Source organism: Xenopus tropicalis, chromosome 1 (assembly GCF_000004195.4).
Source record: "Xenopus tropicalis strain Nigerian chromosome 1, UCB_Xtro_10.0, whole genome shotgun sequence".
Taxonomy (NCBI): Eukaryota; Metazoa; Chordata; class Amphibia; order Anura; family Pipidae; genus Xenopus; species Xenopus tropicalis.
Window position 1 is genome coordinate 121,163,417 of NC_030677.2, and position 72,089 is coordinate 121,235,505.

General features: G+C 37.6%; 2 protein-coding genes across 4 annotated transcripts; one reads left to right on the forward strand and one right to left on the reverse strand.

The window, feature by feature from the left end:
• The first annotated feature begins 29,135 nt into the window (after positions 1-29,135).
• On the forward strand, positions 29,136-42,475 carry mtap (methylthioadenosine phosphorylase). 3 transcript variants are annotated; one of them, NM_001011495.1, is given in 8 exon segments: positions 29,202-29,238; positions 31,265-31,351; positions 33,610-33,668; positions 34,914-35,081; positions 37,355-37,457; positions 38,716-38,955; positions 40,553-40,675; positions 42,105-42,475. In NM_001011495.1, coding segments are annotated over 8 exon segments (843 nt in total). In that variant the 5' UTR covers positions 29,202-29,214; the 3' UTR covers positions 42,144-42,475.
• An 11,781-nt stretch (positions 42,476-54,256) lies between these two features.
• cdkn2b (cyclin-dependent kinase inhibitor 2B) lies at positions 54,257-60,130 on the reverse strand. The gene is made up of 2 exons (NM_001006919.1): positions 59,865-60,130; positions 54,257-55,488 (listed from the first exon to the last, which is right to left on the reverse strand). Exons 1-2 carry the CDS (start codon positions 59,988-59,990, stop codon positions 55,237-55,239), a joined length of 378 nt encoding a protein of 125 aa, NP_001006920.1. The 5' UTR covers positions 59,991-60,130; the 3' UTR covers positions 54,257-55,236.
• Positions 60,131-72,089: the final 11,959 nt, after the last annotated feature.

Here is a 72,089-nt window from a genome sequence, read left to right on the forward strand (position 1 = left end):
TAACAGAGACCTATAAAGAGGCAAATTTATGTTTTCATCCCTTGAGTCAATGCCCTTTTTATACAAGACAGCACTTTATTTGCTTTAGTAGCCACAGAATGACATTGCCTGGAATTAAACAACTTGTTATCTACAAAAAAAACCTGAGATCCTTCTCCATTAAGGATACCCCCAACACACTACCATTCAGTAGATAGTTCACGTTTATATTATTTCTACCGAAGTGCATAACTTTTCCACATTGAACCTCATTTTCCACTTTGCTGCCCAGTTTTTCAATTTTGTCAAATCGCTCTGCAAAGCGGCAGCATCCTGCATGGAACTTAGAGTTTTGCACAATTTAGTGTCATCAGCAAAAATAGAAACAGTACTTTCTATGTCCACCTCCAGATCATTAATAAACAAGTTAAAAAGCAAAGGACCAAAGACTGACCCCTGCTGTACTCCACTAACCACACTGGTCCAATTCGAAAATGTTCCATTTACAACCAATCTTTGCAATCTATCCTTCAGCCAGTTCTCTATCCAATTATAAATATTATGTTCTAGGCCAATATTCATAAATTTTATCATTAACCTTCTGTGAGGTACTGTATCAAATGCTTTATCAAAGTCCAAGTAGATGACATCAACTGCCATTCCAGCATCGAGGTTCCTACTCACCTCCTCATAAAAGGCGACTAAATTAGTCTGGCAAGATCTGTTATGCATAAAACCATGCTGGCACAAACTTATAGTATTGTGAACTGCAATGTATTCAAGTACCCTATCCCTTATTAGCCCTTCCAAAAGCTTTCCTTCTACTGATGTCAACCTAACAGGCCTATAGTTTTCAGGCTGAGAACGGTATCCCTTTTTAAATAACGGCACCACATTAGCAATTCGCCAGTCTCTCAGTACCATGCCAGACCTCAATGAATCCTGAAAAATTAAGAGAAGAGGTTTGGCAATCACAGAGTGAGTACACCTCTCATATCTCAAAAAAATCTTGTTTAAGCATAGAGAATTTGCCTATGCTTTTGCCACATAGATAACAACATGGTGTATACTTTGACATGGTATGATGCCTTAGTAACTTTATGATCATAAACTTGTAACTAAAAACCCTTGTTTTTGCAAAGATATAAATATACCAACAATACCATCAATATCCTTTATTTATAAAGAAGAGGCACATTGCAGTGAAGTGTTGAGCAGTTACAACAAAATATATATACCTGTTCACAAAACACAGTGGGACTACTGACTAGTCTATAGTGTGTATTCTATATATTTATAATAACAATGTATTTGCAAATTCATATTAAGGACCACTGGCACCAGTGAGTTATTTCTGCTTAAGCTTACCATACACTTCCACTTGGGCAGTCCCTCTGGAAGTCCTTATACATAGGTATATAAGATACCAACTTGGTCAGTAGAGGCAGAGTTTTCAGCTTACAACATATCAGCCTGTAAATGGTCAGCACAGTCCATTTTGTAAAAAAGATGATTTACTGATGATATGTGTTTGCTTACCTGTGTTAAAGCCTGCAGGTATTATGAATTTGTTGCATAAACAAACACTTTACTACTCTGTGTCAGAGCCATTGTTTTCATTTGAACTCAATACTCAGTATAGGTCATTCACTGTGTATGAAACTTCAGTGACTGGAGAAAATAATCAGGGTGCATTTTGATTACAATGTAACATAGTGATATAATAACTGCACAGAAAAAGCATAATAATCAGGGATACTGATTCTGTTGGGAAAAAATCTCACCCAAGAAAACACTTAATTACACTTAATACTTATTTTTTACACTTAATACTTATTTTTTTTATTTGGTAACTGTCTGTTTAATGTAAAAATATATATGTTAAAGTGACAGTGCATTGCATGCAGTGAATACATTTTCATATCATTTAAGTTTAATGAAGAAAGTGTTCTTGTTAAGAAAAACATTGCTAAGCAACCTAAACATTAAAGCTTATTTTGAGTCCTTGTCATTTAGTTCTTAAATGGAAATCGGAAGAGAGAGTTTCCCTTTTGCTACAGGCTATTAATTAGGGGAGTTCCCTACGTCAAACATTTTGACGTATAAGTAGTATATGCTGGGCTGTGGGCTAGGGTGTTGCAGCAAAGTCTTACATAGGAAAGTATAAGTACCTCTAGGAAGAAACCTGTATGTTCTGCTCTCTAACGTTTGAGCTTCAGTACAAACTGCAGTTAAGTGCCAGTTTTAAATGTGCATCTGTCAGTTTTTAGAAAGATGAGTCACTAACATGAATCATTGTTTTAATGTTGCATTGACATTTGAGCCACCCATGCTTATGATGCAACCACGGCATGATGTGAATAGGACAGAGTATAAAGATGAAAGACACACTAATCTTTACTATAAACTTTGGGGCAGATTTATTATATAGTGTGAAATTAGAGCTCACAACAGAAAAAACTCACCCACTTTCTATTTATTCCTATGGGACTTTTAAAAGCGTATTGTGACAGTGTGGTTAGGAAACACGGCATGCTTTCCTAAAAATGTAAGAGAAAGTGTACATTTGAGGTGGGTAATGTGGACTGCAGGGGGATTCCTAGTGCAGACAGGGTTAATAATTCCTCTCAGTTGGCTAATTAAGAGGCAAAGATCTGCCTGGAAAGTTAAAAGGGGTGTGCTCCCATACCTTGGGGTCACTCAGAAAGGGGTCACTCAGAGCAGAAGGAAGGCTGCCTGTCTGTGAGGAGGAACTCCCAGAGGGGGGATACAAGCGTGTAACAATATTGAGAAAATAGTGAACTCAAACTTAGGAATGAATAGAAAGTGTGTGAGTTTTTAATGTAGTGAGCTCTAATTTCATACTTTGATAGATCTGCCCCTTTTCTATTGGTGAAATTTGAATTTCAACATACTCACACGTTAAAATAATTCTGTTCAATAAATGTCTTTTTCTTCCTTTGCATTACACAGGATTCTTTTGCATCACATTAAGCTCAATAAGTTTCTGTGGTACATTAACCCACTCCTTAATGAATACCATCCCTAACTCTACCCTTATACTTTGCAAAGGTTGTCACTGTTACAGTAAGGGGTTTCTTAAAGCAAGCATCATTGCGGTTCACCCAGACCCTAAACAATAAATGGATTGGGGGGGACACTGCACCAGCAATGAAATTCATTGGTGCTACTGTATATGTGGCGGGCTCTTAAGGAAACTGGAGCTTACTACCATATAAACCCCAGGTCCAGATGAAAAAGAGTAATCGGTTTACCTATCCATTAGTGCTCCAAAGTACTGGGTGGTTATGAGGTTATGAATTTTTTGCCAGACATGGACTCATGAGAAAACTCTGTGAATTGCCATCAGCAAATGTTTTTGGGAAGTCACAAAAAAAAAAAGCATGTGAAAAAACAGACACTGACTTCAATGTATTTTGAGTGAAAAAAAAATGCAGATTCACTTATTACTCGTTCTGTGTCTTGCTGTAAGCTCAGTGACAGCAGTCAGAGCAGACTCATTAACAACATAGGTTCAAGCAAAGACACTTGATCTATTTCATTGTCCATGTTTTTAGCCTCAAAAAGCCTTTATATTGCTTATATTAAATTGCTCAAAATAACTACAATACACCAAAGAGTTGTCTTTTGCATGCTGTGGTTACTGGCTCTGAGGGCAACTGTTAACAACCCATTGGACAGTGCTGTATTTAGGTCTGCTGCCATCCTAGGCACGAGACTAATTGTGCCCCGCAGCTTGTGGAAGTGACAGTACATGCATGGTTGCACATGACATCACTTCTGTTACATGTGATGATACTTCTGCCCCCACAATGTGCCTGGTAACCACTACCCCCAGCACCTGCTGGATTTACATTACAAATCTCTTGCAGTGGCTGGTGTCATTTTTTTTTTATAAAATTATTTTATAAAATTATCTATTATATGGGCACCTGACGGCTGTCACCCTGAACCTACCACCCTAGTCACTGCCCTTTGGGTGTCTATATATAAATATGACCCTGTCTGTGAATATCTATTTTATTAGTAACCATCAAGCAATAAGTGCATGAAAATGTATAAATCTTACCATATACACAGTTTTTAGTAACCACAAGTGGTTAGAATTTTCTGAGGAAATGCTGACCTAAGAACATATTTCTAATTTTTGCACTTCATATTACCACTCTAAATAAGCCTCTTTTTAGTAAATGTCATTTGTGGAACTAGTTTATCTGAATTTTTAAAAAGAAAAAAAAAATGAGAAATGTTAAGAGTTTTAGTAAATCTGCCCCATAGTGTACTCAATATCTATAAATATTATTGTCATTAATAACAAGCACAACATTCTTGGGATATGGGGTTTTCCAGATTCTTCCATAATAAGGATTACCATACCTCAATTCTTCTCAAACCTAGTAGGATTGTTTTGCAACTAAACTAGGCTCCAGTAAAAGGTCCTATTTTATTATTACAGAGCAAAAGTAATTATTTTTAAAAATTAGAATAATTTGCTTAAAATGAACTCTATAGGAGATACACTTTGGATCCTATACCTGTAGCAACCACATCATCAGTAAATGCAGTTGCCACCCTTCATGCACTGATCAGGTTAATAGATTTTAGCCAAGTTTTTAGTTCATTAATATTTACAAGAACTTAGTTATAGGGGAACTCCAGCTTCCAAGCCAAAATTTGTTAAAGAGACCAACACAACACAGAAACCCCTAATATACCTATGTAATCTGTTCCTTCAAAAAGTATGATTGAATACCATTTTTATATGCCAAAATCCAGCTGCAAAACAGTTCTTCTTTTCCTGCATCGTTTGAAATTCTGGCAAAGAAGGAGGAACTAAAACACTGATGTTACAAAGTGTAATTACTTCTCCACAGCTTGCAGGAACTACATAACCCACAATGCATTGGACTGTGATGTTCCTTTTCTTATTGACATCATATGTATAGGAAATTGTGGGATTTGGAGGAGTCCGAAGGCAGGCTGAGGACAGTCGACTACTGTTACATTTTTTTTTGGAGACTTAAAATAGTCAGCTAGGTCAGCAGGGGCCTAGGCAATTGTTTGAAATTATGTTTACTTTTCAAAAAGCTCAAGTTGTGTTTTGGTGAAGTTCTTCTTTAATGAAAAAAAATATATGTAACCCTTTCTTGGCACACTCACTTCTGTTGGGCTGAATACTTGCTTAAACAGGAAATTTGGTCCCCTTTTGCAGATAAAAGGTACTGGGAACTGGGATTTTAGCGCAGGGCCTACACCTAGTGGACACTGAGGAGCACGCCTCAGGGGGATTTCCACTGGGAAATAATCACACACAGTTTGAAGCAAAAATCAACTTTATATAACTGGGTGAAGATTAACATGCAACAGTATTAAACCCTGCTTTGGAAACCTGTGGGGTTTTAGCCACTACTGGCTCAGTCTCTCTGAGGACACAGTTCCACACTCCACTCCTGGAAATACCCTTTCCGAGTTCAGTCCTGGCAGAGTCCCTTCCCCAGAGCACTTTCAGTTTCCTCAGGTAGCTTTACCTGCCCCAAAGTACCTCTGCCTTTGGAATAGGCTGTTGCTCCCACGTAGCAGGCCATGAGAAACACCTCTCCTCACACAGGGGACACACACAGGAGACTGTCAATACCTTCCCTCAGATGGATTACTCACTGGGGATCTGCAGGTGGTAAGGCATCCAACTGCAGTGAAGCAGATCTCTCTTTACAGGCTGGCAATCTATCTGCTAAGCAGAGCTCTTCTCAGCCTTTCACAGTCACCGCTTACTGGATGGTCTCTCTGTCTCAACTAGGGATGCACCGAATCTCGGATTCGGTTCTGGATTTGGGCCAAATCCAGCCTTTTTTTGATGGATTCGGCTTCGGCCAAATCCACGGTCCTGGTCGAACCAAATCTGAATCATAATTAGCATAAATTTGCATATCCTAATTAGCACTTGGACATATATATTCTTCTAGTTTTACAAGTGTGTGTTTAAAACGACCTAGTTATCCAACATTTTTTGGCTCCCCTTAACTCATAACATCTTAGTGCTAGTGGTGAGCAAATCTATCCCACGCCACTTCGCTGAAAAATTATACTGAGAGTGTGAGGTAAAAATGCTTTATTGCAAGTGGGTCTGAGGCAAAGGGCTCAGTCATGTAAAAATCCATATGCTGGTTTTTACAGGGGAAAATCGGGGAAGCTTTATAAATACAACATTATTTTATAAAGAAGCAAATTGCTGTTTTTTTTTACAAGGGATAATTAGGAAATTGGGCCAATAATTTCTTATATTCTTTTATACAGAAATATAATTAAATTGTACCTTATTTTACATTAAACACAAGCATAACACCTACAATATCTGAATGAAATCAAACATCTATATCACAGTTTGTGTCAACATTTTATTGAGTAAAGGAAAGCAGAACCAGCACATAGATTAGCTGAACCATGGAATAAACCCCTAGAGCTTTATTGCTTCAGACAAACTGCACATTTACCATGTGGTTCAGCAAATTTGGGTGCTGGTTTTGCTTTCCTTTATGAGTCTAAAGGGTGGGTGCTGATCACCCCCAGGACTGGGCACCGGAGTGAATACCATGGAGAGAGTGCCTGTGTATACCATAAATATCTTTGTTGAATTCATATATTTCTGGAACACAACCTTCACAACTTCACATAACTAAAGGCAAAATTCATTTGATGGTTTTTACCTCAAATTTTGATCCTTCGGATCAAATAGCAGTTAGGCAGGTTTTATTTGGACAAAAGGGTGAACTTGATGTACATGTCTTTTTCAACCAAATTACTGTGTTACAATAACAGAATACATATACAGACATATCACACTCATGCTGAATGCTTATTTCAGTGATAATCTACAAAGCCCAAACTGACAGTGGATTTAAAGAGAGTTTTATTACTTTCTGAAATGGAATGAACAAGATTATCTGCCAAGTGATATTCAGTATGCTGTGAAGCCTTTATAATCATGCATCCATTCATAAATTTATTCATTCATTCATATTTTATCTACTTTGCTTCACAATAAACAGCGTTCTGAAGTCAAGAAATGTATGGCAGGCCTAGTGACTCATATCCTGGGTTAGTCACCAGGCACCTCACCTATTCGCATACCAACACCCACAGATAAAACAATTAACAGAATGCATAAAAGGTTTACGTTGTCTGATAAAATGGAAAAAATGGATTACATGCCACGTTAACTAGCATGCTATAGTGCACAAAGACATAGTTCATGCAATCAAGATGCTGTAAATGCTGTATTTTATTTCCAAATAACAATAACAAACCAGCTGCATATGATCCTAAGGGAAATGACAAACTAAGACAAGGACATTACAGTATATCATCATTTGCAGAATGAAATTGAACTTCCCCCAGGCTTAACTGGAAAAGCCTTTTCATTCTGGAGGATAAAACTATTGCAAAACTTTCTCTCTTTAAACATCTCCTTACAGAATCAGTTCCTGTCAGACACAAATGTGCCTATAGTTCTTGCTTTCTGTTCTAAAGGTTAGAGAAATAGTGTAGTGTAAAAATGAAACTGGACAAAATAGATAGACTGCAGACAAGTAAAAAATGTTTTCAATATAGCTAGTTAGACAAAAATGTAATCTATAAAGGCTGGAGTGAGCCGATGTCTAACATAATAGGCAGAACACTTCTTCCTCCTTTAGGGCTGTGACAGACGGAGAGATTAGTCGCCGTGCAACACAACCCTTACAGCTCTCTAAGCTGTTAGCAGTCAGTAACCAATCAATGACTCGACTGGGGGGGGGCATATAAGACATAAGAACTAACTGAACAGTTATGTCCCATGTGGCTCCCACAAAGCCACTGACTAACTAAGAGGTTAGAGAGCTGAAAGCAGGAAGTTGTGTTCTGGCTATTATGTTAGACATCCGCACACTCCAGCCTTTATAGATTACATATTTGCTAAGTAACTATATTACAAATATTTTTTATTTTGCGCAGTCTATCTATTTTACCCAGTTTCATTTTTACACTAAACTGTTCCTTTAATTTACGCCTCCCACAGTGAGAAGGCAGTCCATGCAGCTACAGAAATCCTGCAATCCTTTATTGATGGATTAGTAACACTCGTTTATTAGGACTCATTTATGAATGCAAAGCACTAATTCGGATGTTATTTGGCATTTTTTTACCCACAAAACCACATTTTTTTACCCACAGTCCAGTGTTTTTCCCCAAGAAATGTGTGCAAATGTGTCTGAATGGCATTATTTTAGATTTAGCGATTTATAGGCAGATTTATCAACATTCTGATTTTCATGATTTTAGAGGTTTTCAAAAACACAAATAAACTCATTCTCACTAAAACCACAAATGTCTAGTCATTTATTAAAAGATCCAAATTGAAAAAGCACAAAATGAAAAGAACACGAAAACTGCACATTTTTAGAGGTTTTTAGAGTTTTGTAAAAATTTTCATGGATTTACAAACCTAAAATGCCCTGAAAACCCAAATTAAATAAAGATTGTTAGAATTTGCCTAGGGCAGCTCCCATTGACTTCTACATAACCTCGACAGCTTTTAGACAGCATTTTTTTACATTTGTTTTTTTGGTGGTTTTGATGCATAATAAATGGCAAAACATTTTCATTTTGTATTAAAAAAAAATTGCATATTAGTGCAAAAAAACAAAAGATGTGGAAAAAAATTAGGGGCAGATTTACTAAAACTCTAACTTTTCTAATTTCTTTCTTTTTAAAAATTCTAATAAACTCATGTCCATGAATATCTGACATATGTAAAGAAAATCTGAACTGAAAAAGCATGTGTGGGAAAAGTCACAGAAAAGTCGCAAAAACTTTAACATTTTCAAAATGTTGCATGATATGCGTGACTTTTACGAATTGTTGCACAAAAACCTGTGTAAAAAATCCAAATATCTCTAAAGTTTCGAAGCAATGATCTTCTAGGGAAGGGAAGGGACGGGACATCTGCCATCGAATTCTACATTATCTCAACAAGTTTTAGATGGCAAATAGCTTTTATTGGGGAACAAAATCTGACTGTTAGTAATTGACCCCATAAATAATAAAATTAAGTCTGTGTATGATTTTTTGGGTGCAAGTTTGCTACGCCTACAGATGCTGCCCCCAGTGAGAACTGTGGAGTTACTACCACTTTCAAGGTGAAGATAGCTCCAGGGTTCCCTGGCATCAATAGGTGTACTAGCATGAGGTTCATCCAATAGGAAAGGTGCAATGGAGCTTGGCACAGATACAGGCAACTTTAGGGAGCAGGTTTAGGTGCAAGTATCTCAATGGCCATGATATTTGCAATAATTCCATTCATTCTCCCTGTAAAAAATTCAGAGCATAATGTAACCTTGCTATACAAGACTGCTAAACTGAATATGCAGTCACTGGAGTTTGGGTCAATGTTTGTACTTATCCCAGGTTTAATGCAGTGTCTTAACTCTAATGAAATTAATGTTTAAAGGATATTTTAATAAGAAAGAATCAATGCATTTTTTTTATATTAAATGATGTTTTAGTTTATCTGTGACATAGACATGGCAAAGCTTTGGTTTGAGAGGAAAGGGATGTAATGATATAAAGGGTCATTTACAAACACAGCCACAGTGCGTAAAGCACCATTTTCCCCACAATTTGCCATGTTTTTAACCCACTGTACAGTATAACTGCAGCTGTTTGCATATCTGCACTTGGTGCAAATCTGCACGTGATTGCATGTCTGTGGCAAGTCTGTGGCACCTACTAATGCAGCCTGAAGCGTTAACAAATTCCAAAATGTTTGTATTCCTTGCGCAAAGTAAGATTTTTTTGCGGAAATTTACCGAAATCCACAAAAGACTTGTGCATATATTCCAAAATGTTCTATAATTTAGAAAAAATATGAATATATCTCAAAATTGTTTAGTAAATGTGCCCCTTAAATTCCCATTCAATTTGCAATACCTATTTTGAAGTGAGCACAGAATTTAGTTTTTGGGAAGGTCCACAGGACAAATTTATACTAGTAATGAGCATTTTACTTCATTAAATTAACTTTATATTATATTTTGAAAAGTGGCAAAGTTTAAAACATGTAAGAAAGGGTTTTCAAATGTGTTGAATTCAACGTTACCAACTGTTTACCTCAAAATCACTACATGCATCTGCCCAATTACACTGCCCCATTCCATAGTATTAGCAAAATACTTAGTTGCTCATTGTGGCATAAAAGGATAAAACACACACTCCGGTAGGTTTTTAAAAGGTGCTGAGATTAATGCTGCCATCCATTTATGCCAAAATAACACACCTTCCCTTCTATTAAGTTTATTCCCCTGAATAGTTTTCAAAGCTGCTTTAACCTGATCAGTTTACCAAGCAATATTGGCTGCAAGCACTTATACCTATTTGACCAATGACACTGCAGCATTCCATAGCATTTGTTATGTTCTCATTCCTGATAAAGTTTTGTGAGGCAGAGTGCTGGTACATCAGCTTACTAATACATATATCCCAACATTTGAAAAATAAAAAGATGGCCAAATTTTCAACATGCCCGCATTGTGACCACACCCATAAATGTCATACCCATTTAAGTAAAACTTTACCCAGACATGTCAGTATAATTACTACAGAAAATGGGTATTGAGCATATTAACCCCAGACATGCCAATATAATCATGAAATAAAATGGATAACAGGCATATTACCCCTACATTTGCCAGTATAATTACTACAAAAATGGATAATCAGCATATTAACCCCAGACATGCCAGCATGATTACTACAGAAAATGGATAACTAACATATTAAATCAAGCTGTATGATCAATTACCTGTGAGCACTCTATTCACCCCAGACAAGCCAGTAAGATAACGGAAAAATGGCCATTGAGCCATTAGCCTCAGACTTCCAAGTAAGATCACTGAAAATAGCAAGAAGCACTCCATTAACTTCAGACATGCCAGTAAGATCACTGAAAAATAGCCAATGAGCACTCCATTAATTCCAGATGTGCCAGTAAGATTCATGCAGAAATGTATAGATTGAAAACATTATTTTACCTACACTTGCACAAGCAGAGGCAAACATTTTATACTTTTTGTCTCTCTCTCTCTCCTTCTGTCTTGTTTAAAATTCTTGGGAAAAGGTGGCTGTGTATCCTATTGTGGGACAAACTGCTGTGATCTATTTTGTATGTGCAGGAGCCAATTTTTCTTTAAAATGCAATATTAACTGTGTTAATGACGAGGTTCAAACATTGCAGCATTAATGTTACCGAATGGGACAATGTGTGCAAGATCTCTCTGATAGTCAGATGCAAAACCTAAACCAATAAGAGATTTGTGTAAGGCTGCATGGAGAGCAGATGAATTGGAATTCACTATTTACAGCAGTGATCCCCAACCAGCGGTTTATGAGTAACATGTTGCTCACCAAGCCCTTGGATGTTGCTCCCAGTGGCCTCAAAGTAGGTGCTCATTTTTTAATTTCTGGCTTGGAGACATGTGTTGTTTGCATACCCAGTGTAAAGACAAACAGAGCCTTCTATAGGCTACCGCTACCACACAATTATAACTCGTATTTGCACCCACAGGAATATCTTTCATGCTTGTGTTGCTCCCCAACACTTTTTCCATTTGAATGGTTAGTATTTTTAACCTCTTAATTTCACTAATACAGATATATGATCTATTATCTGGAATGAACTGGACCTGGGCATTTTTGGATAAAGGGTTTTTCTGTAATTTGGAGACATCCTTCACCAAGTAGCATACCCTGGATTCCATGTTAAATAAACTGTGAAGGCAGAGAGTGGGTTTGCTGGATATGGTTAGATTAAAGATCTGATTCCAGATTTTTAAAGTGTAATGGCTATTGGAACACCAGAAAAGGGATCCAATATCTGTAATAACATTCACAGAGGACAAAAAGTTATTTATGGGGAAAATCAGAACAAAGTTTTGGTGCAAAATCTGGGAGCACATGGTGTAAATTCTGGGAAAACGTGGTTATATACTGTACATGGCGGGACCACAATACCATGGCAAACAAAATCCCTCCAATTTTTCCCTCTCAGTAAGAATATGCATACAACCCTGAATTATAGGTATGTTTGAAGTTACTAAACCATTACAATACAATTACAGGTCCTGTTGCTTTAACAAATAAAAGTTGCCACATTTCTGAAATTCAATGTCTGAGTCATGCATACCTCTATTAAACAGCATACAGGACTTAAAATCACCAGGTTTCAACAAGTATTTAACAATGCATAGTTCCCTAAGTGTGACTCATCACTGTCATAATACAGGGAAAATGTAAAAGTATGTCATTTTTTCAGCTGGTGATGAAGTTAAAATACGCTCATGTGAACATTATAGGAGTGCCATTGTGTCTTGGGCTGTACTGATGTCATGCCCTTTGCCATATTAAGTTGGGATAGGCAGATCAATGTGAATGTGTTAACTAGGCTGATATGTTTATGGTATCTAGGGGCCAAATATTGGAAGGGCTACATTTACCTACTTACCTTATATGAAGTACCATTTTGCTATTTATGTATTATTGAAAAACCTTTATTTTGTTATTAAAAAATATTGCAGTATTGAATAGGACTAGACATACTTAAATCTGAATCTGATTGGAACATAATATTGATTAAAAGTGCAGTCAGAAGAAAAGTAGATCAGATGCAAATCCATCATTTTTGCTTGAAAGAAAGAAAAGTAAATCCTGCTATTCCAATTTGTATTCCTCAGTTGCTCACTGAAATTAAAATATTACCATTTGTATTGCTCAATGGTAGTATATGAGCAGACAACAAGTATTTCAGTGAGAAAAAATAACATTTAATGGCTCAAAATTTAAACAAACACAATCAAATAAGACAAAACCATACTATACCAGTAGTATGGTTTTGTCTTATTTGATTGTGTCTGCTCATTTATTGATTCAGGGCCTATCAGTGAGATTTAAGGTATACATTCCCTTTCCTAATTTAATCTATTGCATTCCAATGGTAGTATATAACTACAGTTTTATAAAAAATATATTTTTTTTAGTCCCCATGCATGTTAAAATAAAAGTATTTAAAAAAAAGTACAAAAAAAGCTGGCTTTTCGCTCTACTGCACTTGCGTCTGCCTGGAGGCTTTGAAAAAAGAAGAAACAGAAAGAGGAGAAATCGCTGAGAAGAAATCTGGGATGGTGCAGTTTTCTGCTAACAGAAGCACAAGTATCAGGTAATTGAGTACAATCACTGTGGGGTGATTAAAATATGGCAATCCCCCCTTGATTTATACTTTCCTTTTCCTTGAAGGTCATGGCTTCACTTAATAAAACAAAATTGTTAAGAACAGAAACCAATAAATTTAGACCAACATAAAACACTGCAGTTTTTCTTCAGCTGAATGTTTCTGGACTACAACTCCAAGAATTTCCATGCATATTACCAGGAGCTAAAATGATAGGAGCCATAGTCCACCAACATCACCCTACTTTGTTTGACAAATAGTATGACAAAACTTTTACCAAGACCTCTAGGTCCAGCAGCCCAACTAATAAAAGAGGATTGTCCAGTGAGATTTTCTTTACACAAGATTCTCTCTTCTTGCTTTCATATTTGCCAAAAGGTATAAAACACACTTTTACCAGATCTATGCATCTAAACAATGCTATAGTGACTAAATCGACCATTTAACAAACAAAAATTGCACAGTAAACAGTGTTAACGGGTTGACTAGTATACATACAGTAGTTCTTATCTGCAAATTGTCTTGCACTTGTTATTTAGTTTATGGAGCACAGAAGAGTCAGTTTTAGTGTAGGTATAAATTCCTTTTATTTACAGTATATAGTTTATTTTACAAGTCATGATAGCTGGTGAGCAATGCTAGAGGCACATCTCTTACATAGTAACAAAGTAACATAGTAAGTTAGGTTGAAAAAAGATGTATGCCCATCACGGTCAACCATAATGCCTTTATATAACCTGCCTAACTTCTAGTTGATCCAGAGGAAGGCAAAAAAAACCATCTGAAGCCTCTCTAATTTGCCGCAGAGGGAAAAAAAATCCTTCCTGACTCCAAGATGGCAATCGGACCAGTTCCTGGATCAACTTGTACTAAGACTTGCTTAGAATCCATCCATTCCCTTCTTAAAGCTATATAATGTATCAGCCAGTACAACTGATTTGGGGAGAGAATTCCACAACTTCACAGCTCTCACAGTGAAAAAACTTTTCCGAATATTTAAATGGAACCTCCCTTCTCCCTTCGGAGTAGGTGCCCTCGTGTCCGTTGGAAGGACCTACTGGTCCTTATTAGTAGCTGTGGAATCAGTCATTAGTCATTAATTTCCTGTCTGGTACAACTTCACAGTTTTTAAGAAAAGCTACTATCCACCCTTCTGTGAAATCCTTACATGTGGTCAGGGAGAGTCTCTAAAAGGACAAAAAATTGTATATTGCTGTTCAGAGTAATTTGGGCACTTTTATGAGGAACAGATTCTACACTATTTTACTCAAACTGGCTTCTTATGACACAAACTAAATCTTATATTTTTAATGATAGTGCTCTTCTGAGATCATTTATCTTCCTACAATCTAATATACATTTATAGTGATGCTAATAAAGTGCAATCTTGGATAACGAGAGCATGTATCATGTACCTAGACATTGTAGTTATCTTAATAGTGCTTTTACATGGAAGGTAACATATTTTAACAAAATCCATGCTGAAAACCCTTTATGAAACCTGAACTGACCTGCTATTTATGTAAATTTCCTACTTTCTCTTACATAATGCTTAATATGGCTGACTCATACCAGTTGTTAAACTGCTTAGAATTTAAATGCAAATGATTAGACATCAAACAAAATGCCAGACATAATAAAGCAACATGGCTAAAATAATGAAATATATGCCAAGAACATTATAACCAATTTTACTGAAGCACTGTGCAAGTGCTAATATGCAAATATAGTTATACAGTTACATAGGGGTGAAAAAAGACCAAAGTCCATCAAGTTAAATCCATCCAAGTAAACCCAGCACACACAACCCACACCTACCAATCTATACACTCACATACATAAACTATAAATACAACCACTAATACTAACTGTAGATATTAGTATCACAATAGCCTTGGATATTCTAATTGTTCAAGAACTCATCTAGGCCCCTCTTAAAGGCATTAACAGAATCTGCCATTACATCTCTAGGAAGGGCATTCCACAACCTCACTGCCCTCACCATGAAAAACCACCTACGCTGCTTCAAATGGAAAAACATAGCTTTTTTGGGAATCAAATTCTAGACTCCCAGTCCATAATGGCTCCAGCCATTATGTTGTTAACCTATATGATATACATTTTTGTTATAATCACTGGTGCAAAAATGAAAAACAAAAATTATTCTAGAAAAATGCTGTATTCTACGAAAAACACAGTGAATTGTGCTGATGGTTTGTACTGAGTGTTGATGTCATTCATTGTTTGCCATACAAGTTTGCCAATTTCATGACCCATACAAAATAGGTTAAGGCAGAGATCCCCAACTTTTTTTACTTGTGAGCCACACAAGCATGAAAACTTTTCTTAAGGATGCAAAATAAGGGCTTTGATTGGTTATTTGGTAGCCCCATGTGGACTGCTGGCCTGCAGGGAGTAAAATGGTTCCTCTGGGTGTTAAAAATTGGCACCCACTTTGTGGCCACTGGGAATAACATGAAAAGGGTGGTGAGCAACATGTTGTTTACGAGCCACTGGTTAGGGATCACTGGGTTAAAGGAACAAAGTGGCAGATTTAATTCAGTGAGGAAAAGGTTTATCACGTGTAAACTTATGGACGAGATTCAACTTGAGATGCAATTCAATTCAGAAAAAAACTTATCTAACAGTTTAGCTAATGAAAACACTACTAAAGTCTATGGGTAGAAAACTGGAATTAAATAAGAAAAAAAATTCTCTTGAATTGAATCTCATCCATAAGTTTTCATATGATAAACCATGAGATAACTTTTTCTCACGGAATTGAATTTGGCTCAAAATGCCTTATTTTGACTATTACAAAAGTTAAACAATTTTGTAATTGTGGGAAGATGTTACTGTATATCCACAATAAAATGGTTTCAGGCAACTAAGCACAAGTTGGACTTTAGTTTTTTTTTGTAAGAACAATGTATGCACAGGTTAATGGACCAGAGAAACAACTCAATGCAAAAAACTGTGGGCCCGATTCACTAAAGTGCGATTTAACGTGCCCTATTTTTAGCGTACGGTAAAAATTTTATCGCGACTTTTCGCATGATTCACTATAAGCATACTCGCACTATTTTACGCGCGGTATTTCATGCAATATTTTTGTCGTGATAAATAGCGTGCGCGGTATTTTCCGCACGCACGCTATTTATCGCATCCGCTAATTGTCGCGACATTACGCACGCGACAATCGGCAGCATAAAACTGGCGACATTTTGCCCTGGGAGAGCACAGAGTGCTAGAGAGGTGCTGTATAAATGTTTATTTGGAAACCCCCCCCCCCAAAAAACAATAAAAATATAAGTAAGAAAAAAAAAAGAAGTGCTAGAGAAAATAAAATGGGGGGGGGGGGCATTTAAGAATATTTAGGCAAATACTTAGGGGTCCGTTTACTAAAGTGGCTTAAATTAAGTGGGAGATTTTAGACACAAAATAAATGGCAAATATTTTATGGGCACTTTATTAAACGGGAACACATATAATATTGCAATTATTCTGGCAACAAAACATTTGATTAGCAGTTATCACACTCGCCAGAAAATACGCTACGTACTAATTAACGCAAGTTTTACTATTCAGCAAAATGGGCTAAAGACTAAATTGTTGGCAGAATATTTGCAAACTTTTAACCCATATAGCATATTGATGCTGTTACTGATAAATGTAAGAGTGTAGGAGAAACTACATGAAAGTATAGAATACCATATCAAGGAAGGATAAATAATGAAACATTACTCAGTTCAAAAGTAGAAAAATATAAAATTTTGCTATAAGAAAAAAGGGGGGAAAAAAACTTAGGGCTTGCTGCCCTTGAGTTCCTCCATGTCCCTCCTTAGTTGGGCCACTTCCCCCCGGAGCTGGGCCAGCTCGGCCTTCATCTTCTCCAGGTCCTCCTGCATGGACCGATGTGATGGGCCTTCGTCGGCAGGAGAACCTGGTGGCTGGGATCCGGGGGGCTGGGGGGAAACCCAAGGGCCGGGGAAACTGGGGTCAAACTGGGGGAGGAGTAAAGGGGCGGTGTCCGGGGCCTCCTTGGCTTCGGGGGCCTCCTCTGCCTCTTCATCCTCTGGGGCCTCGGGGGCCTGGCTCAGTCCTGGGGCCTCGGGGGCCTTGCTGGGTCCTGGGGCCTGGCTCGGTCCTGGGGCCTTGCTGGGTCCTGGGGCCTGGCTTGGTCCTGGGGCCTGGTCAGCTCCTGGGGCCTCGGGGGCCTGGGCAGGTCCTGGGGCCTGTTGAGCCTCGTCTGCCTGGGGTTGTGCCTCCGGAGGGAGGAGAGGCGCCATGTCGATGTTGAGTTCTGTGAGACAGTATTGCAAGATGTTATTTAAATCTATTATACATATATATATATATATATATATATATATATATATATATATATATACATTCATACACAGAGGGCCACCATCCTAAATAACGGGGCCCCTCAAAACAACATTTTTTGGGCCCCACTCCTCCCACTGGCCCCTCCCCCAGTGAACCCTCACATCAATCCAAAGGACACACAGACATTGTTAGCCAGGGCCCCTAAAACATTTATGGCCCTTCCCCCAAATGACTCATACTATGGGCCGCTCCCTGCTGCTTCCCCCCTGCTTTAAACTCATTTATGCATATGTATTTGAAAATGTGTGTGTGTATATATATATATACACAGGTATGGGATCCCTTATCCGGAAACCCGTTATCCAGAAAGCCCCAAACTACGGAAAGCCCGTCTCCCATAGACTCCATTTGAATCAAGTAATTCATAATTTAAAAACTGATTTCCTTTTTCTCTGTAGTAATTAAACAGCACCTTGCAATTGATCCCAACTAAGATGTAAATAATCATTATTGGAGGCAAAACCATCGTATTGTGTTTAATTCATGTTTTATTGATTTTTTCTTAGACTTAAGGTATGGAGATCCAAATAACGGAAAGACCCCTTATCCGGAATACCCTTGGTCCCGAGCATTCTGGCTGTATATATATATATATATATGTGTGTGTATATGTATTTGTTTTTCAAAATGCCACAACATATTTAAAATTCCCTCTTTATTGTCAACTTTATTGTGTATTTTTGAAAAAAACATATATATATACACATATATATATATAGAGAGAGAGAATATACTGTACATTTCAAGTTCAAATTACTTGCTAAATCTTTTAAGAAATGTATTTTGTGTAAAACCATATTAAAGTAGAATAATTACCTGCAGCAATTTCAGAAATCTCCTGAAAGTTCCTGCGCTTCAGGTCTGACCAAATCCGCTGGAGCAGGCGGAGGTCCATTTCTATACGAAAGCCCCTGCGCAACCCAGCTATTAGGTTGCGCAGGATAGCTCTCTTGCGCTCATGGACCCCTATTGGCCCCAGCGGCAGCCTGTCATAACCTGAGCGCAGGAGGAACTCTATAATATAGCGCCTCTCCTCCATTAGCAGCTCTGAAACTCCAGGCGTGGTGCTCTCAGTGTGGTGACAGCAGGCTCAATGACACAAAATGGCCACAAGTCGCACATGTCACGAGATTCAAAAATCGCCACAAAATGGCCGCAAGTCGCGTGTGATTACAAAGTCGTGACAAATCTCCAACATATACCTAGTAATGTATTTTGTGCGACTAAATATTTACCGCTATATAGTACTGTATATTATCGCGACTAAATATTTACCGCTATATAGTACTGTATATTATCGCGACTAAATATTTAACACTATTGTACTGTATAATATCGCGACTAAATTTTTACCACTATTGTACTGTATATTTTGGTGACTAAATTTTTACCGCTATAGTATTGTATATTAGTAGCGAAATTCCATACATGCCAAGACTTTAGTAAAATTGAGTAAAAAGACACATACTTGAATAAATAACACTGTAAGTCCATATTTTATTGCCAAAAACTCATTTACTGTACTTTTCTATAATTTTTCGCCTGCCTGTAGTAGGTGTTAATTTTCGCATAGCCAAATGCGATATTTAGCACGCCTAAGTTATAGTGAATCATGCGATCATATTCTTTTCAGCGCGGAAATTAACGCATGCATTAAAACTAGCGCGAGAAATACCGCATGCGAAAATGGCGACTTATTGCACGCGATAATACTATGGTGAATTGCGCGCTAATTGTCCCGTCTTTTTTAACGCAAAAAAGCGTGCGATCATTTTTATCGCACTTTAGTGAATCGGGCCCTGTATCTTGATTTTACATATAGAAGATTTCTTCTGAAAATAATGCTGGACTGGCTAAAGCTTCTGGTCAAGGCATCGCCATTGATGTCTTTGGTCCCTAACCTGCATGTAAAAAAATTAAATCAAGCAGAAGTCAAAGTCATTTTACCCTGCCTAGTGTTTAGAACTTGGATAAGTTTCTTATGTTTAGTAGTGCCACTAACTTGATGCTTAGAACCCAGATTTGCCACACACTGCCAAATGCAAATCTCATTATTGGTCACAGTGCAATAAAATGCTTTTTAGGAAAAGTACACTTTCATGTACAAAATGTTTCTTTAAAGAACTAAAAACCTGACTATCTCCTCAGACCAAATGCTAGTTTCTGCTCTTTTTCTGAATCATGCAGTTATGGGCCTAATATACGCTTTTCTTATATTAAGGGGATTTTGCAGTTGATGGAGCAGCACTCACTGCTTTTAGAAAATAAGATTGTGGTTGATTAACAATCATGCATTTCTCAAGTGAGAATTTGTAGTTTATGAATTCTAGGAAGATGAATGGGACATTACATGGGCAGTACAACATAACCTGATATTCCTAACAACCAAGTCCCTTTGCTAATTATCCTGTAAAACAAACTGTATTAACTTTCAGGTGACATTAAACAAATAACCGTCTGACTTTATAGGGCCGAGGGCCTATGTCTAGGGTGACAGCTTCTGAGGGGCGTCCCTCGGTTGCCTATATAACTGGTTTTTGTTTTTTAAAAAAAAAATGTGCAGGGGTATGCTGCTGCTGCTGCATCTTATGTTTTACCATTGTGTTGAGTGGTATATGCATATATCTGTAGGAAAATATAATATCTTCAATGTTCCTTGACTTCTTTGAAAAAAACCTTACAATATTCAAAGGCATAATCAGTACAACATTCAAGTGTTCAAGTTGCTGCTACACAGACAGGGAGAGAATGTTAAAACATTTACAGTTTTTAACTCCTACAGATCTGGGTGTCCTTGTTCTCTTAAATAGGTGGCCCAAAAAGATGCAAAAGGATTCAGCAATAAGTGCTATGTCACTAGTCTTTCTGTTATCTAACATATGGAAATCCCTGTATGTCGTACTAGCATGCTTTAGTCATATGATAATATGTTACATTATGTTGAGCATGCATCTTTGAATTACTGACATTTCCCTAATGTCCTAATGTCCTTTTGCCATTCTAACATTTCTAAAAAGTGTCTCAGCCACTGAAAATTCTGTTAACTCTATAGCCTAAAACTGTCAGCAAGCTCATTCCTCTTTGGTTTCTGTGATTTCCTAAAAACAAGCTGCTGATAAGCACAGATGAGGGGAGGGGCTGGAGGTTGGCTTTAAACAAACAGTATTGACTTTCAGGTGACATTTAACAAATAAGCATCTGACTTTATAGGGCCTTTTCTACAGGAAAGGTGCAATACCTATTTGACTGGAAAGGGTATAACACTTTATAAGCCAAACTACAGTTCCTTTCTTCTTCATTTCCTCCTAAGGGTTGTGATATATTCAGTTCAAACACTCAGTCTCATTGAAATATTCACAAATATTTTATTCAAATTAACAATCATTAACCCATCTAAGGTCATATTTGCTCGTACCTGGATATGGGTTGTCTTTGTATCTCTTAACTGTTCCAGTCTAAATTACTTTGCTCAAGTTTCCCTCTCCTGTTAGCTGCTTTTGTCATTCTTCAGCTCTGCTCCTTGTTTCCCCTAACTGATTCTATTCTATTTTGGCCTTTTGTCAAACATTTTCTTTTCTCCCTACCTATTTACTTAAGACTAAGACTTTAACCTTCCCTTTTGGAAATCTTAAAGAGTCATTCACAGTCACAGATTGTTGGAATAGGTGTTACAAGTATAAAACTTTGCCCATGTTAATGCCTCTGACCCAGATAATAATTAATAACATTAGTGACAAAAGTTTGTGTTTATATCTGCATCTTACATAGTTCTTTAAAAATAATCCATGACGCCAGGTATGTGATACTTAGATAAGAAAAACATTGGACTTTTGCAGCACTAAAACAATGTCCAATATTTAACACATTTTGAAATAGTTTGTGCATGAAACTTTGAGACAATTATCATCTGACCTAATTACATGTTTAGAATCAACCTTGAAGAAAATTGTCATATGCTGTATCTAAAATTATCACTGCAGTCTGCCATGGAGTCACTAAGTGGAGCCAAGTATTCTAGTGAGTAGGAGTTACGGTATCTTTTAATCGGGATCTGTAATTTTCTTTCTACCATAAATGTAGCTGCTTTGTAAATCAAAGCTAATAATTAATCTCTTCCTGCTTCTTCGTGTATACTTATAAGCAAGTGTTTATTAACAGGTGTGCATAACCTAACATTTTATGTAAAACTGCAGTTTGGGATGTGGGCTTTCTGGTTTATTATATACAACTGTATCAACAATGTCAGTGGCTCTACCAGTTGTCTGATTTCAAAAATGTGTCTGCCTTTTCCAGACTCAATAACAGTGCATACCCAGTTCAATTTCAATCTTTAAGTGCCAGCAGAATTTAGCATCTTATTTGCTGCATTTCATATATAAAGCCACAAAAAATAGGTAAACAAACTCCAAACTACTAAGTTGCAACGCTTTCCTAATGTTAGCGATTTTGAGCAAATATATGAAAAGTACCTCAAAGCTTGCATTTAACAACACCTTATCTTCCACATGTCATTAGTAACAAGATAGCATCCTAAATATGAATGCCAGGGGTCCACCAAATAATTTGATGCCTAATATGCATTGGATTTCTAAAGTATCAGGCATGTAGAGACCTCTCAAATTGTCATGGCTTCAGCTACTGCATTTTATGTGGGATAAGAGCTATGTCATGTGAGGAGATCAGTTGCTTGTGGGAAAACATATGTGTCGCTTTAGCTTTCTGAAGTCGCCCAAAGTTTCCTTACGAGGCAACTTCGGAAAGCCGAAGCGACACATATGTATCAATCTCATAGAGTCCTGCCCGGTTTTGTAAAGGCAGTTTTGACCTGGACATCCCTCCTGAAAACCAGGCTGCCTGGATCAAAACAGGTGGCAATGCAAATTGGTACAGCCCTAAGAACATGCTTATGGCAAGATGGAGGCTTGTAACAAACTGTTTCCTAAATTTTGTCATTGGTATAGGCTACAATTTTTTCAAAGCTACTCTCAGAGCCTTGCCAAATTAGCATTAAATCATCTATGTACCTTCCAAAATACACAATTTAATTCTCAAATTCCACCATTTTTTTATTTACATATAAGCAGTATCAGAATACGGGTTTGAGTGTCACTATTAGCAACATGGTTTTGTGGTTTGCTCCTTACTATAATATAACTTCACAATAGAATTTTTTACTACCCTTTTAATATTGACATATTTTGGATGTTCTTGGCAAAATACTGGTTTTACATGGTTAGAATATAGGTTACTTTTGTACCCTGTGTTCTTATGAAACAACACTAAGGTTTTTCTCTCTGCCTTAGGTGAATGTATACACATGTTTAGTAGGTTGATGAATATTTTGTTTCTAGTGACCATGACCCCTTAAAAATGTGTGTACAGGGGCATGAGCCTTTGAGTAAGTTCCCATTTGGCACAAAATGCATTAGGCTTGGCAGTGATGTCCTAATATAGTACTTTTTAAATTTATTTTGCTGCTTTTTGCCAAGTTTATTTCATTTGGGAAGCACGCAAAACTTTCTTAATTCGCCAGTATGCTTTCACAATGGTATATATGAGATTATGATCTCATAATGAAATGTAAGCATTATGACATAACAATAACATTTGTGCCATTAAGACATTAATTATTCTCAGTGATATCTGCAGCATTATTTCATCAGAATTATCTTTGCAGCATTATAAATTCACAGTAATAATAGCAGCTTCATGATATTAGATAAACATTTGTGCTATTATAGTCACTCAGCATAATGACAACACAACAACCACTGCACTATTATAACATGACAATAATATTGTGCCATTATAATTTTGCAATAACTTTTGTTCCATTGTGACATAGCAATGATATTTAGGTCATTAAAAGATCACAAAACCTCTGTGGCATGCCATGTCACATGATACACAATGATAATTATATATATATGGCACTGAAATGAAACTGGTGCCATTAAGAATAATAATGGTAATATGACTTAAAAAAACTTTTAAACCATTATGCAAATTGTTGCATTATAACACCTTAATGAAATTAATGCCATTATGACATCACAATTATATTTGAGGCATTATGACAGCACAAACCTATTGGCGCTATTATTACATCACAATAATAAATCTGGCTTTCTACGCATGATGTCCCTTTTATAGTGTCACTCCAAGAGTGTGTTATTACAAAAATTTCTAGCATTAACTTGTCTTACTGAGGCTTACCTCTGCCTCAGGCCCTTCAGCACACCACCTTCTCCAAAGACAGAATATGTGGTGGCTGCTCTTTTTAAGACTAGGGAACCCTGACACCCCCTGGCCAAATTCTGAACTGCCATAGAAATACTTTGAGTTTGAAAAATGAAACAACTTCCCCACCCAACTGTAAAACAACACCAGCTCTTAGCTGTCCAAACCATCATGTGGACTGCCTAAATAAAGTTGGCAAAACCTTTACCCCCCCATCCCACAGATATAAGAGCAATGAACAAATATCTGAAAGACAGGACAGTATATCAGTCTAACATAGGGTTGCCACCTCTGCCAGTTTCTTTCTTTGGGGAGGGGGCAGGCGGAGGGGTGGCCAGTGATGTCATGGGGATAAGAAAGGTACAGGTCAGTGATGTCACAGGGTGGGGCTATGTTGTGGCGATCGGATGATTGCTAAATAAATCTCATAGTCCTGCCCAGTTTTCTAAATTAGGAAAACTGGACAGGCTTTTTGGAAGGGCTGTCCAGGTCAAAACCAAACAGATGGCAACCCTAGTCTAACATAGGCTATTTTGTACCACAGCTACTCAAAAAAAAAAATATATATATTTGTGTGTGAGGTGCTGTTCTTAGTTTCATCTGTATCAGAACTGATGTCTTCCAGTATAGATTTCTATAAAATGTCACTAAGACAACTATAATTTTTAGGTTAAACCCATAATGCAATCAAGCAGCTGTAGATATGTGACTAATTGTGTCATAATCATAACCAAGTCATGCAACCAGAAATTCAATAAAACACTTTAAAACTGTGCTGTCTGCACACAGTGCTATACAACTTACAGTTATACTTATTATATAGTTCTAAATAATAAAAAACAAAGCTAGTATTTTTCATTGTCAATGAGAGGAAAAAAAAAGAAGAAAATAAATTAATAATAGAAAGCAACTGAAAAAGTCCTTGATTCCGGTGTACTATGAAACCAACCGAACTGAAAAAATTATTTGGAAGGTGAACTACCAGTAGTTCCATCCACCAGAGGTCACTACTGTACTTACCATGAGCAACCTGCTAATAATGACGTATAAGCAAATTAGGCAGTTTGTACTAAGAAGATATGAGAAAAAATAAAGTATTATCAAAGTATAAGTAGTTATCATTAATAGAAAGGCTATTAATTAATACATATCTATCACTGATAGAAAAGTATTTGTTAAGGTAAGGAAAGGTAAAATGCAAAAATATGGGTTTTGTGTTCTAGAGTTTGGCTGCATTGTATTTTATAATCTGGGGTTTTATGTGTTATTACAGTTTTGCTGAAAAAGGTGAAATTGCCCTTTAAGCTGCAAGTCTCAGTTCCCCTAAGAGACCTGTGTATCTCAGTGCAGGGGGGGGGGGGGTTTGGCTCTCTGCCAAAAGCCCACTTATTTAATTAAAAGCAAGAAACAATTTATGTAAGTGCAGGTGACGCTCATTACGATTTCTGGGCCAAAAGCTATTTTACTTAAATGTGTATGTAGGGACCCATAGGGTTAAGCTCCCTATGGCTTTATCCCCTACCTCTTAACATCTTTATTATTATTGGGCAGAAGCCCTTGTACTTCAGATACAGTGTATCCCTTATAGGTTTAGCCTGGTTGTACACACCCCTTGCAGACTGATATAGTGTCTGGCAGGAGGGCGTGACTTCCTCTTTGGCTGCCGGTCTGCTACCTGATGCACCACTCCATTGAGCCTGGATGCAGACACAGGCCCCAGCAGCAATTTCATTCAAATTAAAGTCGGGGACAGGGCCCCGTGAACGAGGTACAGTAAGAACAGGTTACTTTATATTATAGGATTCTCTAGGAGAGTTACACAGTCAGGATTTATATAGAAAGAGCAGCTCATTTACTCCATCCAGAAGAAGAGTAAAGGGGTAGTCTCCTAACAGGCTTACTTGCCTTAGATTAGGGACACAGAAGTGCTATGGACATACCTGTAGGCCAGCAATTAACCCTGCCCTTACCTCTACCAAGGGATTAACTAGAAGGGATTAACCGGTGAGCTGCCTCCTACCATTCTGTTGGCTGTCGTATCCTACCCATACCTCTTTATGAGAAGGGATAAGCGGAAGGCACCATACTTCATCTGCTTGATTTGCTTTAACATCATTTGCGCTATTGAATACCTGTTACCTCATCTGAGTGAGTATTGATAACCCTGCATTTACAACCTTGTCTTGGACAAATAAACCGTTCCTTTGTTTGCAAGAGCTCCTGGTGTCCATTATCTATTTTTAAATCTGCATTACTATCTAATACACTACACAGTGGCAGTGGGAGGTATAGTTCGACAACATCCTCTATCACTTCTCCCATATAGCGGAGGCCCATCCTGATGTATGACAGTCGCATGTAACAAATGCTCTACTACTAGCCTGGTTTTGGTCCAATCTAGCCCAAAATAGTGTTACATGTATCTTTTTTTAGCTTCAGTGCAGGAGATCAAAGGAAAAAGAGGGACTTTTCAGTAAGAATCTGGGACTGTGGGTTGAGCTGTTAGAAAGAGCAGCTCATTTACTCCATCCAGAAGAAGAGTAAAGGGGTAGTCTCCTAACAGGCTTACTTGCCTTAGATTAGGGACACAGAAGTGCTATGGACATACCTGTAGGCCAGCAATTAACCCTGCCCTTACCTCTACCAAGGGATTAACTAGAAGGGATTAACCGGTGAGCTGCCTCCTTCCATTCTGTTGGCTGTCGTATCCTACCCATACCTCTTTATGAGAAGGGATAAGCGGAAGGCACCATACTTCATCTGCTTGATTTGCTTTAACATCATTTGCGCTATTGAATACCTGTTACCTCATCTGAGTGAGTATTGATAACCCTGCATTTACAACCTTGTCTTGGACAAATAAACCGTTCCTTTGTTTGCAAGAGCTCCTGGTGTCCATTATCTATTTTTAAATCTGCATTACTATCTAATACACTACACAGTGGCAGTGGGAGGTATAGTTCGACAACATCCTCTATCACTTCTCCCATATAGCGGAGGCCCATCCTGATGTATGACAGTCGCATGTAACAAATGCTCTACTACTAGCCTGGTTTTGGTCCAATCTAGCCCAAAATAGTGTTACATGTATCTTTTTTTAGCTTCAGTGCAGGAGCGGATCTTCCCCCGATATCCCCACCTACAGGTGGGCGATATCGGGGAGCATTTAGGTAAAAAAAAAAAATAATCCGATCGTTTGGCCCTGGGGCCAGACGATCGGATTATGTGGCCAGCAATGGGGCAGTCGGATCGGGGACCGCATCAACGAGCCGATGCGGTCCCCGATCCGACCGGATTTTCTAACCTGGCCGATCGAGATCTGGCCAATTTCAGGCCAGATATCGGTCGGCCAGGCCGCTCTGCCCTGCCCATACACGGGCCGATTAGCTGCCGAATCGGTCCAAGGGACCGATATCGGCAGCTATAGTCGGCCCATGTATGGCCACCTTTACTCTCACTCCACTACATTCTTCCTGCCTCCTGATCTGAACTGATCAGTGTTGCTTGTATTGACTCAGGCCGCTATGGAAACACTGAAGTTACTTCTTGGTTTGGAGGTAGTGGTGGCTCTAGGGTTCCCACAGTAGCCTGCATCCATTGCTGTAGCACAGATGTGCCAAAAGAGGCAGGCACACATGTCACTCTCACACCAAAATTCAGAGATAATGGCAACTGGACTTTCCAAATAGAAACTTTTCAGTGAAATTGTATCAGATTTGCATAAAAGTGCAAGCACAATGACATATATTTTAGCTGTTCACAACAAATGCAACAGGCACATCTGTCTCTGGTGACCGTAATTACACTGGGAATATGGGAAAATAACTATGCATTGGGGAAAAATAGTGATTACCTTCTAAATTTAACTTAGACCGTTGTGTTGTGGTAAGTAAATGACCCCTGTTGGGTTTAATATTCCTGCAGTAAATGGCATGTAAAGCCTTGTGCATCTACCATGTTTTCAGACTTTCTGTCCACTACCAGAGGGGTTGCTGAAATATGCCATAAACACTGATTATTTATTGGGACTGTGGGGGGGCACAAGTTTCAGTTGTCCATTATGTATAAGTATTTTCTGTGCAATGGTAATCTAATTATCAATCAAGACACAAACAACCAACTGTTTCATAGCTGTTCCCCCCTGCAGTTATAGGTCCACAGCCAACTTTCTTTGAAGGGACATTGTATGTATGTATGTATGTATAACTTTATTTATAAAGCGCCACAAGGGTACGCAGCGCTGTACAGTCTTACAGAATACAAAATTACACACAGGGAGGACAAGTGATATAATAAATAAATACAATAAATATATATATAAGTGCCATGTGGTATGAGACACAGTAGGAAGGAGGTCCCTGCCCCGTAGAGCTTACAATCTAAGCCATTGGGCAATCCCACTCTGAGGACAGCAGCACCTACAGTTCCCAGAGGGGTACAGAATCATCTCTGCAACTGGCTTTGCAACAGCTGGGCTCATCTGACTCTAACGTAGAGTCAGATTATACTGCAATACCAGCAGGCAGCAGCATCAGCAGAACACCAATCAGAGATGGAGGTACAACAGCTTGTTCTTGACCGACTTTGTAGATTGTAAGCTCTTTTGGGCAGGACTCTCTTCACCTCTTGTATCAGTTATTGATTGCTTTATATGTTACTCTGTATGTCCAATGTATGAAACAGCACTGCAGAATATATTGGTGCTTTATAAATAAATGTTAATAATAATAATTGCTTAATTTACCTGTTTAACTCACAAAACAACAAATGCACATTTAAGTAATTAGGGCTCTGGCACACGGGGAGATTAGTCGCCCGCGGCAAAACTCCCTGTTCGCGGGCGACTTATCTCCCCGAGTTGCCTACCCCTGCCATCCCACCGGCGAACATGTAAGTCGGCGGCGGAATGGCAGACGCGGCTGGGTGATTTCAGGAAATCGCTGAAAAAGACTCGCGAGTCTTCCACGGGGGGCGACTAATCTCCCCGTGTGCCAGAGCCCTTAAAACAAGAGAAAAATGTCTGCAAAGCCTAGACGTTTAACATATGTTGAACAAGGGGGTGTACTGTCCCTTTAAAATCAAGACCATTGCATTCACAATTCAGACCAAAGGACCAATAACATGAACACATGAAATGCATTATGTAGTCATTGGGAGAGAGTGGAATTCAATGACCATTTGGGCTTTTGGGATGACATATAAGCTGTTTGGAATAATTCTAATTTATATAATATATAATAGTGTTAATGACTAGAACTCATTTCGTTTGAAGATGTTACTGGCCCTTTAAGAGGTGCGCGCATCTCGGGGCTTCCTTACGGAACAACATGGCTGGTGTTTGTGCAGTGAAGGTGGGTTTTTCACAAAATGCTGTGGTTGGCACAGTGCAAGGTGTCGTCCTAACCGGTTTTTTCGATCCCTTCACCCCCTCTAACCCAAGCATATTGCGCAATACCGAGCGGTCCCTATATAACAGCAGTAGATCCGTCAGAGCCGCTGCTCTGCTAAACTTGCGCCTGCGTCTCACACAGACGAGTTTTAGGACATATTTTCCCCCTGGCGCTAATCCCCTAAAGAAATTAGGCGAAATCGCCGTGAACTGACTAGCTTGAAACACGGACAGATATGAAGGCTTTAGGAAGCCCTCCACGTGGTTAATGAGGAAGCTGAAGCCGTTCGAGCTGAAACGAGTGACAAACGGGGGAGGAAGGCTGTGGGACTGATCACGTGATGGGAAGCGGCGATAGCTTGGAGATAAACAGGGATAACCATGCATGGGCTGTTTTATAGTATAAAGTGCTGTTCAAATACAGCAGTTTGGTTGCTTTTTAAAAAAAAAATTGATTGTTGATAGTTGCAGGTCTCTTTTAAATATTTATTGTGTTATATGTACACATCTATAACTAGTTTAAATCCAGTACACATATTTTGTGCTTAAAAATGAATTACTTGGCCAGTCTTGTTGCTGAGTCTGTTACTCCCCTTGTTATGCCTCTGTATATATGGGCGATTGAGTTTCTAATTTTAAAGATGAGGTTCTCGGCGTGCCCATAATGGCACAGCGTGCAATTACTTTGGAGTCAAGATGTTTATAGTCTGTGCCAGGCACTGTTCCCAACTAATGTTAGCACATCACAGCAAATTTTTAAAAAATATAGATATATACTGATTGTAAAATCTGTTATGATGTTTTGTTCCTTCCACTACTGTTCTCACATTATGAGGCAATATCAACCGGCAAGTACCGTAATCATGGTTTCAATTGACTTGTCTGAAAGCTCCTGTTATTTGGTTTTAATTTTATGTGAAAATATTCAGGTTTAAAGTAAGTAAACAACAGTAAACCATTACCTGTACAGGGCCGGTATTACAAATTTACAGGCTATGTAATTGCCAATACATTTAAGTTTCCAGCTCTATACTCTTGTGTGCCCCGTTAAATCCCTGATCCATTGGGTCATGTCCCCTACCTGTCTGTTTTGGCCCAACTATCTATGCCAATGCCCACTCACAGACAACTCAACTGATCCACCCTAATGTGGAAACACACAGGACCCAGCAGTACTGAAGTGTGCAATTCACCTTATATTGGTGCATATCACAGCATGTTTCGGGAACTAGTCCTTTTTTCAAGCCATTATAAGCGCCGATAACTGAGTTGACAGCTCTGCTATAGTGCACATAACCTGCCCAGAGCATCTCAAGGGGCACCTGGTAAAAGAGAGCATTCTCCTGAAAAGCATACCAAGCTGGAATATTTTTTTACTGAAGAACAATGTACAGGGTACGAAGAATTTTTGTTAGAGTGGGGGTCCCTAAAAAAATTGGCACCCCCCCTCCCTGTGATTTTTATGTTTTGTTGTCTTTTAAATAACTTAAACAGCTACTATGTAAAAGAGCTAGGTGTTTTCTATTTTTGTGCATTCCTTGCCAGATGACCAAGAGAATGACATGAAAACAGTTCCTTTCTGCCTCAAACTCATGTAAATATACAAGTAAAACAGATAAAAGAAAATCTGATCAAATATTTTGCAGAAAAACTGCACACTGGTTAAAGGGTAATTACTTTTTTTAAACACTATACTCCTGAAGATATGTGAGATAAACCAGAGTGGAAAACTTTAGCATCATACCACTTTGGAGATTTTATGCCCTTGGTAAATTTGCTTAGATATAGGCCTTAGAAGGAGTTTTGGTGAATTCACTGGTACAAAATGATACCAAGAATTATAAAAGCACACCTAACTTTTTGTTATGTTTTTTGTATATGGATATATTTTTTATGTATATGTTAATACAAATTACATTTTCTCTGATTAACAGATCTGAAGTAATACGGAACCGTGATCTAAAACATTCATTTTATTCCTCAAACAGGTTGGGATTATTGGTGGATCTGGTTTGGATGACCCTGATATTTTGGAAGGAAGATTAGAAAAATATGTTGACACCCCATTTGGCAAGGTTCAAACTTTTATTGATACTAATGCATGAGCTGCAATTCAAACAACTGCTTAATAAATCCTTCTGGGCTCTCCATAGTAGCTAGGTATCTCTAATAGATCTGCTATTTCTATTCATGTTAAATCCTTTAAGGGCTCTGGCACACGGGGAGATTAGTCGCCCGCGGCAAAACTCCCTGTTCGCGGGCGACTAATCTCCCTGAGTTGCCTTCCCCCTGCCATCCCACCGGCGAACATGTAAGTCGCCGGTGGGATGGCAGAAGCGGCGGCGCGATTTTGCGCAAAACGCCGAAAAAGACTCGCGAGGCTTTTTCTGCGATTTCCCGAAATTGCCCCGCCGCGTCTGCCATCCCGCCGGCGACTTACATGTTCGCCGGTGGGATGGCAGGGGGAAGGCAACTCGGGGAGATTAGTCGCCCGCGAACAGGGAGTTTTGCCGCGGGCGACTAATCTCCCCATGTGCCAGAGCCCTAAAGGTAAATCAGTGTAGTGGATATGATGTGGGTGTCTTTGAAAACTGCATAGTTTTAGGTATCCTGTTCCAGCTCATCCTGTGCTTGCAGCATGGGAATAATGCTGATTCAAAAATTCAGTAGTCTTCTGTTCAAGCAGGGGCTTTGCCATGAGGTAAACTGCAGCCACAACTAAGGCTGTAAGCTATGGCACATGTGGCATTTTTACTCTGGTGGAGAAGCACCAAAATTGAGCCTGCCTCCTACTGACTTCAATTGTAATTGTTAGTTTGGGGCTTCATAGCCTGAAAGTGCTCTGTTGTGCATTTTCAGGCAGAGAACTTCCAGTACCAGTGGTGTTCCCAATGAAATCAGTGATCAAAATAATTTGGCAGAGCAAATGCCATGTGACATTTACCTGATGAAGCTGAGCAATAAACTAAACCTGAATATGCCTGCTAGAGCCAGAAAGGTACAGTAGGTGCCTATAGCAGATTTGTGTGGCTGCTGCTGCATTCAAATGCTTGAATCATCCCTGTCTAGTTAGCAAGCAAACTCACATGCAAGACTAGCAAGATTTTTAAATGCAATATATTTTATCCTTGGTGTGCATTTTGCATATTTTATCAAAACAGAAATATGTCTTAAATAGTGCTGGTAAGTAGCATTCTCATTGGTAAATTCTCTGGCATTTATAATTTAAGTTTTTGGTCAGTGGAATTCTCATTGGTGTACTGTCTTCCATATGCAATTACATATTTTGTCTACTGGGGGCATTGGGACGGTGTTATTGTTGGTTCTAGTTCCCTTTTTAAAAGCAGATAGACTAGTTGGGATGTCAAGAACTGTATGTGTATAATCACTAGGTGGCACTGCAAGCACAAATCATGCTTGTACACAAACCATGTAAAAACCTGGCGGGTCTGCTCCAACAAATATTTGAGGGCACAGCCTCACAGCCTTCATCTGCAGTGCAATATTGTACAAGGCAGTAAACTTCACTAAGTGAAGCAAAGCTAGTTTATAGGGTGCAGGGAAGACAAGGCCAATAATCAGGGAAGTTTACAGAAGGGGAATGGCAAAACAACATTTATCATGCTGTGTAAAAAGTAGAGTGAAGCGTTGCCGATGATGTTGCCTAAGGCAAACAATCAGCTATTAGATTTCAACAGTTAGTAAACCAAAGCAAAGCATCTGATTGGATTCTATGAGCAATATCACTGGTAATGTTTCACTCCACTCCGCTCTGGCACACGGGGAAATTAGTCGCCCGCGACAAAACTCCATGTTCGCGAGTCTTTTTTGGCGATTTCGGGAAATCGCGCCGCCGCATGTGCCATCCCGCCGGCGACTTACATGTTCGCCGGTGGGATGGCGGGTTATGGCAACTCGGGGGATTAGTCGCCCGTGACAAGGGGAGATTTGTCGCGGGCGACTAATCTCCCTGTGTGCCAGAGCCCTTACACAGCATGATAAATATACCCCTTAGTGTATAGATTACTTAGTTCTTTGTAATTTGCAACAACCAGTGATAGTCTAAAGGGTGTGCATGATTTATAGATAAGTAGTAGGTACATTTTTTTTTTTTTTTACTATTTTTCAGCAAAAAATAAGAAGCACTGTTATAACTGGTATAATGCTATCCAATGTCTGACCCATGAGTCACTCTTGGAACAAAATACATTTGGGCATTCCTCAAACAACTGAGTACTGTAACAGATATTTTTGCTGTAACTTCAGTAGCTTGTGACTGTAGTATGAGAATCATATTAACCATGACATGCAATTTTTCTGTTTTTTTTTAAAGCCATCTGATGCATTGGTTTTAGGAAAGATAAAAAATGTGGACTGTGTTCTGCTTGCAAGGTAATCACCTAAGTTCATTTAAAAAATGGAGTCTGTATAGTTTTCTATACCTTAAGATTTTTTAATTTCTTCTTTTGTTTTTTAAGTTTTCCGTATGTCCTCAAGTCATGTTTTTGAGAGAGATTTGACTTTAAAGAATAAAGCAGTTTATAGCTTAGGAAATACCCATTGGAATCATATAATATTTAACTTTTATAATAAGGGAAACATAATTTTGTGAGCAGATAACATTTGTTATCTTCATTGTGTTTGTGCACAGAACATTCTTCATGTACTAGTGTTACAAAGTTGGTTTGTCCAAGGCAAATAGGCAGTGTTGTGTCCATCATGTAAAGAAAAACCCTATATAAGTTATGGGCGTCACAAATTGACTCTTTGCACACCTACCAGCTCTTTTTGCAGTGCTGTGATCCTAAGCCGAAGTATTTGGCATGAACAAATTCATGCTGTAATATTTGTGTGTGGGTGTGTGAACACATCTGTACAGCAGATATTTGCCACATCAGTGATTTTAATAAGGTTACAGGCAGCCCCTCCTCTTTCTATTTCTTGTACTTAGATACTAGCCAGCCAGAAAAGATGGAATAAAGAGGTTAAATCAGATATCTTGTCCTTCAGTGAGAAAATCAGTTGGCAACCCTTTACCATCTAAGTAAGACATCGCAAAATAACAAATATAAATGATTAGCTCACAAATGATATTTTAAACTTTTGACCAATTATCACTGAATACATTTGAAAAAGCCCTCATGTGATTTTTCATGCTTTTAAGACAGATTTGTGAGCACCTAAACACATAAGCAAACTAATTTCATTTAGTTCTGCTTGGTTGCTCCTGTATGCATTCAGGTCAGTGTTTTAGCATGGTTGCATCTAATCTATTTTTTGAAATGTAAGAAGGCACCTAGACCTTATTAAAATCAGCGGTGTAACTACAGAGGAAGCAGACTCCATAGCCATGGAGGGAGGGGGCGGTACTGCTTCCTCTGTAGGAGGGCCTGCAAAGCATGTGAAATCACTGCTGGTATGCCGCAATTTCAGCCAGGTGGGGCTGGAAAAAATAATTTTGTGGGGGGCCCAGGCCTCCAAAATTAATTCAAGCATGAATTTCAGTAGGGTATGTTGTACTATCATTTGAAACTGAGTTAAAAGGTTATTGTGCTAGCCCAAATGTTGAAAAAATATATATATATATTTTGGGAGCTTGCATATTGTCTAAAATTATTTTTTTTTATTTATTTGCAGGCATGGTCGGCAGCATACCATAGCACCCACAAATGTTAACTACCGTGCCAACATCTGGGCACTGAAATCAGAGGGATGTACCCACATTTTAGTAACTACGGCTTGTGGATCCCTGAGGGAAGAAATTCAACCTGGAGATATTGTCATAGTGGACCAGTTTATTGATAGGTGATAGTCTCTATTTTAACATAAATATAAGTTGCTTTTTGTTTACTTTTTATAAATGTATATCAATGTATGTTGAATTTTTAGGTAATTCCTTTAAAAAGTTAATAGTACCCTGTTCTGAACTAGCTGAATTATGCATACAATAAGTAAACACTTAAAAAAGAGTAGTTGCATATAGTTGTCTAATATAGTTATTGTAGGATGGAAGCTATGGCTCCCTGGACATAAAAACCGCAACAATATGATACACAGGGTGATATAAGTTTTGTGAACCTTTTCAATTTACTGTTTCTGCATGAATATTATTTGTACATCTCGCAACATGTTAAGGCTCTTCAGTTTCTTAAAGCAACTTTTGAATGTAAAAGACTTAAAATGTATCCTATAGCCCATAGGGGACCAGACCTGTAGCAGATGATGGTGCTTTTTATTACATTACTGCCACATAATCTGTAAAGATTCATAATCTACGTTGAGTATGTACAATATGTAGTGCATGCAGGGGGACAGAATATATCTGTTTAGTTAGCTCAGGGTAAATGGTGAAAACGCATTCACCAGTGTCTACATTAACCATTTTGGTGCCAAGCTACTTTAATCTTGCTGGAGTGCGTGGTGTGAAACCCAAAAATCTAGAATCTGCCATGTAAGCACAACAGTACATTTGTGTCAGCAACATAGATTTGATGTGAAATGACTGATCCAAGGATTCATTATAATTTTCTGACCGATTAGGGTTGCTTAGATTTGGTAGGAGTGTAAGTATGTATATACAGTACAGTTTCTGGACAAGTTTTATGATTAAACTAGGATATCCAGCTGCAAATTAAAACATATAACTGTAGTACTTTTACCAAGTTTGACAACACTTGTTAAAATATATGGTATGGAACCTGTTATCCAGAATGCTTGGGACCTGAAGTTTTCTTACCAAAATTTGAATCACCATACCTTAAATCTACTAAACTATAATTTAAACATTAAATAATCCAAATAGGATTGTTTTTTTTCCTCCAATAAAAAGATTCATTATATCTTAGTTGAGATCAAGTACAAGCTACTATTTTATTATTACAGTGGAGTCTATGGGAGATGGCCTTCCTGTAATTCTGAGCCTTCTGGATAATGGGTTTCTGGATAACAGATCCAATACCTGTATATTGCAATTATGATCATTTGAAGAAAGGTCTTGACAGACTGGTCATGCATGTAAAGGTGCCAGCTGGTTTAGGAACCAGCTAGGAATATCATCCAAACATAGTCATGATACAGTGCCTACAAGTAATGATATTTTTCAAATTGTATATATTTAGCATAAGACAAAAATATAAGGGGTTAAAACTATATTATATACATTATAGGTAACGTGAGAAATTGTTTTGTACACGTCAATATGTAATTTTAATTGCATTGTTAAGGTGTTAGTGCACACACTGTAAGCCATAACCTTCATATAAGGTTTACACTATTCATTTTTATTCACATTCAATATGCTTGTTAAAATCACTTTTACTGTTCACTAAGGGGGCTGCCTTTATAAGTGGTTTGGGGCTGTAAGGCTTACTAGTTTCTGATGAAAAACACAAAAGACTTCAGATGTTTCATTGCATGCTGTGGTATGATTGTTTGTTTTTATACTGCAACTAAACAGCAAACTTTGTAAAGTTTTAAGATTTTGTCTAGATTGTTGAATGAGCGCCGCCAAATTTTTATTTATATGGATTGAAATGCATGAATACTGGGCTTGGATGCTAGATGTCTCACGGGGGTGAGATCACCCCTTGTAATAATTTTCTACAAAAGGCTTCTTAATCTGATTATAAAAGTGATACTGACACGAAAAAACTACTGTTCAAAATATGAATATACATAAAAAGCTACCTATAGGTCGTGTTGATGGTTTTTCACTGACAAGGTTTGGTTTTGTAAGTAATTGTTACTTGAAGTTCCTAAACCTGACTGTTTTGCCAACCTGACTGTCCCTTCCCAACCTGTCCGTTATAGCCTCTAATGCTAACAGACAACGATGGCCACCCCCTCATAGAGGAACACAGGGGATCAGACAGGTAATGTAAACGCATCAGGCAAATATTTTTATGGCAAAATTATTAAGTTCTTGCAAAGACAATGTTATGATAGATGTAAAAAAAATTACTTTCTGGTGTCAGTATCTCTTTAAACAGATTAACATTGGAAAAAAATGATCTGTTTATTAATATTTAATTTTGCTCGTTGCTTATACATAAGACAATCTGTGTTTGTTTTGTTTACAGGACTACCAAAAGAGAGCAAACATTTTATGATGGAGGACCTTCTTGTCTACCTGGAGTGTGTCACATTCCAATGGCTGAACCATTTTGTGCAAAAACAAGGGAGGTTGGTTGAATGACATGGTATTTGAATTTGTTTAAACTGTTTAAGCCACAATCATCTGTAGTTCTTGCTTTGTTATACAGATTTCTCTTTATCCGGTTTATACATATTGCTAAATTGCTTTTGGACTTTAGCACACCATTTAGTTTGTTTTTAGTTTTTCACTTTGGTTCTTAAATTTCTGTAATTAAACAGGTAGGCAGTGCTTCATCTGCCTTTCACTTTTGTGTTTTGCTTCAGTTTACCTGTATCATTTATTTAAAAGTAAAACTTTACACCTTAATAATGTAGGTCTTTATAAAGATATATTGCATATTGTGAAAGCCTGCTTCGTAGTACATATTCATACATATACGTAGTACATATTACTATTGGGTAATCTGAAATAAAAAATTTTAAGTACTACCCCCTGGGATCATATGATCCACGGTACACACAAACAAACCAAGGGAGCACCTACATGTTAGATCACATGAGCCAATTTATGGACACAGTTCTGTCTTTTGCTCCCACACTTTTTCCTGTTACAGTTAGAGCTGCATTAATTTCTGTCAGGTGATCACTGAGGGAGTACACAGCCCATCACAAATGGTGGCTCAAGGGATAAGATGTAAAAGAGCAATATATATTGATGTACAGTATATATTCCAGTTTGGTAAGATTCTTTAATAGGATACTTAATATGATATAATCTGTCTTGTTTCTGGGGGTATAGTTTTCCTTTAAAGGAGAACTACACACCCCGCCAGCTATAAAAGCCCCCTTAACTGGCCTGACTTGACCCACTCACCTCTCCCTTTTCGCATACTCTGTAACTGCCCCTGTCGCAAACCCCAACCTAAAAATGCAGGCAGCGCAGCTGGGTACCTTTCCACTTAAATAAATGCTGCAACATTTTGTCTTGTGGCTTTCCCCATCACTAGTAATCGATGACCATGCTTGCTAATTCTGCATCTGCTCGAGTCTCCAGTCACACTTGAGTCTGGCTTAATACCTATAAATATATTAATAGACCAAACCAAATCACAACTTAATCCATTCGGCTAAATGCTGTTACGTGCTGTGGTGTGTGGTAGTTAGACATGTGATGTCAAAACAAAGTTTGCTTCATCTGTAGGTGCTCTTATAATTTTTGTACAAGTAAACCAGGATAATTTAAAATGTGTGAACCAGTGTTTATCAGGAATTTCTAACAAGGAATGTTTTCTGTTATATTCTTATCACTTACACACAAACCATATTTGTTTTTTTTCCTTTTCAGGTTTTAATAGACATTGCAAAAAGACTTGGTATTAAGTGCCATTCTAAAGGTGCAATGATCACAATTGAAGGTCCACGCTTCAGTTCCAAAGCAGAAAGCCAAATGTTTCGTCTGTGGGGAGCCGATGTCATCAACATGACCACAGTGCCTGAAGTTATCCTTGCAAAAGAAGCTGGAATTTGTTATGCAAGTATTGCTATGGCAACTGATTACGACTGCTGGAAGGAGCATGAGGAAGCAGTGAGTACATAACTTCAAAAAGCATCTTCAGGATGTTATGGATTGCGTATATGTTTTTGGCTAAATAGCCTTACAATGTATTGCTTTTGTGAAACTTCCATTAGAGCACATTAAGCAGAAAACACAATTTTCTTCCTAGTGTTCTCTGTGTATGATATTTTGAGGAAGGGGCAGTTCTTTATACCTTTTGTTATACATACATACATACATATATATATATATATATATCTGTGTGTCAAACATTCCAATCCATTCATATGTCCCTGAAAGCCGCCCATTAAATGATCTTACCCACAGACTCATCATACTTACCAGATTTAACATTCATTTAATGTCATTTCAAATAAAAACGCATGCCTGCTACCTTTGCTACTGCCCAGTGAACCAGGTAACCTCTGGCTATAAATCCAGTTTGTAAATTGAACACACAGGGTTATATGTATGAGATCCCTTATCTTAACTCATTATCCAGAAATCTCAATATAATGGGAAGGCCATCTCCCAAAAGCAATTCTAATTTATGAACATAATTTTTTTTTGTCTGTAATAATTTAACAGTCCTTTGTACTTAATAGTTACTTAAGTACATTAATCTATATCAGTGGAAAACAACCTTGGGTTTGTTTAATGTTTATATGATTTTTAGACAACAGTGTGAGTACACATGTATATTCTATAACATCATCATTTAAACCGTCCCCACCAGAGCGAGCGTGGTAAACATAAGATTTATGTCTGTTAGAATTTAAATATTGGAATGCTGGTGGGTAAATATATGTATGTATGTATGTATGTATGTATGTTTCATTCTAATTTTAGATAGGAATATGAATTTGTTGAGTGTAAGAGCATAAAATTTAGCAAACAATTAGATTAATTATAAGGGTATTGGACTCCTAAATTATTCTCGCCAATCTATGCATTAAATTGAATTATGGTGACTTGCTCTAGGGATTAAAGTTATTATACCAAAAATTTAACATATTGTTATTACCAATTTGAACAGTAGGTGAGTGGTACTGAAAAATATATCTAAGGCCAAAAGTTCACTGGATATGTGTACAAGGTAGCCATGGGCCTATATAGGAAATGTCCACTTATTGGCATTTTGTGCACTTCCTTTACATCATAATATGTCTGAGTCCAGTTTCAATTGCATTTAGTAACTATCCAACTGAATTAAATCTCTGATATCAATATGTAAGGAATCTCTTGTATAATTAGTTCCATCAGGGGATAAGTAGCAACCCTATATTGTGCAAATCTTTTTTGATTACACCAGTGTAATTTTGCTCTGGTTGTCTAATTCTGTCAGGCAATCACAGAGTTAATTTAGCTGTGAACAACATTCCCCAGCTTAACTATTTACATATATAGGTTGAGTTTTGAAAGAGCTGTGCAGCCTGATAATTATACAAAATTAATATTGTAGATCTAGGGCATTTCTGCTCCAGGTTGTTTTCAAGTGTCTTTGAATGCACAGGGGTAAATTATTATTAATTGCAATTGTTTCTTTAAATCCTAAAATTGCTGAATAATTTTCATAGACTAATGAGTATGTGATGATGTGAGATTAAAATCATTGTTCTGTCTGCAGGTATCTGTTGACAGGGTTTTAAAGACCTTAAAAGAAAATGCAAACAAAGCAACAAGCATCCTTCTGACAGCTATACCTCAGATAGCTGCTATGGATTGGACAGAGTTGCTTCAGAGCATGAAGGTATTAAAATATTCACCCTATAAGTATCTTGACATTTTCTCTTTGTACCTTTTTACCATGAAAGACAAAGCCCCATGAATTTGTATAAATAAGTACATGATTTGCACTAATTAAAATGGAAGGGGCAAAGTTGGCCCAGTACAACTGCAACAAACTAGACTTAGGCCAGAGAATTCAAAGATAAGTACGATGCTTAAAAAGAACTAATTGATTAAACAATTTAATGGTTGCATCCTTTAGTACCCCAGTAGCAATAATCAAAACATGTGCCATTGCCCTTAGAGATCTTATTGGGAAAGGACAGATGTACACATTAGAAATGTCCCACACACACCTTAACTACATTTTTGGGAGAAATGTAGTAAAAATCGTAAACAGAAAAAAATGCATAAATAAGAACAAAACTTAGCATTTCATAGTGTGATATTCTTTATTAGACCGTTATTATATTGCACATTTTAACTGCAAAGGCACATTTTTAAGGCATTCTTAATTGTAGCGTATTCTTTTGACACAAAATAAGGTTTAATACAATTCTCAACTGCAGTTATCAAAATTGAATCCCTCCTTACTTAGTGAAGTGGACTTACATACCCTTAGGGACAAACAGGTTATTACAAATAGTAACCTAAATAAAACTTGCTCATAATTACCTTAAACACTACTCAGTAACTTCTACTCTTTGCAATCATTTTCGTATAAGGCAAAAGTAGAATTAACATCTGATCTAGCTGTTATTACTCACTTGCCATGCAATTTCAAAGTGTAGATGCTCTTTTAAAAGAAGTTTTGTTACTGAACAAGGTATTTTCCTTATTTGCATCATTACCTTAGACACCCAAAGATCAGGGCCTTGGATTCTGTTCAGTTTCAGTTTCTGCGCATTTTTAGGTGGCATAAAAAAGCCCTCACTAAAGTGTGATTTTTTGGGGTTGTTCTGCTTTGACCCTTTGGCTCCTATGTGCCTCTAATACAGCATCAACATATTTCCACTTCAGTCTTGTCTTTTAGTCCTTGAACTGAATTTAATCCTAATGTGGTTGTATCATATTTCCATGAAATAATTATACACTCGGCATTTGCCAACTATCAATAAAAGTGAATAAAAACAAATGAAACCACCGCCCTTAAAACTAGGTACGTTCACAGGACGTGGATGTAGAATGAGATGCGAGGGCTTTAAGGTGGTTTGTTTCAGACACAAAACATCTTTGTCTAACTGGTGAATTTCTTACCTGTATTATTTACATGTGTTTCTGTATCTTCTTAAGCCATTAGCACTGGTTGAAAAACACCCCATATACATAACATTATGTATGCTCGTAAGGCAGGTATACACTGATGAAACTGTTGAAGTACCACAGAACTTTGTCTGCATATATATAGACCTTAGATAAGTATTTAATACTGTGTCTATCTTGTATTTCAGAGCACAGTACAACTTTCTGTTATGTTACCCAAGCACTGAAAGTTTATTGATGAACTGAAGAATGGAATGCATTTCAAGATGAATGTGGAAAAAACCCTTATAGCACCAGAGTAACTGTATGCAGGGTTTGCACTTATGCCTTTCAAAAACCTTAACAAACGACTGAAATGTACTGTATCCTATTGCATTTTGCATTACATATTTGTTCATGAAGCATGACCAAAGAAATAATGTACGTGCTGCATTTTTTCTGTTACCAGGCAGTTTTCAGTAGAAAGCTTATGATTCCAGTGGTCCAACTGTTTCACATTGCAGTGCATATTCTAGCGAATGTTTAATGACTTTATTAAAGGTTACCTGTAAGAAATATATATATTTACTTGTTTGCTTGTGCTTAGGGGACTTTCACCTTCCTCTGCCTTCACGTTCTAGTGCTCTTCCCCCCCTCCCCCTTCCTTTCTTCTCTCTGCAACTTTTTGTCCTGAACCCAGTGGAGGGGTACTGGGAGCTAGGAGTGTGCTTGCTGTTATCCAAAATAGGATGCCATTAGTGGCTTCATCAGTGACAGCAGCCAGAGGAAGTACAATCCAGGGGAGGGGTCAGAGGAACCTGCTGGAAAAAAAGAGGAAAGAGGTGTTTGTAAGTGCTGCTGTTGTAGTACACAAACCAAGCTAGGTTACAACAGTCCTGTTACATTTAGGGGCAGCTTTAACAAAGTGTGAAATTAGAGCTCACCACAGAAAAATTCACCCATTTTCTATTCATTCCTATGGGCTTTTTAGAAGGTAATTTATTAAATAGTGAAATCTTTCACGTATTGATAAATACACTCCTAAAAATCCCATAGGAATAAATAGAAAGTGGGTGAATTTTTCTGTGGTGAGCTCTAATTTCACACTTTGTTAAAGCTGCCCCTTAAAGTCTGCATTTATTTATGCTCATTTATGGTAGTTTGTCTAAAAGCAAGCATGTACAACATGACAGAACGGTCTGTCTCAAGATAAAAGATGCAGATAAAAAAAATTGATAGAGGTATAGAATCTCTTATCTGGAAATCTGTTCTCCCGAAAGCACTAAACTACAGGAAGGCCATCTCTTATTGCATGGTTGCAGGTGGCTCAGGTGCTTCCAAAAAGAAAGCATATCCACGTGTAAATGATGGAGCACTTGTGGGATTTCAAAATGTGTGCAAATATTTATTGGTGTTAAACCGACGTTTTGGTCCTACCCAGAGGAACTTTCTCAAGGTGTCACAACAAATATTCCCACAAACTTAAAAAGCCATTAGTGAATCAAATTAGAGCCAGAAGTCCATCCCGAAGATGTCACGGGCACAGAATATACAGATAAATGACATCACATAATGCAGTCAGTTGTATACCTAATCAAAAGGCAAATAGTGTTAAGTAACAGCATCTACAAATTCATCAAGCGCACAGAGACATACTCGTACAGTGTAAATAAACATCACGTTAGGTCATAGCAGTGCAAACTTATCGGCAAAATAAAATGTGAGAATAAAAAGAAACAGAACGGAGCATTAGTACGGTACAGAGATGCAGGTAGAGACAGAAAAATTACCGCCCTGGCTGCAATGTACACTAATAAACATATCTCACCCAAGCGAACCACCAGCACCACTATTGAAAATGTTTGCGCTTTCACCTGGTGTCAAGCTCCATCACTGAGCAATAAATAAAATATATAGTGGAGTCGCATATTGTCACATCCTTTTAATTTTTCATTTCGTAGGAAAATTAACACTAGCTGGTACTGACTGTATCTGTATTTTCATTCTTGAGCTTTTCAGAGATAAAACATTCAATGCCCAATTAAAGGAGAAGGAAAGGCTAAGTCACTTGGGGGTGCCAAAATGATAGGCACCCCCAAGTGACTTAGATCGCTTAACTTGTACCCTGGGCTGGTGCCCCTGTTAGGTGAAAACAGCACCAGCCCAGGGTACCTGTAGCGAGCGCTTCCTCCTTCCTCTCTCTTCTGCCGGCGAAATCCGTGGGCCGGCGCATGCGCAGTAAAGTGAAAAGCCGACTTTCTTGTTTAAGTTTGGCTTTTCGCTCTACTGCGCATGCGCGCGCAAGCGAATAGGAAGTAGGAAGCGCTTGCTGCTATCCCGGGCTGGTGCTGTTCTCTTCGTACAGGGGCACTAGCCCGGGGTAAAAGGTAAGCGATCTAAGTCACTTGGGGGTGCCTAACATTTTGGCACCCCCAAGTGACTTAGCCTTTCCTTCTCCTTTAATAAAACTTTTAGTTTTTACTTTATTATTTATGTAATGTTGACTGAATTAAATTGTTTATTTTATTAAATTTGAAATAACTGTATCTCAGACTTTTAGGGTAGGTTCAGTCAGGGTCAGTCTGTGGGGTCCAGGGCCCACTGCTGCCGCTTCAGGGGCCCCACACCCCCAAGGTGCCCCCACTGTGTCTCCTGCACCCCCACAGGCGCCCCTGCCTGACCCTTGAGAGTGTGTAAGTTAAACTTACTTTCAGTGCGTCAGAGACCGGTGGGCGGTGAGCACTGACAGGATCGCGTCTGGGCTGGCCCAGGGTTCAGTTCTGAGCCTTACTTGCAAATCTGGTCCAGGTAGTAGGGTTGCCACTTGTCTGGTTTTGAGATCTTTTTTTGTAGTTGATGGTAACTAAGCTGCATGAATTTATATTGGAGTCAAAACAATCCTATTTCCATGTGTGAAGAGCAGGAAGACACTGAAGCCCAAATTGCAAGCATGTCACAAATGAGGCTGGCAAAAAAATAACAACTTGTAATATTAAGGGAACAATCTTCAATGCTTAAACAAATGATACCCAACCCGCTGACCTCCATATTGTTCTATTCTATTGTTTAACATAAAATAAACTTTTTCAATATATAAATAATGATATTCTAATATGATTTACAATGAGTCCCTGCTTCTTTTTTTGTGCATTTTTAAACCAGTCATGTTTTGACCCTGCAGCACTCCAGTTTGGAATACAATAAATAGCTAACCTTAGACTATATTTGCTTTCCTCAAAATTGCATTTTGGATTTCAGATTAGAGAGGAGACAACAGAAACAGCCTGTTGAATAATCTTATTGTAAGTATTGTAGCAGAATTTTTACAATGAGATGAAGTGACAGTCGAAAAGCCTTTAATTACCAGCAGCTACTGCATGTGCTAAAGCACCAATCCCAGACTGGTTCCCTACTGGTTCTGTCGGTGTCTCCTATAAACAGTTTCCTATTCTTTTTGCTATTCCTTTCCTACGGTATACATATATTTTAAATGTAATAAAAGGTATTGCACTCAACAGGACTTGTAACCAGGTCAAAAAGCTTTTATTTAGATGATGTATCTATCATTTTATGTATATGAAAACAGCTTATTGCCAGCATTAAATAGATGACAAAACAGGTTTTTACATCACATTTGCATTATTTTGCTAGTTTTTGCTTAATAAATGAATAATAGTTTTTTGAGTGAATATAATGTATACATGTTTATTTAATGGGTAAGTTAAAGGAGAAGGAAAGGCTAGGTAAAATCACTTACCCTTTACCCCGGCTAGTGCCCCTGTTAAGAGAAAACCACGCCAGCTCAGGGTAGCTGCAGTGAGTATTTCCTCTTCCGTATTTCTTCTGTCTTCGGAATCCCTGGGCTGGTGCACGCACAGTAGAGTTAAAAAGTCGACTTTTTTTGTTAAAGTCCAGCTTTTCACTCTGTCTACACACTTGTCTTCTTAAAATCATTTAAATATTGAATAAACCCAATAGGCTTGTTTTGCCTCCGATAAGGACTAATTATATCTTAGTTGGGATCAAGTACAAGGTACTGTTTTATTATTACAGGGAGAAAGGAAATCATTTTAAAAAATTAGAATTATTTGCTTATAATGGAGTCTATGGTAGATGGCCTTTCCGTAATTCGGAACTTTCTGGATAACAGGTTTCCGGATAAGGGATCCCATACCTGTACTATGGGTTTAAGCATGAATGTCATTTCCAGAATGAAAGTTTTATTACATACACTATACACTGACCCAAACTATAAAATTCACAGTCTTTATTCCACGTTTGCAAAAGCTATATTAAGGGGCACATTCATTCAAGTACGACTGGTCCGATTACAAAAAATGTATATTATTTCTAAAGTTTACAACTTTTGCATATTTTCTGCAATATTTCCATTAATTTGCGCTACTTTTTCGTACTTTGCGACAATTTGTGCGACAAAATCGTATTTGTCACAGCGAGTACGAAAGTTTTGGATTCATCCAAGCTTCGGTATCGTGACTTTCCTTGGGCCAGGTTGGAGCTGCAGAGTGCCATTGAGTCCTATGGGAGACTTTCCTTGGGCCGGGTTGGAGCTGCAGAGTGCCATTGATTCCTATGGGAGGCTTCCAAAATCATGCACAGAAGGATCAACGTCAGAAAGGTTTTTGCTCCGTTTACGATCGTTTGGATACGAAAATTTCGTAACTTTCTGATCATACCACAATATTTTCGTCCAAGCGCGATGCGACATTTTGCAAAATTAACACATCAGAAATTTTTGTATTTAATGCGAGTTTTCGCAAATTTCACGAATCTGGCTCTAAATGTGAGACAAATTTCTTCACACAGCAGCAAACATTTTCTCATTGTGAATATTTAATTTCAACACTACCAGTCTGTATGGATAAATATAAAACTCGATGGGTAATTCGAGAAAACAAAGCAAAATAAAAATAGAAATTCCCATCTTACTAATACTGAAGTGTTAAAGCCTGCAAAAGTGAAATTAACTATTGCAAACAAATTGGACAATGTAGAGCAGGTGTATGTTCAGGATCACTGAATGTGTTTTTGGTTCAGCTATTTGGAAAACTTTTGTGTAACATTTTATTACAAATGTTGTTTTATGCATACATGTACTTGTGAGTGTTCATATTGAATTGTTGTTGTACGTGGTATGGTTGGCTAGTGTAGTGTACATATGGTTTACATTGGGTCCGAAAGATAGGATGGGTCAGATTAGACAGTCTATCTTGTGCTGCTGGAGAAGTATAATATGAACAATTGCCCATAGTGATTTAAATTAGCATCATTTGTTTTTGAGGAACAAGCCTTACCAGCCTAATTAAAAGTAATTTGCATCATCCTCTTGATCTTTCAGACATGTGTGGCAGGCACAGACATGCTTCTTTTGGGAGGAATTGAAAGAAGAGTTGAGCAGAAATGATATATTTATATTGGCACTGAGAAGCACTGATAAATCAGACCCCATCTCTTTTGCTACCAGTATATTTATTATTCAAAGCTGCCATAGAACTGCATTAAGGCTTTTCAGCCTTACCAAGCTTCAGCAGGGGTAGTACATCATCCCATATACTGTACACAAATTAAGCAGCCTTAATCAAAGCATCATAACATACAAAGTCACACCCTTTTTTTCAACTGCAATGAATGTCACACAAGCCTACTTAATCACAGGGCAAGGGCACAGGGAGCTCAGTCTTGACTTGCCATTAGCTGCTTCCTTTTGAGTGAAGTCCTGTAACTGGGTGCCACCAGGTCTTAAAGAATTTCCTGATTTTTTACAAAAACGGTTGACTTCTCTCTTACAAGCTTAAAAATACACAAAGGGGCACATTTATCAAAGTATTATTGAATCTGAATACTAAAAAATTGTATTTGTTCTAATTTATAGAACTGTCCATATTTTCTGTGATTTTTTTCGTTAATTTGATCAACTTTTTCGTACCTTGCAACAAAATTTACGTGACAAAATCGTATTTGTCGCAAAGAGTACAAAAGTTTTGGATTCATTCAAGCTTTGTTATCGTGACTTTCCTTGGGCCAGGTTAGAGCTGCAGAGTGCCATTGAGTCCTATGGGAGGCTTCCAAAATCATGCACTGAAGGATCAAAGTCAGAAAGGTTTTTCTGCCGTTTCGGATCGTTCGGATACGAAAATTTTGTGACTTTCGGATCGCCAATACGATATTATCGTGACTATTGAGATTTTTTCGTGACATTTTTGATCATCAGAAATTATCATATCTAATCCGAATTTTACCCATTTCGAGATTCGATAAATAAAGATCCAAGTTTTGGGGGCCTGCCACTTCGTTCAGGCACATCCCTGAAACATTGGCTCTTTATTTGACTTTATAAACACTAGGGGCTAGTCCCCAATTTGCAACTGCCTTTCGTGTGCTGACACCTTGTCTTTCTAATCTAATCTATGAGGGCGTGGTGTCTTCACAGAGGGCTTAGCACCAGGCTTACTACTGCAGAAGGCTCAGGTCTGCTTGTAAGAACTAGGTGGCTTCTCTCTCTTATAAGCTCCACCCCTTGAAGGTAATTTTCACTTAGTAGTGATTAGCGAATCTGTCTCGTTTCGCTTTGCCATAAAATTTGTGAAATTGCAAGAAGATTAGCAAAACAGTGAAAAATTAGCAAAACGCATTTATCGCGCATTTTTTTGTTGCCCATGCTTGTTTGTACGTGACCGTGCCCTTTTTTGATGTGACCACGCCCGATTTTGACGTAGATCAGTTTTCACTAACAGGTCTGCTTTTGTAAGTGACTGCTACTTTACCTGTCGCCGGTAAGTAATAGCCTCTAATGCTAATGGAATACTGTTGCACAAATATGGCATCGCCTTCATAGAGGAACATGGGGGGATTAGATAGGTAATGTAAAAGCTTCAGGCAAAATTATAAACAGCATGTAAAGACAACACAATGATAAAAATGTTTGATTGTTGGTGTCAATATCTCAAGTGTCTAGGGGCCCCTCTACCATAGGGCGCCTGACTGCAGTACCCCCTGTGCCTCATTTAATGAAAGTCCAGCATAGTGCAAGATGCTGTACCCTAACATACAATCAATAGCTTCAACAGTACTAGAAATAAAAACGTAACATATTATAAAATTACCAAGGAAATGATCAAGCACACAAAGTGAAATTTTACTGTTCTAACATACATGTAAGCAAGTTTTGGGCTAATTTGCATTATGGTGTTACAGTTCGGAAGCACAAAAATATAGACTACTGAACAATCTGAATGTATTTGCACGTAGCATATCATCATCCTAATTAGCTTGTAGGTGGGAAGCTTGGTGGCTAAAAAGTGACATCAGAGCACATATTGCACTTTCATATGAGAGCAACATGTCTTCAAACTTTACTAATCCTTTAAACGTATGCGAGTGAAACTGCTGAAAATATGTCTGTTCTAGACTCCGATTCATAGCTCAGTTTGTATCAGCTGAAATCATTCATTTTAGCCTGTGAATCAGATGTAAGGGGGTGGGGAAATAAAAATGTTGTTGGCATTTGTCATACTGACCCTACCACCGTGAATATATCTATCTATCTGGCACAACTGTTTTCCTTTAAATTATCCATTTAACTTGCTGTAGCTTTAAATAAAAATTGACTCAGCAGCCACTGGTGGGCGTGAGAAATTTTGGAAGTGCATTGGTAGACAAAGTGCATTGGCTCATAAGAGAAGAATAACTGGACTTTCCAGTGCTTGGTTTAGACATGTGACAGACAATGCAATGGGCAACGCCTATGTCTCAACGGCCAATAAGATACTAACAGATCATTCTGTGGTGCTAGCCAGGTCTTACATCTCCACGTCTGACCAGTAAATTAATGCCCACCGAGCCCAGGAGAAAAATAAGCAAACTGAAGCAGAGGATATATAAATGTATCAGTTTTACTTCTATTTCATCATTGTATTAACCCAGCACAGCCTAAAAAGCTTCCTGAATTTAACAGCATTTTATTCAAGCTTCCCATAGAGAAGAATTTACAGCTTTTGTAGGATACCTTGATGGGCTCTGAAAGGTCTTTCTGGGATAAGCAAACTGCGTCTTTCTCCTTGTTGCATTGTATACTGGTTTCCTGCAATATAGCTCCCATTCAAGGACAAGTGGCTGAAGATGATTTGGTATGGATGTGAGCACTAGATGGCACTGTTGTCTCTGTATTATGCCTTGTAATGCGGATCTTCGTCTACACAGAGTAAGGGGATTTTTGTGAATCTTGTAGCCTGTCCCTCTTTTGTTTCAGTTTGTAACCAATTCTGTTTGCTTTATCTGTGTTTATATATATATATATATATATATATATATATATATATATATATATATATATATATAAACTGAAACGTTGGAAAGAATAACATCACCGTTTGTATTTAAAAGTTGTTTATTATTTTCTTTTGTCCCTATGTGGAAACCCTGTGAGTGCCGACAATTTTTCTATTTGTTCAAATTCCTAGCTCGAGCACCCAGGTATTGTAATTTTGAAGGTGTGCTCCCCAGTTCTACACTTTATATATATATATATATAGTGTGTGTATATTTTTATATATATATATCCAAAAAATGCAGCTCATCCCATTAATTATGCACATATGCCACAATTTTGGCATGGATTTTTGCAGAGAAAATAGGAAACTAAGGAGTGCCTTAATATGTCTATGAAATATGGCATTCCCATATTTAGGAGTTCTAAATAATTGATTTTAAGATAATATATCTCATAACAAATTATATATATATTTATATACATAAATTATAAATGTATTATGTGTGTGATCTAATATCAGGGAAAATATTATACATACTGTATGTGTGTATGTATGTATGTGTGTGTGTGTGTATATATATATATACGGTATATATATATATAAATATTCTTGTTTTAAAATTATATATATATGTATACACACACATACTAGCTACACACATCTAAGATTTACTGGTAATATGTATATTCTGGCCAGTATTTAAGCCTCTCCACTATTACACTCTAATGAGTTATATGCGTTTTTCTGTTAGAGGATTAAATATAAACTTGGAACTATTTATAATGATATTCTAAATCAAAAATCTATTTTTGCCGAAATATGTAAGGTTGTAACAAAGGTTAGGAGCTGTCTCTAGAGATATTTGTACATGCCGGAGATAACTAATTACTGAAAGAAAGGTAAGAAATGATCAGCAGTACCACTGAAAATGAAAGTTGTTTCTATTCATGTATTGCTTTCTGTAACATCTGAGTGCGCATTATGCTATAGTTCTGACAAATAAACAAATTAAGAGAAGCAATCATATTGAGATTTATTGCACTTTTATTAAAGTTGTTTAGGTAGAACATGGTTACTAATATTACAAAGCTTCAGAAACTCATTTTCTACGATAGGTGTATGATCCGTAAATGGAAATCCGTTATCCAGAAAACTCCAAATCATGGGAAGGCCATCTCCCGTATTAAATCAAATAATAGTACCTTGTACCTGATTCTGACTGAGATATGATTAATCCTTACTGGAGGCAAAACAATCCTGCTGGATTAATTTCATCTTTAAATGACTGTTTAGTAGACGTTAAGTAGGGGAAATTACTGAAGACCTATTACTAAAAACTCCCATTATGCATAAGAGGTCTCATCCCTGTATAATAATCTTTTGCTATAACAGAGACCAGAGACTACTTTGAGTAGTGAGAGAAACCATATTACATTTACTACTATATAATATGTGCACATGTTAAGAATAATTTAAGATATCAGGGTTTTTTTCTGATAAGGGGTCTCTCTTTAATGTAAGGTTAAACATTTAAACATTACAAAAACACAAAATATTTTTGTTGTCAGTGTGGATTTATGTTAATGCAGGTAACATCTAGTATACAATCATATTATTAGAGAGATATGCACAGTCAAAAACAGGAATTGTAGGCATCAAGAATGTCAGACTGGTACTTTGAATGCTGCATGTGGCCCTTATTCTCCTATTTTGCGGCCTACTCCACTAAGGGTTAAAGTACATGCGAGATTTTGATCAATTTTTTTGGGTAAGATTTTATACAATCCACAAAATCTTATCGCATGAGATTCTGTAGGATCTTACAAAATCTGATCCTCACAGCTGTAATGCAAGTCAGATCAGATAAAGTAAGATGGTGTCTTTTTTTTTCCTGCATCTGCATCTAACCATCAATGAATTTCAGTGAGACAAAAATAGGTTTTTTTTAGACACCATCTGACTTATTTACACATCAGATTTTTCTATCAGTGCCATTATTTTTTAACCCATGCAACTACATCCAGCTTCCAGGATGCAATCTGTGAATCTGACACCACCTGACAAAAGCTTCAGTGTTGTAGCTCTTATAAAGGTATGGGATCCTTTATCCTGAAACCAGTTATCCAAAAAGCTCCGAATTATGGAAGGCCATCTCCAATAGACTCCATTTTAATTAAATAACTAAAAAGGTAACAACATAGATCTTTTTTTCAGTAATAACAGAACAGTACATTGTACTTGATCCCTAATAAGATATAATTAATCCTTAGTGAAGAGTAATCAATGCTGTTGGGTTTATTTGATGTTTAAATGTTTGTTTTTTAGTAGATTTAAGATATGAAGATACAAATTCTGAAAATATCCCTTATTCTGAAAACCCCAGGCCCCCAACATACTGGATAACAGTTAAAATGTGGCCCACAACCTTTTGTACACGTATGGGACCCATTATCCAAAATGCTTGGGACCTGGGATTTCCGGATAAGGGGTCTTTCCGTAATTTGGATCTCCTACCTTAAATCTGCTAATAAAATTATTTAAATAGTAATTAACCCAATAGGAATGTTTTGGCTCCAATAAGGATTCATTGTATCTTAGTTGGGAGCAAGTACAAAGCCCTGGTATATTATTTATTACAGAGAAAAAGGAAATCATTTTTAAATATCTGAATTATTTGATTAAAATGGAGTCTATGGGAGATGGCCTTTCCGTAGTTCGAACTTTCTTGATAATGGGTTTCCGGATAAGGGGTCCGATACCTGTACAATATTGTGTAGAATACATTCTGGGATATTTTTATGACAATGCTTATTTGTGATTTTGTGTCAATTTGGTTAAAACAGTTGTCAGTATAAAATTAGCAAATACTGACATAAAGGAAAGCCAGGTTTGTTTGCCCAGTTATACCATAAAATGACTGGCTTACTTTATATGTGGCTCTCTATATGTATAACATATACTATATTATTATAGTTTGTTTAATATCCTAAATAAAATATTATATATACATAAATACTTTTTCTTATTGAGAAAATGAACGGCTTGTTAACTGTTGAACGGCCTACAAAATCCCCTGTGTGAAGAGCCATATTACAGACAATAAATTGACAGACGACACTGCCATCTAGTGTTGATGTCCAAACATACCGCATTTATAACCCTCCAACTTGATATTTTGCTAAAATGTAAAGGAGCAGCTACACTTTTTACCTTTTATAGTAAGTAACAGTGTTATCAAAATTCACACAATTTTGGTGGCCATTTCCTGGACAGACATATTGATGGTATGGTTGCCAGTGCTGAATAGTTCGTCAATATCTTATTGGCAGCTGAGACAGGGGCGTTGCCCTTTTGTATAGTCTATCAAACATATAAAGTAATCACTGTGACTGTCCAGTTATTCTTCTATTATTAGCCAATGCACATTTATTGTTTATGCACTTCCCAATATCTTACTCCAGACAGCAGCTGCAGAGCTAGGTTTTTTTTGTTTTTTGTTAAGCTGCATAAAATTTAAATAAAACACCATTGTGTCAGATATGTTGTAATGTTGCCAAAGTCACCCATGCAGATGCAGCACTTCTGCTCAGGCAAAAAAGAAGTTGTCAGGGCTTTATAATATTGAATTGTCAAAAGTACAGTATCCAAAACTCGTTATCTATAAAGCTGCAAATTACAGGAGGGCCATCTCCCATAGAGTCCATTTTAATCAAATAATTCCAATTTTTAAAACTGATTTCCTTTTTAAGTTATTTAAGATATTATTAATCCTTATTGGAGGCAAAACAATCTTATTAGAATGAATGGAAAAGATGATGGAAAGATCCCTTATCCGGAAAACCCCAGGTCACAAGCATTCTGGATAAAAGGTCCCATATCTGTGTATATAATGTGTTTCTGGTGCTCTGCAAACATTGCAATTATGCTTCTCTTGTGTAAGCTATGTCCTTACCTTGTGCTGTAAAACTGTACAGTTGTTTTGTTATTTTTTTTTCCTTGCTTTGGTTTAGATTAAACACTGTTGGTGTCATGCTGTTAACCTTGTATGAATAAAACTTCTGCAAACTTTGTCTGCTGCAATTTTCTCTTTTAAATAATTTATTTTTTTTAACTGTACAATAATATATTAAAACATACTCCAATCTTACAACAAAATCTCCAATTTAAAGTTTTAAAAATATCACAAAGAACCATATATAAAAGATATGTCCTCTTTCATAAGTATACGCTAGAAATGATCAGCATTGGTCAGAAGACCATAATGTAACACATGGGGAGGTGCAAACCTTATGCATTGTATGACTTTATATAAATAATTCGCAATTCTCTATGGGATTAAGGTACACACAATAGGGTGACAATTTTATGATCACATATTTCTAATTTAAAACACTCTATTACTAATAAAACATGGGGCAAGATAATAAGCAATAATCATTGTATATGTTTGTGTGGTTTTGTCAGGTTTGTAGTACTTCTACAATGTACTTTAATTGGCTTTTGGAGAGTGGCCACAACACACCCTACATTCTGCCATGGACACAAAGATTTACATATTTACACTGTACATCCATTTCCACATTAAAATAAGAAATGGAAGAAAGGGCAAAAGAAGAAAGGGCTGAAGACAAAAGAAATTAATAGAACAGCTTTGACAGCAGCCAAAATGTGGAGCTAAAGAGGAGAAATGAGGAAACTGGAAGAAAGTAAAATGGAAGACTATAAAAGTTACACAAAGGATAGATGAAGTAGTGTGATATAAGAGGAATAGAACATGTTATATAAAAATTAAAGGGGATGGTGGGAAATACAGTATAACCCCTTAAAATTATGTAAAATCCAGGAAAATGTAATATCAGAGAAATGCATAATGTAGTGAATGAGAAAGAAAAAATGGACAGAAATAAACAGAAAAGCACAAAAAATACAGAAAAGAGTAGTATAATAAAAATCCCCAAAGTAAAGCAATCATTTATTACCATAGGCTCCATATTAATTAATATTGTACAATGATATTTAACAAACAGGAGACTATAGCTAATAAATAAAGTCAGTTATATCCTAGCAGCAGTAATTGTGCTCTCAGGTGTGGTGGAGCCAGGTCTATGGGTCTCTGACCAAAGTTGTCACGTGGTTCGTAGAGACTTGCCCCATTATTGAGCAGCACTAGCAGAGTGTCCAAAAAGCCTTCACGGGCTGCATCATGAACTGGGCATGCTCCAGTACAGGGGTCAGGAAGTTTTGGGTCAGCACCGTGATCTAGCAGCAATTGAGCCATTTTAGGACTCCCCATCATCATGACCTAAATAATAGGGCAAAAATGGACAGATCATTATTATGTTTTCTGTTTTGTGTGTGTGTATATACACATTATTCAGAGCCATATAGTAGTGTATAGCGTGTATTCAGAAACATTATTATAGTCACATGGTCTCTTTCAGCTCTTCTGACAATTAGACAAACTGTAAACTGTCCTGCAGCTGATACCTGATTGTTTGAATTTAACACAATAATCTATTTACTTAGTTCACTTATAATGTTTTATAAGGTTTTTTGAGGTGATTATTTAGCTAGAGTCCTGTGTTATATTCTTGCAGGTATTAATTGTCATTTAACTGTTTAATAAATATTCAGTTCAAATGCCGGCACTCACGTTTAAAAAGAATCTCAGAGCCTGGGTGCAGTCCAGATAAAAACCAAAATAAAAATCACTTTTGCTGCATTATAAGCCCTGTGAGTGCAGATTCATTCATACCTTGTGCAAACTATATATATATATATATATAAAATCGAAAAAGACGAAGCCGCTCTCACAGGACTTAGATAAAAAATAAAGATTTCTTTAATGTGATGGTGGACCACCATCACATTAAAGAAATCTTTATTTTTTATCTAAGTCCTGTGAGAGCGGCTTTGTCATTTTCGATTTTGTTTCCTGTTTTTTGGGGCTGCACCCAGGCAGTGTATATGCTTTAAACGTGAGTGCCACTGGTTTCCATTCTTGTGTGTATATATATATATATTTATATACATATATATATAGTCATACACACCAAGTATATAAACAGAAGGCACTAAAGTCTTATATTGGTAATACCTCTTATAAAAGTTGTGTTTTGTGGACCAAAGTGATAAAATTTATAACAATAAAGTTTTTTTTTAAATTTATTGTTATACATATATAGTGGAACATAATAAAAACGAATCACATTTGCCTGGTACTGGTTAAAATATGTGTTTTTTATATAGTTACCATGGTGCCATATTACCAAAATAATACAAATAAGTTTACAGGTATATGACGATTAATGTTTGGGTCATTGTCTCTAATGAGGGGGCATTTCATAAAGCATAAGAAGAGACTAATTATAATATTACTAAATAAATATTATATATAAATATTTTTTTTATTCCTGAGAGTGTTATAGATTCGGTTGCAACATGATTTAGCCTAGTTAAATAGTTTCTCATTTTAGTGATTCCAGTTTTTTTTTTTGAGGGGCCATACTTTGGATGAAAATTGTAAACAGTAGGTATTTAATGCATAATCCAAGCAATATGGCTTAAACGCAAGGAAATGTTTCTTCTCTTTTTGTGTGTAACTATATATTTAGAAGACAATTCTAAATGTGAAAACTATTGTTTTTTGAGCAGATTAATTGCTGTGAAGACCTCAGGACAAATAATCACTATTTCTAAATTATTCTTAGACAAATATACATTAACTGTGTGTATTAGATTATTTTGGGGGTATTTCTATAACAAAGAATAAACATATAATGATTTAGTAGTGTAGGATATGCAGTTAATAATTATTTAGTAACTATCTAGGCTATACAGTCAGGGCTAATTAACAGAGAAGGCAGCGTTCCAGAAAAAATTAGGCAGTAAGTACAAGATCATATTTTTTCACTTGGGTGTATTTATTTATAATAATGGATTGTTGATTTTGGTTACGGTAAGCACAGAGTATACACACACACACATGCAAAAAGATACACAAATATTCCTTAATGTGCACTACTAATCTCCTATTCTCTGCATGTTGTCCTGGAGGCGTATTTATTTAAATTTGTCAATTTTTGTCAGTTTGAATAAACATAAAATGTTACCAAAGTCGAATGTTTGCTTATTTATTCAAAAATAATTGCATAAAACTGTGAAAAAAACTCAAATGCATTGAATTTGTATTTAACTTTCAATGTGTCTGCAAACTCTCAAAAAAAATTGAAAAAAAAAGAATTGAAAATATTGCTTGGATTTTTTACATCAGTTTGCAAGTTTTTACATGGCAAATTTTTACATTCACGTTTTTCCAATTTTTTTGCTAAATATTGAACATTTGATTTCTTGAAACCATAATTCAAACGTATGAGTTTGAGCAAAAAAAATTGTGGCAAATATTCAATTCAAACATTGATAAATCAGTCCCTTAATGTTTTTTATATGTGTAAAACACAAAGACATTCACTGTACTACAATCAAATATTTTCTGTACATTTATCCTGCATGACTGGAATACGTGTGAGCTCAATGAGTTACTGGTATCTAAATATTTGTGAGTTTGCTTTTCACATTCATGATTATTGTAAAAAATAAATAAACAAGCAGGGTTATTCCGAAATATTTGTAAATCATAGTAGCTCAGACGGTTACATTGTTGTGACCAAATAGTCAAAAAATTTTTTGCATTGCTGAGAATCCATCGGAATTCCCCAATTCAATATTTAGTAAATATTTCACTCAATATTTACTGCTGACTTTATTTTCAAATGCACAGGACACACACAGGATAGGAATGTCTGGAAGAGTCTGTTTTGTACTGACTGTAATTTATGTGCTAGCAATGTTTGCCGGTTTCTTGTCCTTTTTACCTGCACGTAGACATTTGAAAAATGATATCTCTGTTGTGGATTCTCAGTACCACACACACCTGTCTACTTTGCAAATGCCCCTTTGCATTTACCCAAATTGTACATCTATCTATCTGTCTGTCTATCTGTTATTTATCTATCATCTATCTATTATCTATCTATCTATCACCTATCTATTATCTATCTATCACCTATCTATTATCTATCTATTTATCTATCTATCTATTGATTATATATCTATATATAATCTATCTATCCATTATATATCTATATATAATCTACCTATTATCTATCTATCCATCAGATACTGTAGGGGAATGAGTACATTGAAACAATTTCTACAATTGGCTACAAATTGTTTTATAGAAAATGAAGAATGTTAAAGGATAAAAATAAAAAGCAAATCCCCTCTCCCTGGGCAAGATTACTTCTCTGAGGAACGAGTGTCTCTATATCTGGGAAATGTATTTAAACAAACAAGAGCAGCGTGTACATGTTTAATCCCCCATAGTTTCTCCCCATGTCTTTTGTCTCTGTAGCAATTTACAGCCAAAGCTGTGAGGTGGGGTTCTGTTAATAGTAATATCATAAGGGGTATCCAGCCATTTCTGGCAGATACAATCTGAAGGTGCATTCCAGCAATTATTCCATTCCAAATATTATATTAATCCAAAATTTTTAGAAGAAAGCAAGTTACTGATCAGCATTGCATATACTTGTTTGTGTTATAGGAAGACCTGTGATTTCAGCACTGCAAGGAGTTTGCATGTACTACCTATGTCTGCATGGGTGTCCTTTGGGTACATGTATAGGAAACATTCTCTGGAAGCCTGTTCAGAAAGCTCCAAATTATGGAAAGGCAATCTCCCATTGATACGATTTTAATCAAATAATTTACGTTTTTAAAAAAAAGATTTCTTTTTCCCTGTAATATTAAAACCATACATTGTATGTGATCCTAACATTTATATAAAAAATCCATATTGCAGGCAAAAAATCATATTTAGTTTATTTAATGTTTAAATAATTTTTTTAGCAGCCTTAAGATATGGAGATCCAAATTACAGAAAGATCCCTTATCTGGAAAACCCCAAATCCCATGTCTAACAGTCTGTAATTTGGTATTTGTCTACAATATATTGCTCGACAAAGAACACTGGCAGACACATTGTTATTTTGAAATAATATTAAAATGCTGATCGGATCATTTAACATTTATGAAGTTATTAATGTAAGTACCCTCTAAATATGGAGGGTGCAACTACCTTAATATAAAATGTATATAAAATAGATATAAAATATATGCTTTATTACTACAGAGAACAAGCATTAAAAAAAGATATGTTTGCTTAAATAGGACTCTTAAATGCAATTATTGGAGGTATTTTGGAGGTTTCAGCATATTGGATTTCTAGATTCTATTCTTTTTTATTTGAGCACTTGGGGTTTTGCTTTATATCTGGCTATGTTATTTTTCGCTTCTTTCTGTGCCTAGGGTTGTAAACAAACAATTCAGAAAGTTACAGAGGTTGCTATTAATCACTCAAGGGTGGTAGAGAAAGCAAACCAACAGGCTGCTGTTCTGTACAAAGTGATGGTAAGTGTTTTATGTGATGTCTTAGTCTATACATATCTGTTCTGTGCTCTTTTTTCAAGACTAATATATAGATTTAGCTAGCTAGCATCACCTAGTACCAAGCATTGTTATAGGCTACATTAGGGAGAGTCCGAGAGGTAGTGAATACATTTCTTGGTCTATGAGATCACTTGCAGTGTATCTTGTGTAGAAATGGGGAGCACTCACCTGGATTGGGGTCCTTCCATGGGAGTTTGTGGCATTTACAGGGATGCCGCTCTGAAGCATCTGTCTTGCCAGGTCCACATCTCCTCGAGCACAAGCACTACACAGTGTATTGGCATTGAAAGCCATAGCTCAAACTGGCACAGCAGATTATCCCAAACAAGGTTCCTTCCATATAGAGACTGTACCCATTCTGTTACAGTGCCATCTCTTTAGGCTCATTAAAACCCCTCCCCGTAAGCCTTCCCTTGGCTCTTCTTTCCAGGGAGCATTGCTGCTTTATTATAGATCAGTAACATTTTCGCTTCCCCTTTCATGCTGTGACATGTCCCAGCAATTAGTCACCACTGAGAACTTGCATTTGGCTTACGTGCTCCCTCTAGTGTTTATCCATTTTATGGCATAACAAAATGAAACTGCTGTTTACTGTATTTACAAGTTCAATGGCAACAACTCCTCTATAATGTTTAAAAGGACAGTAACTCAGCAGTATCAAAAAAGAACCATGTAAACATTTACAGAACACAAATAAAAAATATACACTGCATTTTATGGAAAGGTATTTTACGGGGCAAGAAAAGGCTAATTCGCAACTTTTTCTCGTGCAGACTTTTTCAGTTCAACTGGATACTGTATCTCTGTCTAAAACTGTCCCTTTAGGACAAAGCATGAAGCCTTGTTAAAACCAATAATGAACATAAATGAGATTCATATAGTATTATGTGAAATGGCCATACTAGCTGCCACAGAAGCCCACTCATATATCAGGGAAATCTTTCTTAGCGCTATTTATATTTATTTATTTATTTATTACACAGCTTAGCACGTATTTTAGCTCCTAGAATTATGTATTCCACATAAAGGGGCTTTGCATACAAACTAATGAAATACAAATACTTAACAAGAAGTAGGCTTGAAATGCCCATCAGCAGTGAAAGTCTGTGCCTCCAAAGATGCTCCTAGTGCTCCACATGCTTCCATTGCAGTACAATTTATGCTGGCCTCACTCTTTTTTGTCATTTCATAACAATGATATGGGGGGGCTACAGTGAGGAAAAGTAGTGAGCAGGGGGATCCAATTTTTAAAACTTTTTGTTATATCAAATTAATAAAACATATCCCAACGCATTTCATAGTCCGTACTTCTTCATGGTATAAAAAGTTTTAAAACAGGGATTCCGCACATGCTATTTTTCTTTCTCCTCCATAGCCCCCTGTAGCTCTCTAGTTTTTTCATTTTTTTCCAGAAGATTGCAACAATCACAGCATTAGAATGACCATGGGTCGCTGAACCATGTGGAACATGGAAGCAGTACAGATGCAATAGGCAGGCCCGGATTTGTGGCAAGGTCACAAAGGCCTAGGGCGGCACAAACTTAGGGGCGGCATGCCACCCCACCGCAATTTTTAAATTTTGCTCTCATACGAAGCAATAGGGACCTCTCCCCACTGATCCGTATGGGAGTTTTAACGTTTGCGCATGCACACTCGGCAGGGAGGGGGGGGTTTGCGTGTTTGTGCATGCACGGGGGGGGGGTAGGGGAATGCACAATGGGGGTGGCCTTGGGTCGCCCCCATTAGAAATTAGAAGAACATCAGAGGCCAGAAAGAGGATAGTACCGCTAATTCTGTATATCCTCTGGTTAGTAGAATTAAAAGCAGGCAAGTGTGGAAATGAAACCGGCAATTTAAGTGACTATTGTTGTACACTTTATGTAAACTTATGTCTGTAAGTAGAACTATTAACTTTGGGCTTAATGGTGTGTCAGAGCAATTTCAATATTGTACACTACTTTCTCTATTCCACAGAGCATTGGTGCTACCATAATATATGGAGGACGTTGGAGCGCACTATTACTGTGATTATTTTCAGATCGATCACCTATGAAGAAAAGGGAATATGAATTTTTTATATATTATAATTAGATGGATGGAATAAACCGGCTGAACTGGTTGTACAACATTTTAGTTACTATACCAGTTTGATTGACCTCTGCTAAATTTGGGAAATACCTTTAAACTTCAAACTGCTATGTTCCTACAGGACTCCATTTTCAAATTTTTAAAGGTCTTTCCCCCTTATTTTTGAAATCCAAACAATATGAGAAACACTTTTTGCACACAAGCTCTTTTATGTGGATTATATTGGAGAGCAGTGTATGTTTTTTTTAAGGAGAACTAAACTGAATATGGCTAGAAATGCCATATTTTATATACTGAATTTATTTATTTATACCAACCATCTCTATAGCAGCAATGATCCAGGCCTTCAGAGTTGTCACAAGAGCTCCCCATTTTTTTTTTGTTAGAAGTAGTCAAAAATGAGGGGGTTGTAGAAAATGAGGTTTGTCTGTCATAAATGTATTTTACAAGGCAAATTGTTATGCAGAATGCACTGGTTTCAGAGCTGCCATGTAATGTGAAACTTTATAACTACTTACAACACCTCTGTCCTCCGGTTACTGCCCAAATGCGGAGGGATGTCTCTCCAAACCCCGGCCCTGCTCCATACCTACTTATATTCATCCAAAAACGGAAAAGAAGCAGGCACTCACGTTATAATGGGGTCACTGGTGCCTGGGTGCAGTATACAAAAATAGGATAGTACAAAGAATAGATGGATGCCGCACTCACAGGTCTTAGTGTAAAATAAAGAAAAATGTATTATGTCATACTAACGTTTCGGCTGATTCCACAGCCTTTCTCAAAGTGAACAATGAACACAGCAAACCCACTCATAAACCTAAATTTGGCGCCAAAACACAGTTAATGACGTCATAGACAGTGTGATTAGTGAATCCCCACCCCTAATGTGCAACATATATCAATATACAGAGAGACATAAAATAAAACATACCTAAAGATATAAAAAAGAAGAGTTAAACAGAACTTAAGTAAAAGAAATAAAACTTAGAGTGTAAGAAAGAGACACCACCTGCTATAGCTGAACTGCAACTCCCACTCTCTCAACACGCAGAAGGGTTAAGTGAATTTAGCGCTAGGTAAGTGGCGCTGGCCAGGTCCTCAATAGGGGATCTTACTAGGTGTGCACAATTTCATCTACCCGAAGTGCCGGAACCGTCCCTTAGCTTGGTGACTAAACCGTTAGTCTGTCGGCTGCAGGAGTCGATCGTGCACGGGTAACCATAGCAACACTCGTGCAGTAACACTCTGTGCAAGCCGCCCCAAATGGTATGTTCGGCCAAAAAGCGATCTGTATGGAGATAGCGCTATGTTCCATGTTGGAGAGAGCTTTATGAGGAGTGCCAGCGTCCCGTGTGTCAGTTACGATCTTACCACCTATTGGGTGGCTTAGCCAACATATGATCGTAAGACCCGCTGTGGGTTAATTCCTCCATGGATAGTAGTGTGCACTGTGCTCCGTACAAGCTGCCATTGCTCATAGCTGCATATACGGTGCCCATCGATAGCCACAGTACAGGCTGTCATTTATCATAACAGTCTATATGGGGCATTTGATCGCCACAATCCATCACAGACATTATTAACACGGACCTAATAAATTTATCATAAATAGCACCAGTAAGTGTCCGCAACTCCATGGGTATGGCACATAATAGGTCCGGCAGTTATAGGGCATTAGGATAGGGGGGTACATCGTTATTACATATTATGGTGTTAACGTGGACGTGTATGTTGAGAATGTTTGTTGCCTACAGTTCAGGTGGATTCAAGAGAGAACAGAAGAACACTAAGAAGATACAAAAGACCTAGAGACAAGATACATCAAATAACCCCCGTTGGGGCTGATGGTATTTAATCTGTGAATCCATTTCAATTCCCTTCGAAGAAGAAATTTCTCCCGGTTGCCACCCCGGACCAAGGGGGGTATGTGATCTATAATCATACATCTCATACTGGCTAATGAATGTTTGTGCGTCAAAAAATGTTCCGCCACTGGTGTGTTGGCTTCACCTGTTGTCAATGCTGCCCGAATTGCGGACCTGTGATTGGCCATGCGATCTCTAAATGTTGTGATAGTCTTGCCAATATATAACAAGCCGCATGGGCACTTAATAAAGTAGATGATGAATTTTGATGTGCAGGTAAGTCTAAATTGGATTTGTATCCTGTGTGTGGATGATTGAAGGAAGGTCCCGAAATCAAAGCGTTACTTATATTCATCCTCGTCCTTCTGTCCCGATGCCTAAAGCCTGTCGTTCCTCTGCTGTTTCTAACCTTATTCAGGTTCCCACTCTTCCTTCTTCCTGCCTTCTGTTTTCTTGTGCCCTTCTTAATGTCCATTCCTTAACTAACAAAGCTACACTAATCCATGATCTGTTCTGCTCTAAATCATTTCATCTCCTTGCACTAACAGAAACCTGGCTGTTGCAGAATGACACTGCCATTGAAGCTGCGCTCTCTCATGGCGTTCTGTGTTTCTCCCACACCCCCCGGACCACTGGACGCGGTGGGGGAGTTGGAATTCTCCTCTCCTCCTGTTGCCGGTTCGCATCTGTTCCTATTCCTCCAGCTTTTTTGTTTAACTCATTTGAAGTGCATGCCCTTCAAATCTTCCATCCTCTCTCTGTACGGGTGGCTGTCATTTACAGGCCCCCTCAGCCTCCTCCTCTGCTACCTTCCTCTCTGATTTTGAAACCTGGCTCTCTTTTTTCCTCTGTACTGACGGCCCTGCAATCGTCCTTGGGGATTTCAACTCCCACACTGATGATCCCTCACAACCCTGGCCCTCACGTTTTCTCCGCCTAACCTCCTCCTTTGAGCTCCAGCAGTGGACAGGCGCTCTGACTCATAAGGATGGCCACTTTCTGGATTTAGTCTTTGCCAAAAATCTGTCCCTTTCTGATTTTAACAGTGTCCCCTTCCCCATCTCTGACCATCACCTGGTTACATTTTCTGTCTCTCACTCTCCTTCCCAACCTTATCCTTCCCCCGCTGTACTATTTCGAAATACTCGTGACGTAGACCTCCCGGCCTTAGCTCGTTCTTTCAGGTCCAGTCTCTCCTCCTTTAATGAGATGTCTGACCCTGGTTAGCGAGTACAAGAGTATATTTGCCTCCACCATTAACTCATTTGCACCCCTCAGCCTAAGCGTACTCGGGTTCAAAACCCACGCCCCTGGCTGAACGTGCACACCAAATTCTTACGCTCCTGTGCGAGGTCTGCGGAACGTATGTGGAGGAAATCCCATACGCAAGCGGACTTTATCCATTATAAGTTCCTATTGGCCTACCTCAACTCTGCCTTGTCGAAGGCTAAACAGGAATACTACAATTCCCTTATAAACAATAATAAATCCAACTCAAAACACCTGTTTTCTATATTCAATACCCTTCTGCGTCCCTCACAGACTCCATTACCTCACTTTATGCACTCTTCCCAGGACTTTGCAGATTTCTTCATGAACAAAGTGGAGTCCATCCGCAATCAAATTCCCCCCTCTATTAATACTAACCAGCTCCTCCTTCCTCAGCCCCCTTCTGCATGTCTTAGCTCTTTTGGTCTCTGAAGTCTCCCAGCTTCTATTGTTGGCTCCGCTCACCACTTGCTCTCTAGACCCTATGCCTTCTTCTCTGCTTAAACACTGTGCTGCTGAAATTACTCCGGCTCTTACTCACATCTTCAACTCTTCTCTGACTTCTGGAAGTTTCCCAACTTCCTTCAAACAGGCCTGTGTCTAGCCTATCCTTAAAAAGGCCACACTGGACCCTTCCTGTCTCTCTAACTACCGTCCTGTCTCACCTCTACCGCTTGCCTCCAAAATCTTAGAGCGTATTGTCTTCTCCCGTATTACTAACTTTCTTAATGCACATAATTTATTGGACTCGCTGCAATCTGGCTTTCGGCCTGCGCACTCTACTGAGACGGCGTTGTGCAGAGTTACAAATGATCTTCAGGTTGCCAAGGCCAAAGGTCACTTTTCTATACTAATCCTCCTAGATCTATCGGCTGCGTTTGATACAGTTGACCACTCCCTCCTGATGCAAATTCTGCATTCGATTGGTCTCCGTAGTCAGGCTGCATTCTGGATCTCTTCTTACCTCTCTAACCGTTCATTCACTGTCTCCTATGCAAACAAAACCCAATCTCCAGTTCCACTTAATGTGGGGGTACCCCAAGGCTCTGTACTTGGGCCGTTGTTGTTCTCCCTTTACACCCTGTCTTTGGGAGATCTTATCCGTTCATTTGGCTTTAAATATCATCTTTATGCTGATGATATCCAAATTTACTTTTCGACCCCTTCGTTAACAGTTAACAAAAACTGAACTAATGATCTTTCCGCCTAAGCCTGGTCCTACCCCCCTCTTTTCTATCTCTATTGAAGGCACCCTCATCAACCCTGTCGATTCGGCGCGTTGTTTGGGGGTCTCTCCTTTTCTGACCACATTAACACCACTGTCAAAACCTGTCACTTTTTCTTACGCAATATTGCCAAAATCCGTCCCTTTCTTTCTACTGCAACAGCTAGGCTGTTCATGCATGCTCTCATCCTATCCCGACTTGACTACTGTAACCTGCTACTAACCGGCCTCCCTAACTCCCATCTTTCCCCCCTACAGTCTATATTAAATACTGCTGCCAGAATTCTCCTCCTCTCATCCAGGAGAGTTCAGGCCCTTCCCCTGCTAAAGTCCTTATCGTGGCTTCCTATTAAACAAAGAATATCTTACAAACTCCTTCTCTTAACCTTCAAAGCCCTCCATTCCTCTGCTCCTCACTACATCTCTTCTCTTGTGTCTCTGTATATTCCTGGCCGACTCCTTCGTTCCTCACAAAGCTACCGCTTGGTTGCACCCTCCGCTACTACTGCCGTTTCCCGCCTTAAACCTTTCTGCCTTGCTGCCCCTGACATTTGGAATGCCCTCCCTGATTTCCTCCGGAAAGAATCCTCCCTCAGTCTTTTTAAAACTAAACTTAAAGACTACCTTTTGGAGCACTCACCCAGCACCTGATCTGGAAACTGGCACTTATATTGTAGTGTCACCCACTGTGACCTACAGCACTTATATTTGCCTATTTGTGTCTGTAAGTTACCCTCCCATATAGATTGTAAGCTCTACGGGGCAGGGACCTCCATCCTCTTGTGTTTTTGACTTTTATTGCAACTGTATCTTTTATTTATTTGTCTTTATTGTGATACTTTGTATTCATCTGCAACTGTATCTTTTATTTATTTGTCTTTATTGTGATACTTTGTATTTATCTATCTTAATAACCCCGTTTGTATTAATGTATTCTACTGTACAGCGCTGTGTACATAAGTAGAGCTTTATAAATATATACATACATACATACTGTACATACAACTTAATCAATTACTAACCAGCCTTATATTGTTACATTTATATTTTATATATACAGTATATTGTGAGTCAGTTCCCAAGCTCAGTAACTGACAGCAGCCCAGAGCATGTGCAGTGAATCAGCAGAAAAGAAGATGGGGAGCTACATAGTACAATATTACATTTAAAATGTTCCATTGATGACATAGATCAGAAATATAATAAATAAAGTGTAATATGTAACATGCTTTTTATGATTGATGTCCTCAGAAACTCCTTTGCAAGTTGCATGCATTTCTGGATTTTTTGTGCCATATTTCTATCAAATGACCATTTATTATTTTTTATACATGCCTATTAGGTTTGGCAAGGCACAGGATAAATATTAAAAAATGTATTTATGTTATATATATTAAAAAATGTATTGTTTAATGCATCATGAAGGAAACCAACATTTCAGCTCAACTGGAGAGCATTCTTCAGGCCTTATGTTGTTCCAAACCTTTTCAGACTATTGCATTATTAAGGGAAAACTATACCCCCAAACAATGTAGGTCTCTATAAAAATAAATCACATAGAATAGCTTGTGTAAAATCCAATTTCAACTAAATAGCTATTTTCATAAAAATATACTTTTTTAGTAGTATGTGCCATTTGATAATCCTAAATATAAAAATGTCATTTTAAGTACTAAGTGCCAACCCATGGGATCATACGATTCACAGTGCACACAAACACCAAATTGCACACATACATGTTAGGTCACATCAGCCAATTATTGAACAAAATTCTGTCTTTTATTCCTACACATCTTCCTGTTGCAGTTAAAGCTGCATTATTTCCTGTCAGGTGATCTCTGAGGGAGCACACAGACCATCACAAAGTGGTGGCTCAAGGGAAAAGCTGCAAAAGAGTGAAGTTTACATATATATTAGCCAATTTGGCAAGATTTTTTAATAGGCCACTAAATATGATAATAAGATAAACTGTTGGTTAAGTGTGCCACCTTGGAATGTATCTGTAGTGACATAGTTAATTCGGGTATAAAAAATAAACAGAGATCCATCATGTTCAATCTCTTCAAATAACCCCCAGTACACACACACATATATATATATATATATATATATATATATATACATGCATAAAAATATATGTACACATACGTTTACTAAACTAACTGTAGTATCTGCCTTCACCATGAAGAATCATTTTCGCTGCTTCAATTGAAAGCTTAATTCCTCAAGTCTAAAGGGGTGGCCTCTACTTCTTTAACTTTTTTATGTGAAAAAAATCCCCTACTATCTCTGTAATATACTTGTAAAGAGTAATCAAGTGCCATTGCAAGTGTCTTTTCTTCAGTGAAAGCAACCCCAACCATGACATTCTACTTGCATACTTAAAAACCCATTCAGGGAAAAATACCCCCATGGCAGGAAGCCAAGGTGTTTGAATAATGAAACGATGCAAGAGTTTGGGAACTCTTGCGTTCCCGAAGGCTTATTCATTCTAAAATCAGCCCCTAAGTGGGCTGCTGACCAGACTACATGACCTTGCATTTATGTGCATGTGCAACTAAACCTGGTTGAATATTGTACAGACATGCTACCAATAATTTTGTACTTGGTGCTCTGTCAGTATTTATACTGTGTGAACCTTTGAGACTTGTCAGGGCGCAATTGTTAGGAACCCTGGTAAATTTTAGTTGACTCCTGAATTGCTGCAATCTAAACTCTCTGTCTGCAGCTAGAGATGACTACTTCTAATTAAGTTAGCTGAAGAAAACAAATTTCTACCTAAATCATTTTGGCTGAAGCAGCAGCTTTCCCCTTTACTCTCAGGTATAACGCCAAATTGTACATTTTCTATGATTACCTTACGCATGTCCTTGAGTATTTTACAAAAACCATGAACATTTTTCCCAGTCACACATTCACACAAAATTTCTAAACTTGCAGAATCATGTCACCTCAATGCCGGTAGCTTTGAGGCTTTCTGCTAGTTTAATTAGCTTCATACTGCAGACTGTGTTGCTTTTTCTTGGCAGCTCTGAAACCAGTGTAATTAACATCAGAATTTAATCATCAGCCCTGCAGCATCAGCTTCTATATCAGGCAGACCTCATTTCCTGCTAGATAATTAACTGATGATTCCTAAGCTTAGTTTCTCAGCTGCTGCCCAGAGCACACTGAGCATGTGCGGTGCAAGTTCAAAATGGAGAGCTCCTATGACAACTTTGAAGGCCTGGAGCATTACTGTTATATAAATAAGGGACCTCAATATGTAAAATAGCATAAAAAAGCATTTCTAGACATATTTATTTTTAGGGGTTAGTTCTCCTCCAATATAGCACACATAAAAGAGCTTGTGTGCAAAAAATGTTTTTCATATTGTGTAATCTTAAAAATAAAGGGAGGAAATCCTTTTAAAATTTGAAAATTAAGTTGTGTAAGAACCTAGCAATTTGAAGTTTCCAGGAATTTTCCAAATTTAGCAAAGGTCAATAAAACTGGTTTGTTAACCGCAACTTTGTGTGGTTAGTTCAACAGGCAAGTTCAACCCTATCAATTATAATTTATCAAAATCAATATTTCCATAGACTTCAGGGAATCATTATTTCAGAATAACTGGCCTGGGATGTGGAATTTCATAGTAAACTAAGGGCATTATTTAACCCAAACATTTAACTAGTCTTTTTTCCCCTTGAACTTCAAAACTGATAAATTAGCCTCTTAGTTATGTTATTTCATAAGTATCCACATTTAAAGAGATGATCTGCCATCTATAAACTTAATCAAACAAGGCAAACCTTTTTCTGCCTGCTGCTTATGGTTCTACTAAATAATGTCTATGGCTATTATGTATTATTTTAACAATTATGAATTTGTAAATAATTGGAGCAAACACCCAAAAGGTAGGTTTTATTTTTTATGAGGTCTTAAAAAAAGAATAAAAATGAGGACAGAGACGATGGGGCCGATGTATCAACATTTAAATTCTACTTTTAACCACAATTTGATTTTTTTTTTGTGGCAAAAGTTGCAAATTCAAATTCCAGTTTTCGAAACTGTCATTTTCGAGATTTATTTATGTGCAAACAACTTGAATAGAAAAATTTGGAATCTGAGTTCCCAAAATAAATTTCAAATTTGGATGACCCACTGAAAATGATGGGTAGAATGTGATTTCATCAGGTTTGAGTTCAGTGGTGGGACTAGCCAGCTCGGTGCCCTAGGCAACCCAGCCGGCCAACTCTCCAGTACAGATGCGCATGCGTGTGTGCTGACAATAAGGGGGGGGGGGGGGGGAAGTGATGTGCCGGAGAAAGCACTACATAATGGCCAGCAGTGGGGAGATGAGGGCACAGAATATGGTAGTCTGGTGCCCCCCCAGCATTGTACCCTAGACATGTGCCTCTTCTGCCTACCCCTAGTTCAGTCCCTGTTTGAGTTGTTTTTCTACATTTTCATGCATTCCAGTTTACATGCATTTACAGTTTTTTAATAAATAAGCACATATTTTTGTGTTTTATTAAATAAGAAAGAAACTTGAAAATTTGCTTTTTGTTAAATCAGCCTCAATTTTTTTTTAGCATGAAGGCATTATCATTGTAAAATGCATAGCACTAGGAATTGATCAATAGGAAAACAAAGAAAAACAATCATGTGTTATGGGATTAGGGATTAGTATCCTTACCATTTTTCTTTGTTAAATAACATAAAAATGATTAAAAGAAAGCACTGTAAAATATAGCAGTGGATTGGCCATTTATGTTTACAGCTTCATGCAAAAGAGCATGAAATATGTGTTTATGGGAATGACTCATTTGGTTTCTGTTTCTTAAAATGTGGAGTGATTCACTGCATGTGATTTAGCAGAAACGAGAGGAGATCGAAGTGCAGGAGGTCAAACTGTACTTGTGGCAAGCAACAATATTAACAGACTACCAGCAAATATTGAAATATCTGCTAAGTAGCCAGTAGTCTTCATATAAATTGTAATGGTTGCAGAATTCCCTTCCCATGCTTCTTCTCTATGGTAAATAAGAATCTCGACTAATTAATGTAACTAGGAAGCTTGTAGACTAAGGCATATGGCACACAGGTGTTTTGACCATTGCATGAGTGTTTTGGTGCAGATGTCAGTCTGTCTCACCATTCTATGTGAGTCAGCCATGTAATATCAGAAGCGGTGACAGGCAGACACAGACATATTGACCACCACTGACTTTTGGTTTTTCACCAGGACCCCTATCCCTGCTGCTATAGGACGTCCCAAAAAAGTTCTTCTTTGTTTATGCATCTTAACTGGGTAAAAATGGTAACCATGTAATGAGCGATCTTTAGATCTAGGTTGGCTGCTCAATGGGCATCATGAATTAAACCAACCAATTCAGATTAATACCTGGATGTTTCTTTCTTCTATACTTCCTGTACCTAGAGACCTGTATTTTATAAAATCAATGGAATTATACAAAGTAATATGGCTTTATACACGCAGAACCCATTTTAAGCAAAAGGGCTATATTTTTGTCACTTTCATGTCCAGAGTATCAAACAAATATTTTCCTCCACTTCCACCAAAAAAAGGTTTCAGTTTTAACTACAGATGTTATTTCTTAATTACCGTACTTGTAAAAATGTGTTACACAATATGCTTGACAGGCTGAACAGTTAAAAAGAACTTGTTAGGGAACATATTTCCAATATACCTAACATCAAAAACAGACAAAAAAAAGATGCAAAACACTTTCAGGAATGTTCCGGCCGACACCTTAATTATGGGTATGAAAAGGTTATGCTAGGCAACAGTGGGGGAAATGCTGCACTCAGGTAACTCCCAAAGGTAAATGTGTTATTTTTTATGTAGGCACATGACAACCTATTGATGATATAGTGATTTTAACATTACATGCTATTTTTCATGTATGAATATATGTAATTTCTACTTTTTATTGTGTG

Excerpts from the sequence above, each read along its gene's own strand:
- mtap (XM_018092899.2), top strand. Across the intron at positions 31,352-33,609 it reads TTGACACCCCATTTGGCAAG|CCATCTGATGCATTGGTTTT; the intron begins GTTCAAACTTTT and ends TTTTTTTTAAAG. Across the intron at positions 35,082-37,354 it reads GTGGACCAGTTTATTGATAG|GACTACCAAAAGAGAGCAAA; the intron begins GTGATAGTCTCT and ends TTTTGTTTACAG.
- cdkn2b (NM_001006919.1), bottom strand. The coding sequence starts at position 59,990 with ATGGCTTTCAATGCCAATACACTGTGTAGTGCTTGTGCTCGAGGAGAT. Across the intron at positions 55,489-59,864 it reads ATGGAAGGACCCCAATCCAG|GTCATGATGATGGGGAGTCC; the intron begins GTGAGTGCTCCC and ends CCTATTATTTAG.